This window comes from Diabrotica virgifera, chromosome 6 (assembly GCF_917563875.1).
Source record: "Diabrotica virgifera virgifera chromosome 6, PGI_DIABVI_V3a".
NCBI lineage: Eukaryota > Metazoa > Arthropoda > Insecta > Coleoptera > Chrysomelidae > Diabrotica > Diabrotica virgifera.
The window spans coordinates 29,474,346-29,525,973 of NC_065448.1; the positions used below are offsets into that span (position 1 = coordinate 29,474,346).

Consider the following 51,628-nt stretch of genomic DNA (forward strand, 5'->3'; position numbering starts at 1 on the left):
ACTTTTCGAAAAAGTACTAGGAGGCAAAAAAGTTTTGAAAACATTGTATTTAACCAGTGATATGGGAGAGATTTAACCATATCACTGTATTTAACTAATGGTACTACAATAATAATAAAATTGGAACGTACACAAAAGTTTGGGGGGGGGTTTAAAGGAACAAAACCCCCATAAAATTTTTAAGCGGTGTCCAAATTTCACTATACTTTTTTCTTAAGATACTACTGCCACAGTAATGCCACATGTCCATTTTCAAATACTTTTCGATATATTGGAAAAAATCGATTTTCATTTTGTAACTTCAAAGGGCTGTAACTTTTTTTATGTGCACTTTTGTACTAAGGTAAGTTAGGTTCAATCGAACTATTTTTGGTTCCAAAATATGCGATTAAGTTTATGACCTGTATTTTTGTTACACCCTGTATATCACGAGCCATATCATGATATGGAAGTATTCATCTCACAAGAACTACAGGCGCGAATAAAATTTAGGAACGCAACAAACTATTGGAAAAACAATCTACGCCATAGAAACAAGAACCTTCACTAATAAAATTGAGCTATCAAGAAATAGATAAAATACCAAAAGAAGAAAAAAGTAAAGTAAAACGAACAAAAATAAGCTGTAAGAAGTTTATTGTAAACGGGAAGAAATGGATATGGGATGATGAAAACGGAAATTAAAAGAAAATACCAGAGTAAAATAATTGACAAAATCTAGTAGAAGAAAAGCAACTGAAAAGGTATGATACCGCAATGGCAAGGAAAAGTAATACGACTATGTAGAATAGAAAAAATAAGCACAAAAGAAAGACAATAATCAAAAGAAATAATAAAAATTAGGATTGGGACATGGAAAAATATACAATAGATATACTTGCCCTGCAAGAAACGAAATAATACAAATAGGAAAGAGCACTTTGTTCACGAGTGGGGAGATCAAGAGAGAATTGAGATTGAGATTTGGGAATATTTAGAAACCAAAACAGTTCTAGCTAACTGTAAAAGATTAAACTTTAAAAAAAGCTAAGCACCCTAATAAAGAATATACAGAAATATAATATAAAACCAATCATTGGAGACATGAATGTGAGAGTCGGAAAAGAAGAAATATGTAGAATACTAACAGAGGGATGAAGTTTTTATAAAGAGTCAAATGAAAATGGGAAAAAAACGAATTTCCTTCCAGAGAACAAAATGAAAATAGCTAGAATAATATTTTATCATAAACACATTCATGAGGTATAACATACTTCCCACGATAGAAAAGTCACAAATCAGATAGATCATGTCCAAATAGAAAGCAAGCATGATATTATGGCAATAGTCGATTTCAGGGGTTACAGAGGGGCAAGACCTTTTGGAGACAAATCAAATTACCTATTAGAATGCCTTCAAGAGAAACAGGTAGAAAACAGACTAGAGGAAGAAATAAATAAAAGGCTAGATAATCCAGGCAAGCATTAAATAGAAGAATAATAACAGATCATACAGATAGCCATGTCGGAAGGAGCGGAAAAATGTATAAGAACAGTGCACATAAAGAGACGTCAGGGCTGGTTCGATGAAGAATATAGGAATAAAAAAGAAAATAGGAATACTTTGGCAAGAAGAAATAGGGCGAAAGTACACAGAGATAAAGAAAATTCCCAAAATATGATCAAAAGCTATGCGGCTAGAAGAAGAAAGTTAAAAGAATTTTCAGAAAGAAGAAAAGAGGACATCTACAAAGACAATTGAAGAATATAGAAGAAGCGTACATAAACAGAGATAAAAATTTGTTACCAAGCTGTTAAGAAACCCATACTTCGAAGATCTGTTTAATACAGATCAGCAAGAGAAAACTAGAGGGAAATGAAAATTTGTAGGTAGATGAAGAAGAGACGTTCGATGAGTCAACTTTGAATGAAGTTAAAGAAATAATAAGAGACCTAAAAAATAACAAAAGGGCCGGAGAAAGTGGTATCCTAGTTGAGATTTTTAACGAAAGCTACGAAAGACTAAAAGCAAAAATAATCCGTTTGATATTAGTAGTTTGTCAAAAGGAAGAACTGCCGAAACAATGGAATAGCGCTCTTATTTGTCCGATCTACAAAAAAGGAGACAAAGCGGAGTGCGAAAACTAGCTGTATAGCACTATTAGAAGTGGTCTACAAAATACTTACAAAAATTATTTGGAAAAGATTAGTTAAATAAGAAAAGAAAGTTATCGGAAAATACCAAAGAAGTTTTAGACTAGGAAGAATAGCTATTTGTATAACAAGGGAGGAAAGTGCTATTTCTCCTCCCGAGAATGAAGTTTACTGCCCGACGCGTAGCGGAGGGCAGTAATCATTCAAGGGAGGAAAAGGCACTTTACTTCCATGTTATACATATGGTTTTTCCACCTTCCTCAAATAACAAGTCATTTTTTCATTTTTACTTAATTTATTTATGTAACTAACCAACAAAATTTATTAAAACTAAAACTAACAAGTAGGTACAATATAACTGTCAACTGTCAAATATAAGTCAAATTATTAATGTAAACATTGTTAAATCAAAATAACAATTTACTGTCTTTTACCATTCTGTAAAATACAGGGTGTTTTATAAATAAACGTTAAAATGTATAGATACTTACGTAATAGAAAATAGATATTACGACAATAGATAAAATACCATGACGTAACTTTTAATTTTCCTCCCTAGGGAGGAAAAGTATAACTTTACTCCCTACAATCAGGTTCGGAAAAGTATACTTTCGGTAGAGGTAGGTGGAAACAACTATTTGTTGTATTTGGGTTGGCGAAAAACTGTCAGAGTTATCTAATTTTTCACCTTTTATCACCTTCAAATTTTATAATTTAATCACAAAGTTAATTGATTTCCATTCTGGATCAACTTTGTGGTAGTATATGTCTCTTTACCGCAGCAGTATTATCTGTATGCACTATATATTTTACAGGTTTGTACAAATTCTTGCAAATAGGTATCGTTAAAGGCTATTATGTAGAGGAGTAGAGACCTCTGAGAGACGCCATCGTCTTATATAAAGGGTGTGGAAATTGTTCGCTTGGTGAGTATTTTGAAATGACGATCGATGATAAACTGTTTAATAATAGAAAACATTATTTTTCATGTTATATTCTCTTATTTCCAATATGTTGGCACTTTTCATGTCTAATGATGGTGCTATTAGACATAGGAGAGAGTTGGATAAAACGGGATAGTCGGATAAAACGGGATACCTAGCCTAGAGACCTAACTAGTGTTGCTATTAAACGGACGATGACGAAAACTTGTTCTCAGTCTTCATTTTAACATTCTCAGTTCGTTTTACCTCGATGCCATTATTTGATGAAAAGTTGTTGTGTTTAGAATTGTTTGACTATTTTTTTTGGTACTTTGTACTTTTAAGTGCGTTGTTTTCTACATTATATTGCCTACATATCTAAACATATAATTCCAGTGACTATTACATTTAATTAAGCACTCATTAACGAATATTCTCATGTGTAGTCTATCTAATTTTACTTTCACGTTTAGGCAGGAGCCATTTTTGTTTTGAAAAATGTCTGAGTTGGACAAAACGAGACACTTATAAGTTGGATAAAATGGGATACAGTTCTTTATGTCCCGTTTTATCCACTATTTATTTGTTGGCCTATTGATATTTTAATTAGTGATAAAGCGTGTTCTCATACTGCAGAAAAGAATAACATATATTTTTATGTGACTTTTGTTCTGATATACGTATCTAGTCCTAAATAAAGAGTCCTATTTCCTATTTTGCAATAAAACATAAAAAAGGCCTATTTTTAAGTTTCTGACTACTGAAGATATTGTTTTTTCAAAGGTAAATTTTGCCTTGCAGTCTTATATCTACTTAAATATACTTTTTAGATAATTTTATGTAAAAAATTCAATATTTTGAACCTATCCCGTTTTATCCAACCATGGTATGCTAAAACGGGATGTGCAGGACTTTAATAAATATTTTTTGTTACTATTTGCCAGTCATTAAAAATAGCTAAAAATATGTTTTTACTATGCTTCAATAAATGTTATACCTATAAAAAATAATAATATGATAATTTCTTTAACATTTTTTCCGTAATAATGATAAACAAGAATGGTATCCCGCTTTGTCCAACTCTCCCCTACTTTTTTCTGGAAATGAACTTAGTCTTTAATTTATGTGTTTTGGATTAGTTTACAGGTTGTACACGTAAGTGAAATAAGGTGATCAAACTTCGGATTTGTCGATGGCTTGTCCTGTTTTCCATTGATGTAACAATTAATTTCATCCATAATGCTAAAAACTTTTTGGTGGTCCATTTTATGTTGAGATATTATTTAATGCAGGTAAATTGAAAGATTCATAAATATGGAGTTTGGATAGGGAAGATTATTGGATTGAAGACTGAACCTATTAGTCCACAGAAATAAGAGTTTTCTCGTGACACATCCCCCTCCAGGCCGAAACCAAATTTTTTGAGTAGTATGGACATATATATTAATAACCTATATGTTTCCTGCAACCGATTTTGATGACATACATAGTTATAAACAAATGAAGATCAAAAAACGGTAAATTTTCGCTTTTTTCGTCTATAACCAAAAAGTTAAGCATTTTAAACAAATTTGGGAGTAAGAAACTCATAAATCCTCTAAAAAATTTCAATATGGCGTTCGCTGAATATGTCTATCCTTATTGGTTGCTTAGAAAATTGCAAAATAAATCATAAATTTTGAGTTTTTATAAATATTCATAACTTATGTAAAAATTAACTTAGAACCTTCTTATTACACGAATTGCTGAGACTTCTGGTGATTAAATTATATTTTAAAATTCAAAGCAATTGGTCAAATAGTTTAAAAGTTATTTAATTTGTTTTTCCCAAATTAATTTTTTTGCAACACTATAAGTCAGAAAATAATGAGGTTACAGTAAGATTTCTGACAGTTTATGGAAGAAGAACATTTATACTATTGACTTAATTAAAAAAAACGAAAAAAGTAATTTTAAACAGTGTAAAATTATTTTGAAAAAACACGTCGATTTTTTGCTTACTTATAAACAATTAGAATAACTTTTTAACCGTTACCAGTAGAAAAATTATTTTTTCATATTTGAAAAGACTGAACTTTTATACAAATTTAGAAAGAAAAACATAGGACAATTAGGGACGAAATTAGCCCCCCCCCTTTTTTTAATTCACATGTTTTTGCAAAATAATTTTGCAGTATTTAGAATTATTTTTTGTCATTTTTTTTAATAAATTAATAGTATAAATCTTCTTCTTTCATAAACTATCCAAAGTATTACTGTAACTTCATCATTTTCTGACTTATAGCGTTGCAAAAAAAATTAATTTGCAAATTAGGGTATGATTTAAGCACCAGAAGTCTCAGCATTGCGTATAATAAGAACGTTCTAAGTTAATTTTTACATAAGTTATGAATATCTATAAAAACTCAAAATGTATTATTTATTTTGCAATTTTCTAAGCAACCAATAAGGATAGACATATTCAACGAACGCCATATTGAAGTTTTTTATACGATTTATGAGTTTCTCACTCTCAAATTTGTTTAAAATACTTAACTTTTTGGTTATAGACGAAAAAGCGAAAATTTACCCTTTTTTGATCTTCATTTGTTTATAACTATGTATATCATCAAAATCGGCTGCAGGAAACATATAGGTTATATTATAGATGTCCATACTACTCAAAAAATTTGGTCTCGGCCTGGAGGGGGTTGTGTCACCAACAGGATATTTTTTTCCTTATTTCTCTGAACTATATGTCAGTTCTAATTATAATTATGATTATAATTATGTTAGATATAAATTATAATTATAATTATAAAGAAGTAGACATGTCAACAACACCACAGAGTTTAAGAAATAAGAAAAGAAGATAGTTTGATTATTGTTTATTGACGGATATAACAATAATTTTTTATAAATACAATACGAAATTAAGAAATATTGGAACATTATCTTCAGTGTATATTTTTAATACTGAGGTCTTACAAATGAAAATCAAATTTTATAAATATTTATCTTACCATATTTAAAACTAATTTGAAGTTATATTTTGCTATGTAGAATTATTATAGACAATTTACATTTCAAACAATATCAAAAAATATTCAAACATATTTCATAAAAAATCAAGAGATTGTCAACCATTTCAAACTGTCATATGATATGAGGGGCCGATATGAGGCCACTGTAAACGCAAAAATAAACTAATAACTAAAGATAAAATATCCTTGGTTAAATTAGATACTGAAAGATAACATTCTTAGAACCACTTTGTTTTCGAGAAAAGAAACATGAAAATTACAAAATAAATATCTAATAATTTATTTTCAATAATAATTACCTAATAAATACTATCTCGTTAATGAATCTATCCAGTCTTAAGTCATAAGCAAATTAGAAATAATTATTGTAATTCTTTGGACACCATTACCTAAATTTAACATTTAACAAATAAACATTTATACGTGATTACATCTAATAAATATATGTAGATAAGGACACACCATTAAACTTGATAAAAATAATAAACTTAAAGATAAAACCCATAACTAAATTAAAATTCATGGTGACGTTTCAATTATTACTTTAATCATCGTCAGAATGATAAGTTTCTTGAGCGGATGCTTTAAAATAATTTTAAAGGAACAAACAATAATTAATGAAAACGTAAAAAATGACATTGACAATCATTGGGTTAAGTCAATAATTGTGATCAATAATTCCTAGTGATCTCGCATCTAACATTATATATACCAATTCAAATGTAGTAGCTGTGCAGCTACGTACGTCGGGAAGACTCGACGTCACTTTAATGTCAGATGTTACGAACACTTAGGTGTCACTCCTCACTTAGGAAGACGATCAAGAACAGTTCCAAATTCAGCGGTATTCCAACATATGACTGATTCTGACCACCCTATTAGTCGTAAGGACTTCTCAATCATTGGTCATGCAAGTTCTCCAACGGAACTCAGCATCAAGGAGGCATTATCCATATTTCTTTTGAAGCCACCCTTAAGCACGCAACAGAACGTGGCGTGTTTGAAATTATTGACTTAACCCAATGATTGTCAATGTCATTTTTTACGTTTTCGTTAATTATTGTTTGTTCCTTTAAAATTATTTTAAAGCATCCGCTCAAGAAACTTATCATTCTGACGATGATTAAAATAATAATTGAAACGTCACCATGAATTTTAATTTAGTTATGGGTTTTATCTTTAAGTTTATTATTTTTATCTAATAAATACGTCAAATAGATATTCAGTCACATTGATTTAAATTGTTAATTATGGATATCAAACTACCCATAAATTTTCTGGTCATCTCGCTAGAACAACTTGGACCTGACTATTATCCACGAGGTATCTGTGGGTTCCTCTTCTCCACCAGTGACTTTCAGCGGGAAGAATATTTTTGACGATGTATTTATATTCGATCGAAGGTGGTTCATCCTGCCGTACTAAATTCGATTGGTGAACTGAAAAAGAAAACCGTCATTAAAAATTGTTAATAACATATATATAGAATAAAATAAAATAAAGCATGGGATGCCTATTACAACACGCAAAAACAAATATAGGTACATCACGGTACCCCGTCAAAATAGCCCCGTCGAAAAAGCTCCGACAAAATAGCCCCCACATAATATCCCGCACACAAAACAGCTCCGACAAAATAGCCTGCGGACAAAATAACTGCGGATATTTTGTCAATAGCTGGCCTAAAAAATAGCCCCGACAAAATAGTCCCGACAAAAAAGCGCCCTTCTGAATTCATCATGAAATAATCCCTTAAAAATACATTTTTCGGAAATAGTAATTATCCTCTATTCCACTGGCGAAGCGTCCATGTAACCACTGTTACCATTGGTAACAGTTAAAAATCTTGCAAGAAATATTTTATGACTGTTATGAAATAATTCCATTTATATTTTTACAAACAGAAATATTTGTTAATAGTACCTAATTCAGTAAATAGCCAACTAGACGCACGAAAATATTGGCGAGATATGTGAATCCATTGCACTTTATTATATGCTGTTACCAATACTGGCAGTGGTAACGAAGGAGAAACCTCGCTATCGCTCGGGACTAGCTCGTTTCTGAAAATTTTGATGGAGCGACGGCTCTGTTATTGAAGGAGAGACGGCGCGCGGGCACGCTGTGTATATCAGTATTGTCACCATTTTGAGGATTGTTAACATTAGTTTAGTACCTATTACAGATTACAGTGTGCGTGCATTTAAACACGGAAGAGTGTTGCTACGTATTGCGTAATTGATCAACTACTTGAAAAGTTATTCTCCTTGTATATTTATTTTTTTATATATAATTTTGAAGAAAAAAATGATATTATTGAAAATGGAAGAATTAAAATATAAACAATAGTTTTCAAATCTATTCTTTTTCCTACTTGTTCATTTTTTCATGTTCATTTTATGGTAGAATAATATGTTTAGTTTGTTTATTATTTATTGTTATACCTGTTACATATACATAATTACATACATATAATTTGGGAATAGTGATTTGTTTAATTTTATCCCACAGGATTGAAAACAAAAACTTACATTTGGGAGGATCAAAATAGTTTTTTTTTTAAATAAGATTGTTTTACATCTGGTTTGGTAACACTTTAGAAAAAGTCACGCGTCGCCACTGCTCTATTCAGATGTTTATCTTAACCACATTAAATAAAAAACGTCTTTTCAGAGGACTTGAACCCTGTGTCTTCTCTTAGGAAAAAACAGGAACAAAAAATTCCTGGTTTTTCCTCTTGATTTACTATGGAATCACTAACACGAGAATTTTACTGTCACCAATGCGTGTGATTGTCTTGTATAAGACGGATCACATGCTATGATTTTTTGTGACGGATATTCTTAAGTTAAAGTTGATTTCATGTAATCGAATGAACTATCTTTCAATAAAGTCGTACCAGGAACGCAACTCATAAATATTGGCAATATCATTTTAAAGTCTTCTACTTTAAAATGTATAATATATGTCTGAATTGCCGATATGAATGAGTCAGATTAAATTAACTTATTAGAAGAATTTTTTTACTAAGCAACAACATTTTTGTTTAATTTATTAATATTTTGTATTTTGACAACGACGTCCGAAGTGGAAGTCGAAACGTTAATAAAACATTTTTTTAAGTAAATTGTGGCTTATTTCCCAATTAGAATAGTGATTTAAAATAAATGGTACTCCGTTAAAAGGTAAAATTTTTATTGGGCCTGTTTTCGCCGGGGTTGTTTTAGTCGGGGCTGTCTTGACCGGGGCTATTTTGTGTGCGATCTATTTTGTCGGGGCTATTTTGACTGGGCTGTTTTGACCGGGCCATTTTGACGGGTCACGGTACATAACATCAATATTTAGGAAAAGAGACAGAAAACTATGCGAGAACTATGGAGGATTAATTGTAGCGTAATTATCAATGGGAAGACTATAGATGAGATAGAAAGACAAGTGGTCTTCGCAAGTTTGGTCTAACGACACTTGGTCTCCACTTTTTTTTGGTGTCCATTTATTATATTTCACTCTAGTGATCTGTCCTGCCCACTTCCGTTTAGTTTTAACTATGTATTTATCTACCTAGAGCAGGCCAGAAACCCATTTCTAAAAATAGAACAATTTTTAACAACCGAGATCTTGATCTAACTCTACGATATGGCATGATAAAATGCTATATAGATAAGATAATTTTTTATTAGAGATCCTTCTTCTTCTTCTTCTTCTTCTTCTTCTTCCTCTTCTTCTTCTTCTTCTTCTTGTGGTGCCGTCTCCTTTAGTGGATGTTAGCGACTACATTGGCAACTCTGTATTTGTCCAATGCGGCTCTAAACAAAGATGTTGAATCAAGGCTGGTCCAGTCTCTGATATTTTGAAGCCATGAAATCTGGCACCTGGCCTGCACAACACGCAAACTAGAAGAAATGTATACACCCTCTCGAATGCCTCAAAAAATATGAGCCTGAAAGTAAACGGGGAGAAAACTAAGATGATGACATCAACACCCAACAATAGAGCCAGAAACATCTGTCACCAATTCACTGTTGATAACTCTACCTTTGAAGTGGTGGACAAATTCACATACTTGGGCTCCCTGATCACCAAGGAGAACGTCATAACGGAAGAAATCAAGCGAAGGATAATCCTAGCGAACAAATGCTATTTTGGACTGAGTAGACATATGAGAAGCAGAAACTTAAGTCAAAAAACAAAAATAATCATATACAAAACCCTTATACAACCAGTGTTGACATATGGATCGGAGACATGGACCATCTCCAAGGCAGATGAAAACCTTCTCCTTATATTTGAACGAAGGATCCTAAGAGGAATATTCGGTGGCATCTGTGAAAATGGTATTTTGAGGAGTAGGTACAACTACGAGGTATACCACAGATATAAACATATATTTGGTTATAAAGACGTAGTATCTATTATAAGAATATGAAGACTAAGATGGGCAGGACATCTAGCAAGATCACAGCATAACAACCCTCCTAGAAGAATCCTTATGTCACAACCTGTGAGAAGTAGAAATAGGGGTAGGCCAAAACTTAGATGGAAGGATGGTGTAGATGAGGATGGAAGAAAAATAGGCGCAGCAAACTGGGAATGGTTGGCAATGGATAGGACTGACTGGCGTCAGTCCTTCCAGTCCTGGCGTGACTTGGGAAGGTCGAGGCTCTTTCATAGGGCTGTAGCACCATTGATGATGATGATGAAATCTCGCACCTACCGGGATACCGTTTTCCTTCATCCTTCCACGGGATTATCAGTTGCGCGAGGCGGTACTTTTAGTTTATCATTATGTTTCATAGGTAGCTAACCCTAGCCCTATCTGTACCTATTCTACTCAGGACATTCTCGTTGGTGGTGTGAGTTGTTCAAGGTATTTTCAAGATTTTTACAAAGCCGGAGTTCAAAGGCTTCTAAATTGTTCATCAGCCAGCGTTATGTTTAGCGTCCAAGTTTCCGTTCCATACAATGGTATTGATCATAAATAGCAGTGCAGAAAACGATATCTAAGACTGATATTAATGTTACAAAATAAGCTTTTCATTTTGACAAAGCCTTGTCGGGCTACAACTATTCTCGATCTTCCTTCTTGTTTGTAATATAACATATAATCATGTCGATTGCTGAATCAACAGTCAAGATATTTGTATTGGTCTACATATTTAAGCTGTTGGTGGTTCACATTACAGTCAAACCTGCCATATCCGGATCAATGTGGCGACAGACCGATCCGGATATGAAAAAATCCAGATATCAAGACCACTTTTTTATAGTCTCTTAAACGTTTTCTCCTTCATACATTCCAGTAATCAACGCCGTCAATAACTTTCGTCGATACACGTTTCATAGATTCTGTGTATATTACATTATTTCGCCATCTTTTATTTCTTTTGGGTCGGGATGAGAGGGAGCGTTGTCCAACAGCAGGACTGGTTTTCTCGGTAGATCCGGACGACAGAACCGTCCGGATATGGGGAGGTTCAGATATGACAGGTCCGGATATGGCAGGTTGTACTGTATATTATATTGGAAGGAGATCCTTCAATTACTTGAAAACGCAATTTGAATCTAACATAATAAAATATAAACCGTTTGAAAGTTTGAACTGAATTTAGAGTGCACAACAATAGACTTTTTTATGACCAATAAGTTAATATACTAATAATTATTACCATCACAATTTCTTAACAAATGTAATTTTCTCTTTATTATCAGAAAACAATTCACGTAAGATCTACAGGAATAAAAAACCGCTAAAGGCCGTAAAAATGAGTGGCTCATACAATATTCCAGCTACAAAAGATCTGATATGAATATTACGGGGCGCGAAAATGTATTTTCATTTTGATGCAAAATAAAATTCTAGTTTTATTTAAAAAATATGTTTCCATAATATTTGCTCAATATGAAGTAAAACGCGTCACAAAAGAGCAATACAGTTTGATACAGTTTGAATTTTCAAACACTTTTGTGGCGCGTTTACTTCAAATTTAGCAAATATGGAAAAATCTTTTTAAAAACTAGAATTTAATTTTGCATCAAAATGAAAATACATTTTCGCACCACGTAATATTCATATATGATTCAATACCATGTGAAATACTACAGTTACTAGGTGACAAAGGATTACATATCATCCATTCTATATGTGTCGCTGTATGGAATTCAGGAAAATGGCCATCTGATTGGTGTACCTCAATTTATATCCCACTACACAAAAAAGGAACTACTACCAGATGTGAAAACTACCGCATACTGTCACTAATAACACATGCTAGTAAAATCTTGTTCCATATTATCAAAAACAGATTAAAAACCTATCTACATTACCAAATACCTCAGCAACAAGCGGGGTTTGTAAGGGGTAAAGGTACAAGGGAACAAATCCTGAACCTGAGACAACTCATTGAAAAGTCTAGAGAATTTCAAGTACCTATGATTATATGCTTCGTTGACTACCAAAAAGCATTTGATTTTGTAAGCTGGATAAATCTGTGGTCAATTTTAATAGAAATGGGCGCACCAATGCACCTGGTGACACTAATTAAAAATCTGTACCAGTCTAATATAGCGAGAGTACGACTAGATCAGAAGTTCTCAAACCAATTCAAGACCGAGAGAGGTGTTAGACAAGGATGCGTGTTGTCACCTGACTTATTTAACATTTATGGTGAACATGTCATGAGGATGGTTTTAGAAGGATGGGCCGGTGGAGTAACAGTAGCTGGTAGGAAAATCTCCAATTTAAAATTTGCTGATGACACTACACTTATAGCAGCAAATGAGCAAGAAATGGTTGATCTTCTGCAAAGAGTTGAGTACGAAAGCAATAAAGGTAGTCTGAAAATCAATAAAGATAAGACAAAAATAATGGTGGTCGACAGATTCGACACTATTCAACTGACTAACATGTTACAGGAATACCAGATAGTAAACACATTTGTCTATCTCGGGTCTAGTATAACTAACGATGGTAACTGTGAAGCAGAAGTTTAGAGACGTATTGGTATGGCAAAAAATGCGATGAGTCGCCTAACTAAACAGATCTATCTCTCAAAATATCAAGATGAGACTGGTGAATGCCCTTGTATTCTCAATATTTCTATACGGAGCAGAGACTTGGACTCTTCGCGCATGCGAGCGCCAAAAAATTGATGCCTTTGAGATGTGGTGCTGGAGAAGAATGCTACGCATACCTTGGATAGCTCATAGGACAAACGTTTCCATTCTAAACCAACTCAATATTAAAAAGAGGCTGTCCACAATATGTCTGCAACGAATTCTGCAATTCTTTGGTCACGTGGTTCGCAGAGGTGACGACAGTTTAGAGAGATTAATTGGTTCTGTAAACGTTCCGGGGAGAAGATCAGGAGTACGATCACCAACTAGATGGTCTGACCAAATAAAGCATTTAGCTGGAAACTCATTCTGCGAAGCTGTTAAAGCAGCTGAAGATAGAGACCAATGGACAAACATTGTTAGGAATATTGGAAGAAATCACGATCCTCAGTAATGGGGAAACGACAAGAGAGAGAGAGAATGTTCATATCAGATCTTTTGTAGCTAGAATATTGTATGCACCACTCATTTTTTCGGCGTTTAGCGGTTTTCTATTCTTGTATCAGAAGTTTTTCAAAGTTATTTTTAAATTAAATGTATGAAGTTGAATGCAATGTTTTTCGATTACACGTTAATCTTTATAAATGGTCGCCTTTGTCGCACTATCTCCCAAATGATCTAGTGTCCATCGAATGTACACCAGATTTTTTTTCTATTCGAAATTTGAAAAGAATATTTGGATGGCCGATGAAGTCGGATTGCCCGTTGTCAGATCAAATTTAGCGTCGTAACCACTACAACCACATAAACCATTTCGGGAATAATGGTTAATTGAATTATACTTTTGTAGCTTAATAACTTCTAAACGGCTTAACCTACTTTGATCACTAAACATTAGTTTGAAACGTATTGACAAGTAGTATCTGATGCATCTAAGGTCAAGTATGATAACTGAAGGTATTACAGGAATTATTAAGTTTATAAAACCGTTTTTTCCAATAGGAAATAGATTTGATCATACTTATGAAGCCTATAACTTAAAAACTCGAATTTTCCTGGATATGAGGTATACACCGTTAGATTCGTCTATAGTCCTTCTACAAACGCCCAGTCGAAAAACCAAAATTTTCAAAGTTTGGTTTTCCAGTTTTTCGGCTATACTGAGCCGTGTGTATGTCTGATCCTGACGGCTTAGACACCATTTGAAAGCTTAACTCAACACTATTGATTTGTTGTATTTGTGGCTCTCCTGTCTCTCCTTGAACCGAAGATATATACCCCCAAAAAATATGCAGTTTTGTACCTACCAAGTTTTGGGGACGTGAACGAAAAACAGACCCTAAATAGGAAGGGCCGTAAAATCCACACCCTTGTACCAAAATGGATGGTTGACATATGGATGGGTGAGTCTTTTCCTGAACTTTAAGAGGGGAGTTGGCCCAATTTTCAATTCAGGCAGATTTAGAAATTCGAAAATTTCGTATAATATATAGTGTCGCGTGTAGGGAGGTTGTGCGCCACTGGCGAGAACTGATGTTCTCTGGTAATATACACTAATCAAAGTTAGATTCTGATCCTGTACGTTGTGCAACCGAAAAGAAAGTCAATAACAGACTACTGATTATTTTTAATTAAATATTTATTTTTTACGTTAAGGTCAAATTTCATCCACTGATACCAAGAAAATTAGTATGTATCATTAAAATAGAAATCTGTTTCAAAATCTTAATTGCCTTAAATTCGTAGCTAATATTTAATCCAATTTAGAAAAGAATCGATCTAGAAATCAACGTTTTTATGATATTAGCATAATCTAGAAACGGCTTCTGCAATTAATTTACATAAATCTTAAATTACAGGAAGTGTGTTAATGATTTTATCTCTCATAGTCCCGGGCGCATCTGTTTTGAGATGGACGTTGAGAGGTGACTCAAATTTTTTTTTGCAGAAATTGCTTGAAAATAACTCATATAATGATATTTGAGTTATCCTCCCACTCAAAATGGTCCGGAACATTGTTTAAATAATCAAAATGTCGAAATATTAAGGAAAAATTCGATTTTTGTATTGGTTTTTTGATTTTAACTTTAAAACTATTTATTTCTGAGAAAAGTTGTACTGACATAAAAGTTACGTAATTAATGCCCGGTTGCACCAACAGATCTTAAGCTTAAGTCGAGAATATCATAATAAGTACATAATATAATATAATTATAATATATTACAATAAGAATACCATAATATAATAATAGATATAGTTGATAATTAGGTAAGAATCTAAAATTATGGTGCAACGTAAGTGATACTCAAGGAGGCCCTATTTATGAGTAGAGTTTAGCTAAGCTGGAGCTTAAGATCTGTTGGTGCAACCAGGCATAAATTTCCTACAATATAGAATTGGTTAAAAATTTAAAAAATAGTCACCCTTGTTGCAAAATAGCAATAATTGCGAAAAAACCCATACAAAAACAAGTATTAGCATTTTACGTTTTTCAACCATTTATGCTACACTTAGGACCTTCATATTTTACCCAGAAAAACTTTATGATATAGTAAAACAACACTGTAAATTTCATTAAGATCGGTTTAACAGATTTTGCAAAATAAATTTTTGCAATCCAGCTTTCGCAAAATAAATTCATTTCGCAAAAAAATCATTTTTTTTAATGTTGCAGGACTGAAAATAAAGCAGATAGCAAGTTGAATTTTTTTTGCTTATAGAAGTGTACTGTACCTTTCATTTGCAATTTGTAAAATTAAAATCGATTAATTACCACGGCGTCAGGTAATTTTTTAAATAAACATTAATTTTTGGTGCTTCGCGCAGGACAGCGGTGTTCGATTCACACAAGTTGATTTCCACCAAAATTTCTTGCAATCTTTATCTAATATATTAGTTCCTTACTCTATATTTTGTTGTATTTTAATATTTTAATTCCACAAAAATCAAACTAATTTTATTATTGTTTGTGAAATATTGTTTAAACAATTGCATATACAGTAGAACCCCGTAAATCCGAACCCCGCGAATCCGAACTTTCGGCAAATCCGAACCAACGGAAAGTGAAAAAAATTTAAAAATTCAAGACAAAAACTTAAAAACATGTTTATTATACAGAGTAAAGCCAGAAAATTGGACAATGTACGATTACTAGGACTTTGACATTTAAAATTTCTTAAAAATAAATATTATACTTTAATATATAGGTTCATAAAATATTTATAAAGGTTAAACACAAACTTACTTTGGTTCTCCCTTAGTCAACTTGAGTCCAAAAATATTGTCCACATTCTTGCGAGAACGCTTGGCTACTCAAAATCACAATGAAAACCTTGAACTACTAGTTAAGGCTAACTTTCGGATAATCCGAACTTTTTGGAATCCGAACAGGCTGTCCCCCCAATTAGTTCGGATTTGCGGGGTTCTACTGTATTTAAAAATAATAAACTTTTATTCTCTAAGTTAAAATATATGAACAAAGAAAGTTTTTGCTAAAAAAAGTGTTATTTCAAAGGATAGAGTATGTGTTTTTATTTTGCAATAAACAAATTTATTTATTTATATCGAAATGTCATAAAAATTAAAATGTATCAATCATTATCAAAGGTCACTGGAATGCCAAATCAGAGCAAACTATCCGCTGTCCTGCGCGTGGCACCAATAATTAATGTTTATTTAAAAAAATTCCTGACGCCGTGGTAGTTAATCGATTTTAATTTTTCAAATTGCAAATGAAAGGTACAGTACACTTCTATACGCAAAAAAAATTTCAACTTGCTATCTGCTTTATTTTAAGTCCTGTAATATTTAATTTTGAAAAAAAATGAATTTTTTTGCGAAAGCTGGATTGCAAAATTTATTTTGCAAAATCTATTGAACCGATCTTAATGAAATTTACAGTATTGTTTACTATATCAAAAAATTTTTCTTGGTGAAATATGAAGGTGTTAAGTGTGGCATAAATGGTTGAAAAACGTAAAATTCGAATACTTGTTTTTGTATGGTTTTTTCGCAATTATTACTATTTTGCAACAAGGGTGATTATTTTTTAAATATTTAACCAATTATATATTGTAGGAAACTTAATTACGCAACTTTTATGTTAGTACAACTTTTCTCGAAAATGAATACTTTTAAAGTTATAATCAAAAAACGAAGAAAAAAATCGAATTTTTCCTTCATTTTTTGACATTTTGATTATTTAAACAATGTTCCGGACCTACTTGAGAGGGAGGATAACTCAAATATTATTATTTGAGTTATTTTCAAGCAATTTCCGCAAAAAAATTTGAGTCACCTCTCAACGTCCAAATGTTCTAATATTTTTACAGATGCGCCCTGGTCTATCAATCAATGAATCGGCGACAACCTGAGTGATGTCACATTCATAAGAATTCATAAGAATTGGTAAAGAAGTTATAATTTATGACATTTATGTAACTGAGTGTTGGGTAACTACACAAAAATAGGTTGTAATTATTAGCCTAATAAATTTTATGCTTCAAATATTAATATTATTGTTATTGTTTTTTTTATAGTAAAAATTGAAAGACTAATTTTCAGAACGGGTTATGGTAGAGGAGCCCAAGCGGAGATTTTTGCAGTTACTCGAGCGCGTCAGATTATCATATGGGAGAAACCTGGTACCCTGCAGATGTACCTCTACCATATATTGGCTCTTAACACAGGGAGGTTCGTTAAGGGGACCCGAAAAAAAAAATCTATGGTTAAAAATACTCGAAATTGTCAGATTAAGATAATGTAAATTAAGTACATGCAAGAGGGTGTATATTTCAAAAATCTGACGATTTGAGCGGGGCGTAAGGAAATGGATGAGTCAAAAAGTTTCACAAAAGAAAAGCGAATATTTCGTGAAATGAACGTCAGATCGAAAAACTAAAAAATACTTCTTCAATATTTTTCAAAAATCTATCGAATGGTAATAAACATGACCCCCCACGGAGAGGGTGGAGGGTAAATTTAAAATTTTAAATACAAACCCCGCGATATTTCGCAAAATGAACATCAGATCGAAAAACTGCAAAATACACTTTGAAAATGTTTTTGAAAAATCTATCGAATGGTACCAAACACGGCCTCCCACGGGGGCGGGGTGGGGGTTACTTTAAAATCTTAAATGGGACCCCCAAATTCTTATTCCAGATTTGGATTCTTTACTTAAAAATAAGCAACTTTTATTCGAGACATTTTTTCGAATTATGAATAGATGGCGCTATAATCGGAAAAAACCATTGTTGGAAATGGAAAATTAAATTAAAAATGACAAGCGCCCGCTAAAATGGAAATTTTACTTAACTTTTTTTGATTTTAGGACCTAATAATCACAACCCAATTGGTCCCCATAACGCTCGAGTGACTGCAAATTTAGCATACTTTACTTCCCTACTATAAGTTTTGAATATATATGTATTGGTCAAAGTTCCATAATTCCAAACATCTTTCTAGCAAAAAACCAGTACCAGATATGCACAGAGCTAAGAAGTAATAATAGATTTAACAATAAAACATTGAAAACTTTTGTTTTCAATATTTCCACAAAATTTATTACAAATTAATGTCACTGCAGCTGTTTCGTCAGAGTGCTTTTCTCAAGTGATTTATTTTACTATGTGTGTGCATTTTAAAGTCTCTAACTCAGCGTTTCCCAAACTTATTTTTCCGTGGCCCGGTTATTTTTGTGCTTATCCTTCGTGACCCACTATTTTTTTGCATACTCCTATTACTTTTGAGAAGTATGCAGTTATTTCTGGTTAATTAAAAGCTTCACGTTTGGAGGAAGAGATGTTAATTTTATCCTCAGGTCCGGTTCCACTTCCAAACGGTTCCTATATTTATTTTTGAGGAAAACTAGTGTTGAAAACTCTGCCTCATCCTTATAGGTCGTAACAAAAGGAATTATAAACTTTATCGCTTTTAAAAATATATGTTTTATAAAGACAGTCAAAAACCTATCAAAGCTACTTTGTCAAATATGTCTTTGAGTGCCCTAATCACACGATAGTTCAATTACTGACTCAATAGCTAAATCCGGAAGTCCTGTCTCGGATTATACGTCCATTATAAATGGATTTCTTGTCCATGCTTTGTTGCTGTGCCTCCAGTTCTCGAAGGTGTTCCTTGAAAGCCGCTGGAATATCATCCGGCAATGAATTCCGTACATTCCATGTCAAATCACTCGGGCAAAAAATTTTGGACCTCCGATTTGTCTGAAAATTGGTATATAGCTTCTGCGGGGCGTAAAAATAAGATATTTAAGGTCAAAAATAATCTTCTTCTTCTTTTTTTCTCAAAATGTTATTTTATGCGATTTTACAGTGATTTGGTGTTTATTTAAACAAATTTGCATTTTCTGTCGTAAAGTATCAATGAAAAACATAATATTTTAATAGAAAGGACTCAAAAATGTGATTATATGGCATTATAACAAGTTATTTTGAATCAAAACAAGTTTTTGATCAAATTTTATAGTGTAAAAAACGTTAAAATACCGTTTTTTACATTTTCCTCCATTCCCAAAATACATCATCATCGATTTGGCTGAAAATTTGCCCACAGATAGCCCAAAGATAGGAGTTTAAGTGGTTAGAAGGATTTGAATTATATTACAATGCGAAAAAAGTTACATGCAGTAATATCAGACTCAAAAGTATATATTAGTCCAGTCGGGATAGCATTTGACCGTGAATGCCGAGCTGCCCAAAATTTTATTTTTCTGATCTTTAGGGGAGTCAATAGTAGCCTAAATTTAAAATCACGAATGAATTCCTCCGTTACGTTAGCAGCCATCTTGATTTTAAAGGAGAACCTGTTTTGCTCAATATCTCCGCCATTTTTAACTTTTCGACAAAAATGGTAGGAACTGAAATTGTTCCAAATAAATCGTGTTTACAATTATTACAATTTCTTTTTAACAATTTTTGTCGTGAGGTCGTTATTTTCGAGTTAATTTTACTTACAGTAGACGCCTATATTTTGACTATATTATTGCATGTAACTTTTTGGTATTGTAATATAATTCAAATACTTCTCACCACTTAAAGTCCTATGTTTTGTCTATCTGTGGGCAAATTTTCAGCCAAATCGATTATGATGTATTTTGGGAATGGAGAAAAATGTAAAAAACGGTATTTTAACGTTTTCTACACTATAAAATTTGATCAAAAGCTTGTTTTGAATCAAAGTAACTTGTTATAATGCCATATAATGACATTTTTGAGTCCCTTCTATTAAAATATTATGTTTTCCATTGACACTTTACGATAGAAAATGCAAATTTGTATAAATAAACACCAAATCACTGTAAAATCGCATAAAATAACATTTTGAGAAAAAAAGAAGAAGAAGATTTTTTGACCTTAAATATCTTATTTGTACGTCCCGCAGAAGCTATATACCAATTTTCAGACAAATCGGAGGTCCAAAATTTTTTTTGCTCCAAAATTGAGTGATTTGAAATGGAATGACCCATTCACGTTATATTCTTTTTGTAGTTCTGTTAGCTTTGTAATTTTCTCGTGTCCACAAATTATTATTTTTTTGTTACAGCTTCCATCTTCTCTTGTACTTTAAATACTGTTACATTGCTACCTAGAGAGGTCATATTTAAATTTTTCAAGAGGTCAAAAATATCACAAAGATAGGCTGTCTTGATTAACTACTTGAACATCATGAAAACTGCTTTTAAATTGAAATATTGCATCCTTAGCCGTTGATGGATGTCGTTCTAAGAACATTGAAATTTCTTCATTCAATTCAATAAGTTTTCTTAAAACATTTCCTTTTTATAGTCAACGCACTTCGCAGTGTAAAAGAAGATGTTCATGTTCACTTCCCATTTCTTTGCACAAAGCAGAGAATACTCTTGAGTTCAGTGGGCAAGATTTATGAAGATAAGTTTTACACACTCTTACATAGATTTGGTTAAAAACGGTGGCATTTTTTTGACAGCTAATGCCTCTGTGGGTGCTACAATGCGCCCAAACACATTATGGTGCTGTAGCTTTGATTCTCGGAAAAGCCTGCGTCAGTCAGAGCGCGGTATTAAAAAGCAAGATGTGAAACGGCGAGGCGACCCGGCATTTTGCGTCCGTGGCCCGGTACCGGGTCGCGACCCACCATTTGGGAAACGCTACCTAACTGAATAGGTTGACGAGTGGGGAGCTGTTTGTCTCCCTTCAGAATTATATCTGTATTTTTCAATTTATTAATTTCCGTAGATTCTAATAAAGATAGCTTAAAGACTTTATTTTGAATATGAAGAATTTGAAACTGTTCATTAGAAGAATGATTATGATCTAGAAGGTATGAAGTGCGTATGGAGAATCTGTTTTTCTATTGTTGAAAGCCCTTTTGTGTTCTTCTATCCGTTTGTCAAAGGTTCTGTCAGTTTGACCGATGTAAGCTTTTTGACAGTGACCGCATGTCACTTTGTAAACACCACTCTGTAATTGCTTTCTCTTTCGGCTGTTATTGTTCTTAATGTATTTGATTGAGTTGTTGCTAGTTCTGCAAGCTCATGTTATTCCTGTCTTTTTGTAGTTATACTTCTTTACCGGCGATATGAGGGTGAATTTTTATATGTTAAAACCTATGATCCCGGCGCATGCGCATTATAACTTTGTTCTAATTGGATGTTCAAATGACATGTCAAAAATTATTCAATATGGCGGCTGTGGCACAGCTGTAGTTAGATTATTAATGGTTGTTGCGTTTTAAAATTTGTGTGAAAAGAAACAACAAACAAAAGTTAGTTAATAGTTATACTGCCTTTTTAAATAGTTTTCATATACCTATATTTTTGGACTTTTGGACTATTTTGGACAAGGAAAACTCATTCTAATTTGGTAAGTAGTTTTTATTATAATCATATTGTAATTATACATTTGGATTAGGTTGAAATACAGTAGAGCGTCGATTATCCGAACTAATTGGGGGACATAGGTGTTCGGAAAACCGATTTGTTCGGATAATCGAACTACAATATATTGATACATATTTATAGTCATACATATTTATCCACAAGTGAATAAAAGCCATATTTATATACCTACATATTTATTTATATCTTGATAATAACAACTAGCAACTAACCAAAAAAGTGCAGTCTTTGCAACAACATAATTATTTTTGGATACAATATTGAAGAAAATTGAAGATATTTTAAGCGTCAATTACTAACGCTTGCTCGGTATTCGAGTGCCGGACGCGGGAGTCGATAGTTCGAATAAGCGGTTGTTCGGTTGATCGACGTTCGGATAATCGACGCTCTACTGTACATTTATTTTCTCAAGAATGGGGATTTTAGAGAGAAATCCCAAATTAGGTCCGATTTTTATTTTTAAATTATGATTTTTTGGCGTAGATTTATTTATCTAGTAGGTATGTAATGCTTTGATTTACATACTTAATTTGATTACCAATAAAAGTTCTACCAATCTTCATCTAATATATTGTTTTCTTACTGTTTTGTTATATTTTAATATTTTCTTCCACAAAATTTAAACTACATAATTTAATTATATTCAAAACAACTGTCAAACAGTAAAACGTTCAGTTACCCTATTTTTGACATGACAAATAATGCGGAATTGGACGAGTGAGTCTAGGCTTCGATTACGAATCAAAGCGCCACGAAATTCACGGGTTCGATTCCCGATGCAAGTTTTTATTTTTTTATTTTTTTATGCATTTTATGATTGTAAGTATATTTGTTATATAATTTTTTTTTTCAGAAAATGCGTATTTAAAATTTTTGCCAACAATTATTATCGTTCAGAAATCATTTTTTCTTTGTGGCATTTTTCAATGTGTTTGTGTGCGTTTTATTCTTTTATTTTTTTTTATTTTTGTCTTTTGTCTTAAAAATCACATAATATGTAGTAGAAGTATAGCTTCTTACGTGCGTACAAAGTACACACACATTCTTTTTTATGTCTTGGGCTACTTTTTTGGGTTTTTCTTTAGTGGTAGATAGACTAATTTCAGGGCTTTCTCATGGAGTTTTTGATTTAAAATTTGGTTAATTGTTTGTTCGTTGTAGCCATTGTTTACTGATATTTGCTTAGATAATGATGTTCAGTTCTATCTCGAAATTATTTTTTGACACGGGAATTTCTGTCAATGTATGTATCATGCTATGGTAGGCTGCTAATGTATGTTGTGTAGGATGGGATGATGAATTGTGTATAGTTGTGTCAGTATGGGTAGGTTTATGAAATACGGAGAACTCATGTTTGTTTTGCAGTCTGGTAGTTGTTACATCGAGAAAATTTAAGGACTGATTCTGTTCTGTTTTAATGTATAGGTACTCAATAGTACAATAAAACCGCGATATAACGGACTAATTGGGGGGACGGGATGTCCGTTATATAAAAATATGTTTAAAATAAATCAAAAAAGTTTTTTTTAATATATAGGTACACTGGATTTAGATATACCCTATTCCACGAACATACGCCTGTTTTGGATTATTTCGACAACGAATATTTTACTGTGCAAAATAAGTAGAACGAAAGTAAATTGCAAATTACATTGTTGTTTATTGGAATAATTATTAGCGCCATTTATTTTCGTACTTCTTATGTTGCACAGTAAAATATTCGTTGTCGAAGTATTTCAAAACAGGCGTATGTTCGTGGAATGGCCCATATAAATAAAAAATACAAAACATGAACAAAATTTTATAAAATTGTCTTCAGACGTTCTGGGCATTCTTGGTGAAATGATGAAATACCGTTGTTGTTTGATATCCACACACTTGCTCTCGAATCCTGCTTTAAAAAAAGAATCAAGTTTTGTTTGCAATTTTAAAGTTTGATGTTTTTTTGTAATCAATTTCTAAAATTACGAAAATGTGTGTGAAAAAATTACGAGTAAAATTAAAAATGTGGATCAATAAGCTATAATAAAATGTTTACACACATTTTTTAAAAAATACAGTAGTCCGCGGGAACTCCGTTGATATGCATATATGCATTAGATACATTATCTTAAGGCTATGGGTACATAATTCGCAAATATTTTACGTGTATCCCTACTTTTTCTGTCTTTACACGGCAAATTACGTGTAGTAAAATTCACACTGGTGTGGATATGTAAACATACTAGAATGTCATTCTACTTGAAAATGTCATAATTAATTTAAAGAGATGGCTTTTGAATGTTCTTGGATAACTGTTATTTTTATAATTGCAAATTATTAATTCATTTAATAAATGTGATAATTTTTTCACTAACTATGTTTTCAGTGATTGTAATAATTTATTTGTACAACAAAAACTAATAATCAATCGAGAAAAGAGGAAAAGTGTTAAAGTGATTTTTTAATATGTTGTTATTTTGGAACGCTTACAATTTTGAACATCTCTAACAACAAAATACGTGGATCACAGGATATATCTGATGTATTCTCTGCTTGGATCTCCCACAAATAATACACAATAAATAACTTTTTATTAAGTTCACGTCTTAAATCAATTATTTATCAAATACACTATATATCAATAATATTTAATCAATTTCTCAAAATATTCCCGATGCAATGTCAAATATTTAAAATTGTCACTGATTGTCAGTGTCTGACTGACAATAGGGCTTTTCCAGAGGGCTTTTCATACACAGTCATTTGTTTCGAGCTTCTGTCATGTGTCAAATAATATTAATATATCTACGTCGTACGTTATTGGTATATGCCAATGATACAAACCAAAGACGTATGGCGTAGATATATTAATATTATGTGACACATGACACAAGCTCGAAACAAATGACAATCGATGAAAAGCCCTATTATGCTGACAATATTATATTCGGTTGAGTGCGTTGTAAGACAAAGACAGATTTGGAAAATATTACCACGGCATTGTGTTAATTTTTTTCAAATCCTGAAAAAACCAATAAATATTTTTGAAAAATTTAAACGCAGAATGAAAGACTAAATTATTACCGAGGGCCGAAAGTCCCTTAGAATAAATAAAAAGTTTATTTTGAATGAGATATTTGAAATTAAAAATCACACTAAATTTTCTCTTAGTTTCTTCACCCCTGTAACTTATTAAAATAAACATTATAGAAGTTCTCAGGGACTTTCGGCCCTCGCTAATAACGTAATCTTTCATTCTGCGTTTAAATTTTTCAAAAATACTTATTAGTTTTCTCAGGATTCGAAAAAAATGAATCCCCATTTGAATAGCATTGCAGCCGAAAATACGTACCGATCCTCTTAATATGAGACGGGTGAGGCATGTTTAATTTTTGTTTGTAACGTTTTTAATTTTTTACATTTAACCGGATTTTTTTTTCCGTTAAATACAGGTCCGGTATATCGAGGTTTCACTGTACTATGAAGTGAATTAATGTATGATAGAAATTGGTCAAGTTGCCTGTTAGTTCCTTTTTTTTTCCGTTAAATACAGGTCCGGTATATCGAGGTTTCACTGTACTATGAAGTGAATTAATGTATGATAGAAATTGGTCAAGTTGCCTGTTAGTTCCTGTAAAGCATACTAGATATCATCCACGTATCTCCACCAATATACGAACTGTTTGAATACGGGATGTTTTGAAATCGTTGTTTCTAGATGGTTCTTACAAATATCTGATAGCAATGAGCTTAGAGGAGTGCCCACGATAAGACCTGCACTGTTGTTTGTGTATATTTGATTATTGAATTCAAAGTAGTCCTGTTTTATGGAAATTTCAAGAAGGTGTAAAATTTCAGATATAATGATCAAGCAACGGTGGAATCCATCATAATAGATTTAACTGAGAACTTAAGAGGAAACAGTAGCGATCAACAGGTAGCGAAAACGCGTTCCAAGATTGCGGCTGTAATTTTAAATATTTTTTCGAGATATTTGGCACATGTATTCGTAATATAATAAAGAATGGTGGTACAGAGCCCAATTTGAAAAATATATTAATCTGTGAAAATTATTCTGTAATTAAATACAATATTAAAAAACGAGCCTGTACCGCCATTAAGAAGAACAAAAAAATACATTTTCTTCAAATAAACTTTTTTATCCAATGCCTAGATTTTGTGTCATTTTGGAACTATTAATGAAATAAAAAAATTTAGTAGTTCCTAAATGACACAAAATCTAGGAATCGGATAAAAAAGTTTATTTAAAGAAAGTGTATTTTTTTGATCTTCTTAATGACGGTACGGGCTCGTTTTTTAATATTGTATTTAATTACAGAGTAATTTCCACATATTAATATATTTTTCAAATTGGGCTCTGTACCGCCATTCTTTATTATATTACGAATACGTGTGCCAAATATCTCGAAAAAATATTCAAAATTACAGCCACAATCTTAGAACGCGTTTTTGCTACCTGTTGATCGCTACTGTTTCCTCTTAAATTAAAATAAAGAAAAGTTAGTTATGCAATTAATTTGTTAATTAAACTTTAATTATTATATTAATGATTTTTTTACTATACTATGTAGGTATATTGTAATTAATTTACTGAAGTAATTCCTCATAAAAGAGTTTGTTCTTTTCTTTCAAATAAGATGAAGATGTAATAAAAACCTTTCATCCACCCTGTACTATACGCACTTCCGATGGATGTTATCACGGGCGCCGCCATCAAGGTGCAAGGTGGTACAACTGAACCCCCTGTCCGGAAAGAAAATATTTAGCTATACATGTATAGTTCTATATTTTATAGTTGTTAATAGACTGTATGGATGCAGATGCACCCCCTGGAATTCAGATGAACCCTTTGAAAATAATCCTGACGGCGCCCATGGATGTTATGACGTCTACTTACAAGTATAGAAAATTTTCGCCATAAAATTGCATCAGCCACTAGATTTATACAGATATGGTGTTTTTAATTTTAAAACACAGGTTCAAGGAACAATTTCAAGATAGCACGATTAATAAAATATATTTAGAGGAAATTGAATGTTTTATTTATAATTTCTTTATATTTGAAGCAAGAGACTAGGTCTGGATCCCGCGTATGAAAAAAAAGTTGATTAATAGCAAGCTGAAAATTTGTTAATAGCTTAAGGGTGTCTAGTCGGACAAACTTCAATATATGGGAACACTGGAACAGGGGCAATTTTAATTGTGGAACAGGTTAAAAATTTGGAACCGTCAGACCACGAAAACGGCACATGTATTTTGTCCGACAGAACAGACTTAAACTCTCCGAACAGAGATTAAACTCTCATGCAAAAATCAGACTGCTATTTATCACCAAATGGGCGTTTTAATGAGTGGAACATGTAGAATATGTCAAATGACAGGAATTATGACAGATGATAAATAGCAGTCTGCTTTTTGCATGAGAGTTTAATCTCTGTTCGGAGAGTTTAAGTCTGTTCTGTCGGACAAAATAAATGTGCCATTTTCGTGGTCTGACCGTTCCAAATTTTTAACCTGTTCCACAATTAAAACTGCCCCTGTTCCAGTGTTCCCATATATCAAAGTTTATCCGACTAGACACCCTTAAGCTATTAACAAATTTTCAGCTTGCTATTAATCAACTTTTTTTTCATACGCGGGATCCAGACTTATACTACGTTCTAACTTTGACAAAATAAAAAGTTTGTAAGTATATAAAAAACAAATTAAAAACTTCTAAGTAGGTATAATAGCATCGTTACACATCGATATCTGATACGTAGATATTATAACGAAGAAGGTGAATGTGCGTATTTGAGGAAGAATTTGAGAACATGTATGGGAAAAAGAAGAAGATAGGAAGCAGGAAGGATTACGATAAAAGCTAACAACGAAAAACAAAGTTGCGTGTACCTGCAAATGAACGCAGAATTACAAAAGAGTTACAATTTCCGAAAAGCTTAGTGCATTTTTAAAATATAGGTATTATGTACAATTTGGTATATATTTAAGATCCTTGAAATAATTATGAAGAATCCCACTTGAATGAAGAATAAAAGGAGCAAACCGGAGCATCATAATTTGTTTGACGAAGAGGAAGCATTTAAGAAAAGTAAGTCAACAATAAGAACACCACCCCAAAAAGACGACAAAGAAAAACAAGAAATGGATGAAATAAAGAAAATATTAGCAGAACGAAGCTGGAGATTAAAGCAGAAATAAATAACTTAAAAACAGAAATGAAGGAAGAAAATAAGGAGACCAGAAGTGATATAAAAGAACTAAAAGAAGAGATAAAACAAAATAATGAAGAAATAAATAATATAAAACTAGAAATCCAAAAAATGAAAAATGAATGGACTAAGGAAAGACAAGACTTGATAGAAGAAAATGAATTGATTAACAAAGAAAATAAAAAGGTGACAGAAGATATGAAATAACTCCAACGAACAATAGAAATAATGGATAAAGAAAACAGGGAAAATAATTTAATTATTAGTGGGTTAGAGATAGATACTGACGATTCAGCAGCACTTAAAGAAAGAGCATTAAATATGATTGGAAAGCATTTAGGAGTAAATATTAATATTAAAAGAGCATGTAATATTGGAATTAGAACATGCTTAATAGAACTATAACTAGGAAACAGAGAAGAAAAAACAGCCATTCTACGAAATAGGAACAAACTAAAGAATGTTGAACCTAAGAAAATATGGATAACAGAGGACGTAACAAAAAAAGAGAGAGAAAAATTGAAATCTCTAAGAGACAAAGTAAGGGAGATGAGAGATAAAGGAAAAACAGTGAAAATTGGGTACAACAAAATTACAGTGGATGGTAAGGAATGGAGATGGAACTACAATGAGGAAAAAGTAGTGGAGGTAGCCAGTCCAAAAAACTAGCAGAGCGACAGAGAAGAGTCGAAGTAGAGGCCAGACAAGGATCAGAAAACAAGGAAATTACTAATACACTATAGACAATGAAAATAAAAGTATAGACTTTATTGGTGATAAGATTAGGTTTAGAAATTCAAATGTTAAACATAATAATAGAAATAGGATGGGTGGTGGAAATATTGGTAGTATAGGTAGTAGTAGTAGTAGTAGTAGTAGTAGTAGTAATAACAATAATGAATAATCAAATACTAATTTTGTAAATGACGAATCAGAACAAATAGGAATAGCGACATGGAACGTGACCTCTCTAAAAGGAAAGGAAATAGATAATATATAGCTAAACTAAACCCAAATCAGACACCTGAAAGGGTATAAGGATGGGGACAAAGGAAAAAAGAAAGCGAAATAATTATTAATTACATAATATTAAAAATATAATTATCGGTTGGTTTTGGTTTGTTTAGTAAATATTGTCACAGTCCAACTCGACATTAAAATTGTATAGAAATGAATTGAATGAGAGAGTTGTAACTTGTACCATTGTTTCTATAAAAACCGTTAAAGGACATTACTAGATAATGCACTAAAACGCATTTTCGAGGTAACATGTCCGCGGACAAGCTTTTTCAATTACAACAATTTCCAAATTGAAAAATAGAAATCGCTTAAATAAATATAAATTGGATTCTTGAACTTCATACAAATTAATATCTTACATCTTACATAATATAATATCTAAATATCTTAAATGTATTAAATAGAAAAAGCAGCTTTGAATCGATTAGTGCGGTTTAGCAAGAAAAGAAACGACAATAAATGCAAAAATTGTGAGATAGTGCGGCAGATTCGTGCAAATATTATAAGAATTGTGCATTTAATGATAGAAGCATATAATTTGGACCACATATACTACACCTACACATATAAAGGTTCAAAATTAGATAGGAGGCCATCTCAGATTTTGCCTCTTACAAAAATGGCGGGGATTCAAAATGGCGACTATATATTGACTAATAGCACGATAACTTTTGAACGAGACTTCCGATTTCAACCAAATTTGGTATATAGGTTCTTTTTTTATGTATAAGATCGAGGTCTTGAACCGGAAGAATCGGTTTACCAAAATCTGTGGTGTTCCTGGCTTTTATGTAAAAATTGGTTGTTTTTTTTTCAATTATTTCACACTGTATGTATTAATTTTCCAATGGTTAGAGAGCGTAAAAATATTTTTTAGGAAATATTCTTAACTTTTTAGTTATGTTAATTACCATTTATTAAGTGCAAAACGTATCTTCACATGTACCTATATGCGGCAGGTTCGTGCAAATATTATACGAATTATTGTGCATTTAATGGTAGAAGCATACAATTTGGACCACAAATACTACACATATAGAGGTTCAAATTTAGATACAAGGCCATCTCAGTTTTTCTTCCTTTTACAAAAATGGGGGGCATTCAAAATGGCGACTATACATATGTGACTAATAGCACGATAACTTTTGAACGAGATGTCAGATTTCAACGAAATTTGGTATATAGGTTCTTTTTTAATGAATAATAACGAGGTCTTGAACTGGAAGAATCGGATTACCAGAATTTGTGTTTTTACTGTTTTTTATGTAAAGATATGTTGTTTCTTTTTCAATTCTTTCACCCTGTATATATTAATTTTTCAAAAAGGTGATACCGGCGTTGAAAAGAGCGTAAAAATAGTTTTAAGGAAATATTTTAAACTCTTTAGTTATATTAATTACCATTTAATACATGCATAACGTATTTTCACATGTAGGTACCTATGTGCGGCAGATTCGTGCAAATAATAATATATCTAAGAATTATTGTGCATTTAATGGTAGAAGCATATAATTTGGACCACACATACTAAACATACAAAGATTTAAATTTAGATATGAGGCCATCTCAGATTTAGTCTTTTAGAAAAATGGCGGGCATTCAAAATGATTCTGCCGCCCATAGGTACATGTGAACATACGTTATGCATTTATTAAATGGTAATTAATACAACTAAAAAGTTCAAAATAGTTCCTAAAAAATATATTTACACTCTTTGCAATGGCGTTATTGCCTTTTTGAAAAATTTATATATACAGGGTGAAAGAATTGAAAAAAACAACATATTATTATATAAAAAAACAGTAAAAACACAAATTCTGGTAAACCAATTCTTCCGATTCCAGACCTCGATATTATTCATCAAAAAAAGAACATAATATATAGGTACCAAAGTTGGTTCAAATCTGACGTTTCGTTCAAAAGTTATCGTTCTATTAGTCACATATGTATAGTCGCCATTTCGAATGCCCGCCATTTTTGTAAAAGGAACAAAAACTGAGGTGGCCTCGTATCTAAATTTGAACCTTTATATGTGTAGTATATGTGGTCCAAATTATATGCTTCTACCATTAAATGCACAATAATTCTGATATTTGCACGAATCTGCCGCATATAGGTACATGTGAAGATACGTTTTGCATTTATTAAATGGTAATTAACATAATTAAAAAGATAGAAATATTTACTAAAAAAGAATGTGTGTGTACTTTGTACGCACGTAAGAAGTTATAGTTCTATTATATGATTTCTTAAAAATAAATATACTTTAAACAGTTTGTTTTAATTTTTTTAAACACCAAACTAATTTTGTCCTTACCGCTTTAAAAAAATTAAAAAAAAAAGTATAGGATTGCACTGGATTCGAACTCAAGACCTCTCGATCTCTGGCCGAATGCTACACCAAATACACTACAAAGACTGTGTCTATATCGGTGCGGACGTACCTAATGACAATTCACAGTAATAAACAGACAAGGTGAATAAATATACAATAAAATGTTTTAATAATACTCATCTTACTCCTGAGGAAGACAAATCCAAAGACACAAAAATTACAATAAATGTATTTACTAAAAACACTAATATATTCTTTTCACACCTTTTCTTGCGGTGATATCTATATTTATACATAATTAGAAAGATTTAGCAACTAAACTTTATACTGTCTGTGTGCGCATGCACGCAGTTTTATGAAATTTGACTCTCAATCGCGCCTAAAGAAGTATAACTTCAAAAATATTTTTACGCTCTTTTCAATGGTGGTATTAACTTTTTGAAAAATTAATACATACAGGGTGAAAGAATTGAAAAAAAACCGTATATTTTTACATAAAACCCAGGAAAAACACAACTTCTGGTAAACCGATTCTTCCGGTTCAAGACCTCGATCTTATACATCAAAAAAGAACCTACATACCAAATTCGGTTGAAATCTGACGTTTCATTCAAAAGTTATCGTGCTATTAGTCGCAATGTATAGTCGCCATTTTGAATCCCAGCCATTTTTGTAAAAGGCAAAATCCGAGATGGCCTCATATCTAAATTTGAACCTTTATATGTGCAATATATGTGGTCCAGATTATATACTTCTATCATTAAATGCACAATTGTTTCACATATTGGCCGCACTAAGACTTTAACATCGGCATTTATTTATCGGATTTGTCAAAGTCAATATAGGTAACGAAACGGCTACAATCGCTATATTCCGTAGTTCAAGAAACAGAAATTCAAAGGAAGGAAAAGAAATAAATAAAGACGCTCTTTAGACAGACAATTAAAAAACCTATGGGTATACATACATTGCTTTGCAGACGATCACATAGAGATGGAACAGGACCATGACGATTTGAAATACATGAAACTAGTAAAAGAATACAGTAAATGGAGACTAGATGTAAAAATAAATAAAACAGAAACTACGTGCATAGTAGACGTAAAACAGTACCCCTAATATTACAAAGTGGAAAGCACGTGTCGCCTCGTGAAAATTATAAATAAAGGTATATTCCGAATGATGGCATAATGTACCACGCATAATACAGTCCAGGAACACACAGGGTAGGGAAGCAATATCAATATTAAATAGTAAATGGGGTCTTCTGCGATGAGACCAAAAGAAACAAAAAATATATAATACCATAAGCCGGAGTAATAAATAAAGAATGGACCAACAACCAAGAGGTAAGAGCGCGCATAGGAAAAGCTAGATGCTAGATCGACCTTCAACGTGATGCGATCTTATTCAAGAGCCACAACCTCTCTCTTGACATAAAAGTGAGAACAGTGGCGGATCCAGAAATTTTGTTTGGGGGGGGGTCATGGGTCTTAAGGGTGATTTAATTACCTATCTCTGATGCAAGGTCACTTAGTCTTACCAACCCTAGGATACGTGGGTATACAATTATGGGGGGGGTCATGACCCCGTGACACCCCCCCTGGATCCGCCAGTGAGTGAGAATGCTGCGATGCTATGTCTTCTCTGTCATTTTTTTAATCTTAGACCTTGTATACCTACAAAGATATACTTACGTGCAGAAAATTGGAGGCATTTGAGAAATGGCTGTATCTATCGGAAATCCCATGGAGTGACTGGATTTCAAATGAGGAGGTCCTTAGAAGAGTGAAGAAGAACCGAGAGGTACTGACCACCATCAAATCTCGAAAGTTAGAATGATTTGGACACATTATGCGAAATGAATCCAGATATGCCCTCCAAGCCATCCTGCAAGGAAAAATATTTGGAAAGCGAGGTCCAGGAACAAGAAGAACATGATGATTAATAAAGAACCTCGGAACCTGGTTCAACACAAAATCTGAACCGCTTTTTCGTGCTGCTGCAGATAAGATAAATATTTCTATGATGATCGCCAACATTCGCCACGAATAGGCAGGGCTGCTTCATCCATTAGGCAATATAGGCAGTTGCCTAGGGCGGCACATTATGAGAGGGCGGCAAAAATACTGTACAAAAAATATTTGTATATAAACATTAAGGATCTAAGTTCTGTCATTAAAGAGTATGAAGCTCTTTCAAATTACTTTACCGCAAGGAAGCCATAAACTTGTGCCCAAATAAAACATATAAAGAAATAAGAAAGAGAAAAAGAAAATTCAATTTGACGAGGGGACCGATGATGAACTAAACTTTTCAGCTTGTGATGCGATGAAAATCCACACATTCTATATTATAATCGACACTCTGATAAAAGACCTGAATAGACGTCTGGAATCTTATCGACTTATGTATCAACGTTTTCGTGTTATTAACATATTTGCCAAAATTAAGCAATGAAGAAATTATTAAAGAAGCTGAAAATCTGATACAAAATCAAGACGACCAAGATACATCATTCATACATGAATGCATTCACGTAAAGAGTCATTTGGATACCACAATAAAATCACCAATTAACATATCTTAATATTTAAAGAAGAGTTACTGCAGTCACTAAAGGTGAATATGAGCTATTACTTCCGATTTCGTTGAACCTCCATCGATTTGCATGACAATTGGTGAGTGGTTAGAGGATATCTCAAGGAACAAAAGTGACATGGTGTCAACTTGCGCTTTTACCCCGGAGTGGATGCCATCCCTTCTTAGGGGTGAAAATTATTTTATTAAAAATATCCCCAGAATTCGATAGAGGGACAAATTCTAAGCAAAATTTGTTACACAAAGTTATTAAAATAAAACTTTTTGAGTTATTAAAGATCAAAGATTTTAATTTTTCGTGAGAAAAATGCATGTTTTTAACCGCTTTTTCATACATATGTATCTCAAAAACTATAAGATTTTGCAAAAAAGTTATTATTACCAAAATTAAAGCTAATAAAAAATGAAATAAACTCCTTACTGAAAAAACCTTTTAATGTTAACTAAAAGTTAGTTATACAGGTAATTGTATGTATATTTTTTTCGGCGAGTACCCTAATCTAAGTATTCAAGCTTAAATAATCGGAAAATGATGCATTTTATAACATAATTTATTAAACATTTGTCAAAGTACTAAGAAATATCTATCAAATGAGCCCCCGAACAAGTTGATAGCATTAAAATTTATGCACCAAATATTTTTCAAAATTTATCTTTTAAAAATTTTTCCAAAAGAGTTATGGTTTTTTTTTTAATAACTCCGTTAATTTTTACGATATCAGATTTGTCTAAAAACCATTGGAAAGTTAATTTTAATGGCTATTAAACCACGTTGAATTTAATCTTTTAAACCCCTTACTTTTTTTAAATAAAAGGTTAAATGGCCCCGGTTACAGGGTTCCCGCAGCAAAATTTAAGCTTTAATCGTTTTTTCGTTTCGGATCTCGGTTATTTTTTACCCTACAGAAATAATATGTGTATACACCGTTCTTAGGCGTCAACGCCCTTCGGTAGGGATCTATGGAGGAGTATCACCAAGCCGGAAGCCCTTATCCCTTCCCGTACCGCTCCTCCATAGGTCGATCAGACGCCAGTTTATTCCAGACCAAGCCGTAGACTCTATTGAGTTTTATACTACGGCGTTGGCCTTTTATAAATTTCATGACCTAGCTGAGGCTCGAACCAGCGACCGCAAATCGCAAATCCACTAAACTTGTCGATCGACTGAGCCCCAGCTAACTGGACCGTCAAGACCGACTCAGAAAATAATAAAAAGGTAAAATATTTGATACCGAAAAAACTAAAATTTGGTTATACGTATCACTTTTTACGTATATTGAGTATTTTTGGAGTTACTATCAAAAAAAATGAAAATTACGATATTTTTAAAAATTCTGATTTTTTTTAATTATATCTTTTTTCAAAAAAATGCACTCTAAACCGGTCAAAATTATTGTTAAAATCATTACTTATGCTGATAAAAAGAAATTCTTCTAAGAATTACTATAAATTTTAATTTTGGCGGAAATGGCCTTTGTTTTATTTTTCAATTTTTCCTAAAAAGTTCTAAAAGGTTCTCTTATTTTTATCATAACTTGCTTAATTGTGAGTGTGAGGCTATTAGCTTCTACTGGAACTCATTTGATAGGTACTTCGAAGTACTTTGACAAGTGCTTAGCAGGTATATTTTATAAATTGCATCGTTTTCCCGTTATTTAAGCTTGCATACTTAGATTTGCGTACTCGTCGAAAAAAATATACATTCAATTACCCCTAACTCACTTTGAATTAACATTAGTTTAGTTCTTTAAGTGAGGAGTGTATTTATTATCTTCAATTTTGGTAATAATAACTTTTTTGTAAAAGCTTATAGTTTTTGAGTTATACGTGGAAAACAGCTTTAAAACATGCATTTTTTACGAAAAAATTTTGGATCTTTAATAGCTCAAAAAGTATTGATTTATATTAATAACTTTATACATATAACAAATTTTGCTTAGAATTTGTCTCTGTATCGATTTATGGTATTATTTAAAAAATGATAATTTTCACCCCCGGGAAGGGGTGGCATCTACCACCACGGTAAAAGCGCAAGTTGGCATCATGTCACCTTTGTTCCTTGAGGTATCCTCTAACTACTCACCAATTTTCATGAAAATCGATGGAGGTTCAACGAAATCGGAGGTGAAAACCTTCAGTGACTGCACTAAGTAGATTGATAGATACTTTCCTTAATTTTGACATTGCTTTGCACATTTATTTGTGCATCCCAGTTGCCAACGTGTCTGTTGAAAAGTCATTTTCGAAAATGCCAAGAATTAAAAATAATTTCCCACCCAGTATGACGCAAGAACGTGTTAACAATTTGTCAAGAAAAAAGTCTTTTTTCGAAAGGAAGTCTCTGATGCGATCGAATTGGAATGACAATTTTTTCTGTTGTAGGTATATAAACATCGTAGTTTAAATCCATTTTTAATGTATTCTTATTTAAATAAAAATGTCAGCAATTTTTTTTGCAAAAATGGTACATGTTTGAAGGGCGGCTACTAGAGAATTGCCTAGGGCGTCAATTGACCTAAGCGCGGCCCTGCGAATAGGACATCAAGAAGAAGATATCTCAGAGGCAAGACACTTGGACCTGTAATAACTGAAGATAACGTATTAAATTTTTTACTATTTTTTTGTGGTGGGTGCACATTTTATCCTTCGTTTCAGTGCCCTCAAAACCGGTCTGAAGACGGTCCCACCCATTCGTTATTACTTTTATCGGTAATTTTCTATTTAAATAAAATACTAAATTTATTAAATTATTTAAAAAATACTTACTTGGTGGAGTCATACGAACTAAACCAAAATTTCCAAAGCACAATAGTAAAACAAACAAAACTGTTGAGACACTCTTCCTATGCATTTTCGTAATTACGAAAAACACTTCAACTGCAACTGTACTAAATCAACTGCGGTGCAGCGTGCAGCTCCCAATAATTCGCGGATCAATAAGTACCGGCGGGCGGCGTTGCGCGTGTTTGCTAGCCAACTACTGTCAGAAAGTTCCACAATCTTCAAGCAGTAATAGGAAATTTAACAATAATTACCAAGAGTCGAAAGTTTGGGAAAGGCGCCGGTCTCAAGCGCAGCAGATGGCTTTGAAAACAATAATTTGACAAAAAACAAACGTGCACTATTAAGTCTTATTACTTCTTAGACATAGGCGTTACAATAAAAAATTCAGAAGGAATATCGAAGGAGATAATTTTAAAAATGAATAACCATTTTCAATTTCGTTGCAACACGAAAATACAGCCGAACCATATTCTAGTCCAATCAGAGAGTGCTGCAAGCACCTCTACCGGTTTCGAAACTTATTAGTCTCTCATCAGGAGGCACATATGCTGCTCTCCCTGATCCAACCAAAACAAACCCCAGCGTGCAGTCCCGAATTGCAACGAACGAAATGGCATAGATGCCCTAGCGGCAACTGCTAGCAAAAAGACTAAGTTTTCACTCTAATGGCATATAGAACATCCCACCAGAATGAAAGCAATGGGAACCTTCTCTGGTTACACCTCCGAGGCTTCTACAATTTGCAAGCCATACGGATGCTGAGACTAAGGAAGATGAGGGAATTCTACAATTTGCAATTCACGTCCCATCTGCTCAGCGCGGTAAAGTTCCAACGAGAATGGTTCACTTCATACTCCACACAGAGTAAATGTAAATAAAAAATGAATAACCATTTTCAATTTCGTTGCAAAGCGAAAATACAGCCGAACCATATTCTAGTCCAATCAGAGAGTGCTGCAAGCACCTCTACCGGTTTCGAAACTTATTAGTCTCTCATCAGGAGGCACATATGCTGCTCTCCCTGATCCAACCAAAACAAACCCCGGCATGCAGTTACGGATTGCAACGAACGAAATGGCATAGATGCCCTAGCGGCAACTGCTAGCAAAAAGACCAAGTTTTCACTCTAATTGCATATAGAACATCCCACCAGAATGAAAACAATGGGAACCTTCTCTGGTTACACCTCCGAGGCTTCTACAATTTGCAAGCCATACGGATGCTGAGACTAAGGAAGATGAGGGAATTCTACAATTTACAATTCACGTCCCATCTGCTGAGCGCGGTAAAGTTCCAACGAGAATGGTTCCCTTCATACTCCACACAGAGTAAATGTAAATCAAAAATGAATAATTATTTTCAATTTCGTTGCAAAACGAAAATACAGCCGAACCATATTCTAGTCCAATCAGAGAGTGCTCTCGTTGGAACTTTACAGCGCTGAGCAGATGGGACGTGAATTGTAAATTGTAGAATTCCCTCATCTTCCTTAGTCTCAGCATCCGTATGGCTTGCAAATTGTAGAAGCCTCGGAGGTGTAACCAGAGAAGGTTCCCATTGTTTTCATTCTGGTGGGATGTTCTATATGCCATTAGAGTGAAAACTTAGTCTTTTTGCTAGAAGTTGCCGCTAGGGCATCTATGCCATTTCGTTCGTTGCAATTCGGGACTGCACGCTGGGGTTTGTTTTGATTGGATCAGGGAGAGCAGCATATGTGCCTCCTGATGAGAGACTAATAAGTTTCGAAACCGGTAGAGGTGCTTGCAGCACTCTCTGATTGGACTAGAATATGGTTCGGCTGTATTTTCGTTTTGCAACGAAATTGAAAATGGTTATTCATTTCTGATTTACATTTACTCTGTGTGGAGTATGAAGGGAACCATTCTCGTTGGAACTTTTCCGCGCTGAGCAGATGGGACGTGAATTGTAAATTGTAGAATTCCCTCATATTCCTTAGTCTCAGCATCCGTATGGCTTGCAAATTGTAGAAGCCTCGGAGGTGTAACCAGAGAAGGTTCCCATTGTTTTCATTCTGGTGGGATGTTCTATATGCCATTAGAGTGAAAACTTAGTCTTTTTGCTAGCAGTTGCCGCTAGGGCATCTATGCCATTTCGTTCGTTGCAATTCGGGATTGCACGCTGGGGTTTGTTTTGGTTGGATCAGGGAGAGCAGCATATGTGCCTCCTGATGAGAGACTAATAAGTTTCGAAACCGGTAGAGGTGCTTGCAGCACTCTCTGATTGGACTAGAATATGGTTCGGCTGTATTTTCGTTTTGCAACGAAATTGAAAATGGTTATTCATTTTTGATTTACATTTACTCTGTGTGGAGTATGAAGGGAACCATTCTCGTTGGAACTTTACCGCGCTGAGCAGATGGGACGTGAATTGTAAATTGTAGAATTCCCTCATCTTCCTTAGTCTCAGCATCCGTATGGCTTGCAAATTGTAGAAGCCTCGGAGGTGTAACCAGAGAAGGTTCCCATTGTTTTCATTCTGGTGGGATGTTCTATATGCCATTAGAGTGAAAACTTAGTCTTTTTGAAATAATTTTAGTTAACAATAAAACACTGAAAAACTTTTGTTTCCAATACATCCACAATTACCAGAGAACGGCAGTTCTCGCCAATGGCGCACACCAACACCCTACACGCGACACTATTTATACACGAAATTTTCCGTTTTTTTAATCTGACGGAATTGAAAATTTTACCAACTCCCATCTTAAAGTTCAGGAAAAGACTGACCCATCAATATTTTGTTCCAAGGATGTGGATTTTATAGCCCTTCCTATTTAGGGCCTGTTTTTCGTTCTCGTCCCCAAAACTCCCAAAAACTTCGAAATTTTAAGTCCGACCTTTACGGCTTCTAATAGTACTGATCATTACCTTTCCAACGCATGTCTAATGTTGAAAATCATGAAAACTAATAGTTTGAATGGTATAAATCGGTGAATTTATACCATTCAAAAGTTACCGAGCTCAGAAATATGACTCAATTTCTATTTAAAAAAGGGAAAATGTTTGTGGATATGTATGTATGTACAGTGATGTTAAAAAGTCCTGCATCACCTAAGCGCCTTATAGTTTTTGAGGTTTAACACAAGTTTTTTGTATATTTTCGCTAATTTATTTTAAGTTTGTGCTTGTAATTAGCATTATCGGTATACTTACTAATGTTTTTTTTAATTACTAGCTCAAAATTCTACAAAAAAGATTAAAATAATCTGATTGAAGGGATTTCCCATAATCCGAGAAAATTATGAGGTGATTATTAAGTCGTTAAAGTACTATTAAATTGAATCTTAATGACAAATTTGCTACATATTTTGACTATAGGTATAAACACTGTAGTTACCCTAACACATTTATTTGCTCTTTGATTTTTGATAAAAAGGTCAAAATGTCATCCCAGACCAAACAAACTAAATCATCGAACGAAAAGCGTTTTGAAATTATTTTTCACCATAAAAACGACCAATCTAGTCGCAAAATAGCATCCGCATAGAGTATTAATTGACGTCTTGACTTCTTTATCTAGAGTAAAAAACATCTAAAAGCTGATGTTACATCCTTGTAGCATTCAATTCGCGATTCTGAAAATAGCGACTAATTTTCTAGACTCTAGATTTTGTGCAACAGCAATTTTTTTGTCGCCGCGACTACAAATCGCAAGTTGAGTGCTAGCCTTAGAGGCCACTGTGTAATGCCACATTGCAATTTTTGTAATCGCTTTACTTTTGAATGTTTGAAAGAGTGTGTATCTATTGTCTGGGTATTGGCATTTTCGAGAATAATCTATTCTTTATCTATAAATTAGATTTATGTATATCTATTTTTGTCTTTCGTTTAACTATTTTAAAACAACTTATTTTAAAGCCGAAAAATGAGATAAATTATTATTTTAGCCCCACAATTCAAAATGAAATTATTAGAAACTAAAAAAACTCCGTTTATGCGATTATTTTGGATACAATTTGAGACATGGCTAAATCTGATAGCTTTCTATAGTTTTTGGAAAAGGGCCCCGCCACAAATACTGACACCGGGCCCTTGAGTGGCTAGGCTACGCCACTGTGTATAGGCGTGAAGAGATGTAACAATAGAACATAGGCTTTTGCAGTGTATTGGCGTAAATATCGGCGTATGAGATTTTTTTTCGAAGAATATGTAGATTATTTAGCGTCTTTATTTTTTTATAATTAAAAGGAACGGGCTTCTTCGGGCCCCGGGCCCCTGTGCGCCCGCCCCAAGCGCCCAGTGGATAAACCGGCACTGGGTACTATTGATAAGGAAAGAATGACACGTATTTTTTGTGGTTTGATGTTAAACTCTAGGTGTATCTACCTAATATCATATTTTTGTTACGCCCCTGTGAAAATCATTAGCCATAGTAGGCAATTACATGGCAGATGTGTTGATGTTTTAGAGATAACAAATAATATTTATAAATTATATGACTGTAATTAGAAAGAAAGTTCATTTTTAGTCAAAATTACAGACGATGGGTATCAATTACTTCCAACCATATTATATTGATTAAAATATAAACAGAAAAAGAACAAATTGTTGATTTGTCTTTTGTAGTTTACAATTCATTCATTCTCTTGGGAAGATAGGAAGAAAGGTTTATTGTTGAATCAGATAATATCCATCCATCATTTAATGGACATTCACTGTTGTCTCAAAATATGGGAAACTGGAAGCTAATGGGAATTTTTTTTATTCTATAATTATTTTATATACCGTGGCCGTAAAATATTTCTTATATTTTATTAAATACACCAGCTATAAATCTTTGACTTTAATAAACTAGCTTTTAAAATAATTTATAAACATAAATCTTTCAAAAATGAGAATATAACTTTCTCTTAAAAATAATTTGTTCGTTGTTAATTAAACATTAAAACGAAATTTTAAATTATGTCTATTACTTTATATCGATAAATGTAGGTAAATTGACTAGATATAGTTAAGTAAACACGTAGAACAAATTAAAAAGAAGTATTAGTTATAAATACAAGAAAATGAGCCTCAGCAAATGTATATTAACAAAATTAGTTACAAATACCTACCTAGCCATTAAGAATGATGAGAAAATTTTTAAATAATTACCAACTTCCGATAATTGATTTATTTAACTGTAACTTTCAAATACTTAATGAATGTTTTCCGGTATCTACAGAAATACCAGTCTCAAAAGACATTTTGAGATTTTGTAATAACATTTATTTAACTCGCAGGGTTCGGTTTATATAGATACACGACAAGATGAATCATAGAATGGAGGCCCAGAAACTATAAAAGAAACCGAGGACGACTACCGACTAGATGGACCGACGACGTAAAAAGACTAGCGGGAAACTGGCTATACAAGCGGCCCAGCGTAGAGAACACTGAAAGGAGTTGAGGGAGGCCTATGTCGAGCAGTGGGCGCGTTTGACGATGAATAATTATTTACAACTTTTATTTAATTTTACAACTGCAGAAGTTGGAAATCGAACTTCACTGCTTCCTAAAATATCTGCGTTCAGAGGTGTCGTTTCTTGAATATTATTTGTTGACCGGGGGTGGAAGGGCTGTTTCTTTTGGATTTTCAGCCATTATGGTGTCCTGGAGATGTCCTCCACCGGATCTTTAATGTGGTAGATATCCTGTGGCTTTCCACATCTCAATGCCATTGACTATTTACTTCTTTGGATTCAATTTCTCAGCTCCAGGGCAATGAAGTGACCTACCACGTGTCGGTTCTTCCACCCGTACCTAGTTGTTGACCAACAAGTGGGAGACAAAATGCAATATCCAATGGGATCAATTAAATAATTTAATAAAATGGCAAAGCTTTCAAAAATGATAATGATACAAAAAGACTTTAATAACACTGGAGAATTAATAAGACTTGTCATTTGTTAAAGAAAAGGTGATTAAATAAAACAAATTACAGAGAGTATTATAATTGTTATTATTATAATTGCATTAAAAAATTATTTGATTCTACAAACTTGATCTCACAAAATGAAATATTTTAACTTTTATGTTTGCATGGTTTAACTTAATGTAATTCTTTAAATATCGTTTTTGTTTAAATTTCAATCCACAGCTCACAGCTAAACGGTTTCTCATCAAAATGTATCACTCGTCACTCGATGCTGCTTTAATTTATACTGTATCCGAAATCTTCTACCACAGATTTCACAAGGATATGGCTTCTTTTCTGTATGTTTTGTGATGTGGACCAGCATAGGTGGCCTTGTCCTGAAAGTCTGGTTACAGTAAGTACATTTAAACGGGAATACGTCATTGTGTGATCTGTTATGCACAAAGAGAGAAGCTTTCTGTTGGAAAGATTTTCCACACAAGTCACAAACGTATGGTCTTTCAATAGTGTGTATTCTTCTGTGTTCATCAGCATTTCTCCTGATAGCAAACATTCTTCCGCAAATATCGCAAGGAAATTTTTTAATGCCCTCATGAGTTTAAGATACCTAACTAGACCCTGGAAGTCCTGATGTTTTTAGGATAATTATTAGTTTCCCATGTACCTATTACCTAGTACTTTAATAATTGTCAAATGCCTTCTCGAAATCGATGAATTATGCATGTACATCGCAGTTGACATCCCTGGCTCTCTGTATTAGAACTTGAAAACTGAAAAGTGCTTCCCTCGTTCCGAGTCCTGCTCTGAATCCAATTTGAAGTTCACTTAGGTGTTCTTCTAATTTGGTGTATATGCGCGAGTAAAAGATGGTAAGAATACTTTAAGTACATGGCTTATCAAACTAAGAAATATGAAGAACTATGTTCTATAGCTTCGTAAAAGCTATGATTTGGTGTGCCTCTAATAGCTTTAAAATTTTACCATGTACTCCATCGGGTCCTGTTGATTTCCCATCTTTAATTCGCTTAATGGCCATAATTACTTCCTCGTTTGTTTCTTTAATTGTAATCAAAATCTGGCCTTCGTTGTCTACAACTGTGTCTGTATTGCGTTGTTTTATTTTAAATAAAAAATAAAATGGCAAAAGTTTTCAAAAATGGTAATGATTACAATGAGACTTTAATAACACTGGAGAATTAACAAGAGATGGCATTTGCTAAAGAAAAGGAGACCAAAAACAAATTACAGAGAGCATAATATAACTTTATTATTAGAATTGCATTGAAAAATGATTTCATTCTACAAATAAGACTTCACAAAGTGAAATATTTTAACTGTTAGCATGGTTTAACTTAATGTGATTCTTTAAATATCGTTTTTGTTTAAATTTCAATCCACACAGCTCACAGCTAAACGGTTTCTCATCAGAATGTATTAATCTATGCCGCTTTAATTCATATTTTATTCTAAATCTTCTACCACAGATTTCACACGGATATGGCTTTTCTCCTGTATGCTTTGTTATGTGGACCAGCATAGGTGGCCTCGTCCTGAATGTTTGATTACAGTAAGTACATTTAAACGGAAATACGTCATTGTGTGATCGGTTATGCACAAAGAGAGAAGCTTTCTGCTTAAAAGATTTCCCACACAAGTCACAAACGTATGGTCTTTCGTTAGTATGGATTCTTCTGTGTTCATCAGCATTTCTTCTGGTAGCAAACATTCTCCCACAAATATCACAAGGAAAATTTTTAATACCTTCATGAGTTTCTTTAAGATGCCTAACTAGACCTTGGGATACTCTAAAACATTTACCACATAGATGACAAGAATGGGGTCGCTCTCCTGTGTGGATCCTAACATGCCAAATATAGGTATATGGAGAATAAAGACATCTACCACATTCTTTGCAATTATAGTACACCTTACCATCTACAACTATCTTTGCTGCATTTACCATTTCTTGGTCTAGTTTAGCATTCTTCTTTCTTGATTTCTTTAATTCAACTTTATCATTATTATCACATTTTTCTTCTATTGGATGAGTTTGAGCTATGTGTTTTTGCATTTCGGGCTCAGATAAAAATATCATTTGACAAGTTTGACAGCCATAGCAAATATCTCCTGCTTCCTTGGTTGTTAAAGGATCGTCTTCTTCATCACTTACGTCAATTATCTTTTCGTCTTCGTTTAATTCTTTGTCTGTAGATTCGCATATTTCGTCAAGTGGCAAATATTCTTGCTGGAGGCCGATATATTCACCGATATTATCTGAATAATCGCTCATTTCTGATTTGTTAATAAATACTGGATCGTTTTCTTCATATTTATTTAATATCGGCAACTTTACTTCTTCGATAGGCTTCCTATAAAAAAAATAATAGAGGATTAAACATTGGACATCAACAAAGTAAATACAGCTATTTTGGAAGAAGACTCATATTTTAAGGTAGCGAAAATTGGTAAAATTAGGAAAATTAGTGATTAATTAGTTTCTTACAAATCCATGCACATCAAGTAAATATGAAGCATTTATGTTATTTAACCTTCGTCGGGCGGCACAGGTACAATTGTAACTTTTGAGTTTTCGAATTGTGATAACTTTTTTTTCAAAGGGGTAGAGACTTGAACTTTTGTGACATCTCTACATTTATCCAGTAGATTATCGCCCGGTTTCCGAAAGGATGATCATCTCAAAAATTATGTAATCGACGATTAACAATGGATTAAATGCGTCAGAAACGTCAAACAAACTAGTTTTAACAACAGTAGATCACCTGACAAAAGATTAATCGCTTGTTAACAGCCGATCATAAGTGTTTTGAGTCTTTGAAAGGTCGATTAACCAGTTTCGCTTGTCAAACGGCGGTAAAAATGTACTGTTACCTAATATGAGATTATCCGTCGATTAACGGGCTGTTAAGAGTTTTTTTAGTTTTTTAATTACTGTAATTAACAAATACCGGGAAAAAATTGTCAAATAACACATATATAAATGAGAATCATATTATTCAATAAACATAAGTTTTTTTTATGGAAGAAATAATTTTAAAAATTTATTTAACTTGCAGAACATGGATATCTCGGACATTTTTGTATATTTGATTATATAATTTATATTTTTTTCGTTTAAAAATGTAAGATAACAACGATGCTAGACTCATAGAGCTATTTTTTGAGAGGCCAGAGCTCTAAAAAGCAGAACATAATGATAATAGCGATGTAAATAAGAGGGAAAACGTGTGTGAAATTATAGCAGCTAACTTTGAAGACAATAAAACAGCCGGTAAATAAATTAAAAATAAATACAAAAAGTAATTATATAGACCAAAAATAAAAATATGGGTATAAAATATTATAGATCATAAATAAACTGTTTTATATCTCCAAATCTCATCACATAAATTTAATGCGTTTTATTCTTTTTGAAATTATCTAGCTCATTATCAATTATCATTCAATTCTTGCTCCAAACAAAAGTGACAGTACGTAAGAGAGAATGCACCTTAGAGATACAAAGATACAAGTTTGGATTTAGAGGTTAATATAATTGAAATTTTGAAGGATAACAGTAAATTGTGACAGTATCTATAACAAATTGTATGTCAGATCATTGTTTACATGATTTATAATCAATAGATAATTTTAGATAATTGGCGTTTGAGAAACCCATCACTGGTTAACAGTTGATCAAATCTGACAGCCGATTAGATGATCGGAGATTTGAATAACGTTTCGGAAACCGGCTGGTGAGCCAAATTTAACAAAAAAATCTTTATTCAATTCCCAGAAAGAGGCTTAAATATTCCCAACCCCCATAAACGACGGCGTAGGTACATTTGTACCTTGTACATTGTTTTAAATAAATAATTTAAAAAAGCAATATATTTTGTATTTAACTGATAGCTTATTTGAATCAAAATACAAAAATGAATGTTAGTGTGGATTTTCGCAACACATAAGTACATAAATATCGTTTTAGACAAAGAATATTCGTCACACACATGTAGAAAACATACTACACAAGTATGTCTCGTTTTACGCTGTTTTTCCGTTCATTCGACCAACATGACAACTTCCGGTTACTGGAGTAGATTCACGAATGCTGTGAGATACTTGAGGAGGAGTCTTCTTCTTCTTCAACCTGTGTTCGCCCACTGCTGGACATAAGCCTCTTCCATGTGCTTCCATCGACTCTTGGCAATTCTCATCCACTGCTTGCCCGCGACTTCATCTGCCCACCTCTTCTGCGGTCGCGTACAGGAGGAGTATCTACAGCAAATACATACTTTGTTTCGATCAAGGACCATTTCTACAGCATTACGAAGAAAATGACTTGTCATCATCATCCGGTTTTTACTTTGAGATTGAAATGAAGGCAACCAAATATCTTTAGAATGATTCTTCAAAAATTTCCTGCATTAGTCCTTTGTTTTTTTTAACGGATTATGCTTTCAATGTATAATGTAGCATGATAAGCCAGTGAAATAGTCACCCAGCATTTTATCCATTTTATTAATCCAGCTTTGGTTTTATTGTAATACTGAATTATTCCGGCGTCGATACTTCACTGTCTTCTACTTTTCCAGTCATATGCATGGAAGAGAGTAACACTACTGCTGTGTTCTTTGGCACGTATAAGAGCATACAGTAGCATCATGATTGTATGCAAAATTTATGGAAAAAACAGCTCTTTCCTTGTTTCCTTGCACATTTTTAGGTAGAAATCTCTTATTTTTCTAACTGTGAGTACTAGCCCTACTAACGTCATGTGCCATGAATTCAAGACTTTGGCGAATTCAAAACCAGTAAAAAAGTTATTTGTGGTACATTCTGCCCATAATTTATTATTATTATTTTTATTACAAAAGAAATAAAAGTACAATTCTACTGTTAACGTATTTTGTTTATAGTAGAAAGTTTTTAATAATTATTAATGTGAGGATTATACTAAATCAAAACCACAAAATGCTAATATTGATTGGTAATTATTATTGTACTACGAGTATAATAAACAATACCTATATTAATTTATAGTATGTATTCCAATATTCAAGATTGTAAACGGAATGATAGATTCGCCTCAAATTTTGCAGAGAGTAGGTCTTAGGGTTCCTCAAAGGTGCACAAGATCTAAGGACGTTTTTCACTTAGAATACCAACAAACAAACTATTGTCTAAATAGACCTATAAGACGAATGTGTTAATCTGGAAATGGTTTAGATGTAGACTTTTTTTCTAGCCCTCTGAATAGCTTTCGAAAAAAACTGAAAAAATCTTTTTAAAATACAATGCAGGCTGTCACTGTAAACTGTCATTTATGTATTTATTCTATTCATTTGTTTTGTGTAAATTGTATGTAATTATTATTGTTCTAAAACTGTTAAATATATGAACTATTGAATGATTGTAATTATTGTAATTGGTATAACCGTAAATAAACTATTTATTTATTTATTTATTGACTTACTATACATACATTTATTATCTGCTAGATTTACTTAGGTCCATTTTCCAGATGTAAAAATATCTAATAAACGCAATATTGATTAATTTAAAAATAAAAAAAAATAAAGTTGGTATGGGATTCGAACCACAATTATCCACGTCCTGAACCAAAGACCATTTCTCGTCACCACCCGCTCGAACTGTCAAGAGATAATACTCGATAAAGTAAGATAGTCACGTCGATATTCACCTTGAATTAAAAAGAGACTACCGACCAAATAGGCTCATTTATCTCTGTCGCAACCGTCACCCATTTTAAGATGGCAGGGAGCAATCTAGAGTATTATATATATATGGATAACACTAACACCCAATTATCTATTTATAAGACGGTTCAAAATTCAAAAATGCAGATTTAGAAAACACTTTTATGAATATTTCCACATTTAGAGCAATATTACTGACAATTATGTATAATTAAAACTTGAAAAATAAAAATAATTTGGCCCTTAAAGGATTAATTTATACCTGCACCAGGTATCTAAAAGACTCATTAATATTTAGCTCAGCGAGGTGCTATTGTATGAGGTGTGGAATTTCATAAACATTAAAAACATTTCATAAACATTGGAATTTCACAAAACATATAGATCCCTTGTTTATGGAATTCCACACCTCCAACAATAGCACCCGCTGAGCTGAACATTAATGAGTCTCTTAGACACCTGGTATTACTGTACTTAAAGTAATAAAGCTTTGAATGAATAGCACTTAACAGATCTAAAATAAAGTGACTATTCTAAAATTTTCTGGTAATATTAACACCTTGGCTGCATTTAGAAATATGTATAAACTTACATTGAGTGCGTTGTGAGGCATATAATATGTCCCTTATACCTCATTTGCCACTGTGCATTATGACAAAGTCGACACAGCCAACTGTTAATCTAATATGAGATCTATTTGTCTCGTAACGCAGCCAAGGCGTTAAATAATGTCTTAAAAATATAGTCTTCTTCCTGGCTAGCAAGTATTAGTGATGTTGATAAAGTAACTATTCGTTACAAAGTACTCGTTACTTAAGAATACCAAAAGTAACGATTACTATACAGAGAGGCAAATCGTTACTTTGATTACTCTGATTACTTCATACCAATCGAATCAGAGCTAGTAACGACTATTGTATCTACCTTGATTACTTTGATTACTCTGATTACTTCATACCAATCGTATTAGAGAGAGTAAGGACTATTGTATCTATGTTGATTACTTTGATTACTTTGATTACTTCGTTACTTAGTACCAATCGTATCAGAGTGAGTAACGACTATTATATCTGCTTACTTTGATTACTTCGTACCAATCGTAACAGAGCAAGTAACGATTATTGTATCTACTTTGATTACTCTGATTACTTCGTACTTCATGAAGGTCGTTATTATATCGGAATACCTGTACAAAATACCCACCTACTGAGAAATACGATTCTCGATATGGCCAGTACTCAAATGAAAAAGTAACAAAAGGAATCATAATAATCAAATCATTATTATTATTATTATTATTATTATTATTTTTATCCCTTAAACCAGTGGTTCCCAACCTTTTATGTCTGGTGGCACATATTCTAATGTTTTTTCATATTCGCGACCCATCCCTCACTCATGATGATACGCAATTCAGTAATTCTTTACGCCACTTAGCTACTGTAAAAGCCACGTCGCGACCCACCTGAAATCTGCCCACGGCCCACTAGTGGGTCGTGACCCACCGGTTGGGAAATGCTGCCTTAAACAGATTGGTGAAGGTCGTTGTTATATCGGAATACCTATACAAACCCACCTACTGAGAAATACGATTCTCAATATGACTACCGGTACTCAAATACAAAAGTAACAAAAGTAATCATAGTAATCAAAGTAACAAGTAACGAATACTGTAAATGATTACTTTATACAAAATCCCTACCTACTGAGAAATACGATTCTCGATATGATTACCAGTACTCAAATACAAAAGTAATAATAGTAATCAAAGTAAGGAATGCTGTAAATGATTATAAATAAAAATGTATACCATTTTTACCTTTACCTTTGTAAATGATTACTTTATACAAAAGTAACAATTTGTAAGGAATACTCGAAAGTAACTATAATCAACATCACTAGCAAGTATAGAGACTTACGTTACTTCTTCCAAACTTATGTCAGTATTAGTCCCGATTGTTTCCGATATTTGTTTCTCTGTGACAAACTGATAACTTCTGAGTCTTCTATCTGCTTCTATACTGGTTAAAAATAATTCATGCCAAGCTAAAACAGTGGAAGCACATTGCCAACAGCATTGAAGGGGTAAATCATCAGTTTTGTCCACTTTTATTGGAAGGTATGAGTTCATTTTAGAGGCCAGGTCATTGTTTTCGCCATCAGGAGTATATATTCCAATTAGTTTTTCCTGTTGATTGGCACATAGTCTGCATATTTCATTAACGCTTATAATCTCCATTAGTTCCGTGTGGGATATGTCTAGTATAGTATCTTCTTTATTTTCCTCCATATTTTTGAGTTAATAAATTTCTGGAGGTTTCCCTCCTTCAGATTCAAATTTTGTTAGAATTTTATAGTGTAAATTTGGTCTTTTATCAAGAGTACCAAGTACACAACAAACAACGAAAATGGCTATTTGACATTGACAATTGATCTAAATTAGAGTTTTCCTTTAAGCTATACATCCACATTTAAGTCGAAGGCAATGTTTAAATTTTGAAATTTAATTAAATATTTTATAATTTTATAATATCTCGTACCAAACCGCCATTTAAATGTGCAAGGGCAAATTTGACCACGTTGAGAAAATTGGACTTTTATAAATATCTGGACCACGAAGTTAAATTAGGAAGAGATAATCAAACAACACAGTTAAACACGAGAATATGATTGCCATGAGTGACATACGGAAAACTGAGGGGAGTCTTTAGATCAGATATTCCGATGTGCTTGAAAAGAAGTCTTTGATCAATGTGTACCTACTCCCAGTTCTAAGCAGAATTGAAATTGACCCTTACCACAAAAATTATTAATAAAAGTATCAATAAAATACAAGTGGCACAGAGACCAAAGGGGAGGTCAATGTTGAATATATTCTTGGGAGACAGAGTTTCAAATAATATAGGAAAAAAACTGGTATTACGGACGAAGTTCAAAGAATTACAACGCTGAATAATGGAACTGGGCGGGACATGTTGCCAAATTCATAGATGGAAGAGTGGAGAAGAGAAAAGAAAATTTTAAAATGGAGACCTACAGACACGATGC

General features: G+C 33.0%; 1 protein-coding gene and 1 long non-coding RNA gene across 2 annotated transcripts; both read right to left on the reverse strand.

The window, feature by feature from the left end:
• Positions 1-6,334: 6,334 nt before the first annotated feature.
• LOC126886847 (uncharacterized) lies at positions 6,335-37,275 on the reverse strand. Its single transcript, XR_007698789.1, has 2 exons — positions 36,969-37,275; positions 6,335-7,517 (listed from the first exon to the last, which is right to left on the reverse strand). It is a non-coding gene; the product is annotated as an uncharacterized LOC126886847 (long non-coding RNA).
• Positions 37,276-44,105: 6,830 nt separating this feature from the next.
• Positions 44,106-51,005, reverse strand: LOC114335743 (gastrula zinc finger protein XlCGF57.1-like). The gene is made up of 2 exons (XM_028286036.2): positions 50,500-51,005; positions 44,106-45,232 (listed from the first exon to the last, which is right to left on the reverse strand). Exons 1-2 carry the CDS (start codon positions 50,868-50,870, stop codon positions 44,194-44,196), a joined length of 1,410 nt encoding a protein of 469 aa, XP_028141837.1. The 5' UTR covers positions 50,871-51,005; the 3' UTR covers positions 44,106-44,193.
• Between the last annotated feature and the right edge of the window lie 623 nt (positions 51,006-51,628).

Bases quoted from the DNA above. Each gene is read 5' to 3' on its own strand.
- LOC114335743 (XM_028286036.2), bottom strand. From the start codon at position 50,870: ATGGAGGAAAATAAAGAAGATACTATACTAGACATATCCCACACGGAA. The intron at 45,233-50,499 runs GTAAGTCTCTAT...TTTTTTTTATAG, and splicing joins ATAAGTTTGGAAGAAGTAAC to GAAGCCTATCGAAGAAGTAA.